Source organism: Adiantum capillus-veneris, chromosome 22 (assembly GCF_014529385.1).
Source record: "Adiantum capillus-veneris isolate H3 chromosome 22, ASM1452938v2, whole genome shotgun sequence".
NCBI lineage: Eukaryota > Viridiplantae > Streptophyta > Polypodiopsida > Polypodiales > Pteridaceae > Adiantum > Adiantum capillus-veneris.
This window is the reverse complement of record NC_140952.1, coordinates 54,567,659-54,628,606: the sequence shown is the minus strand read 5'-3', so window position 1 is coordinate 54,628,606 and position 60,948 is coordinate 54,567,659. Positions and strand designations below refer to the sequence as shown.

Here is a 60,948-nt window from a genome sequence, read left to right as displayed (position 1 = left end):
GAGAGACCTGTTATCTGATATCTGTGCTTCAGGTTGGAGGTAGGAGATTGAGATCATACTGGTGTTTCAATGATTGCAACGGCTTGCTTTTCAACGTGGATTTTCATTAATGACTGCAGCGGCTTGCTTTTCAAGGTGCTGGGGCAGGCGGACGCAGCCAAACACAAACCCTTGGATTACATTCCTAATGGAGGATGGGGATTGAGCCGAGTGGCTTAACCCCCTGGTCTCGTTTAGGAAAAACTTCTTAGGCTCACCAAGTAAATAAAAAGGCAAACCAAAGATTTGGGTGCTCTAAGTGGGAGGTAACTTCTTTGTCAATTAAATTCAATACTATAATAGATTTTTGACATCTCATCAAATTTAAGTCGTCAATGGAAATTTGAATTTAATTTAATGCATACTCCATTGAAATCAAGCCCCCTTTACAACATGTGCAATTGGTAAATCCGTTGTTGAATTAAGTTTTTGCTGTCCTTTGTCACGAAACGCAGTTCGATAAGGTAGTTCTGGGAGAGATTTGAGCAGAAGAAGAAAAGGTCAGCTCATGGGCCATCCTCCACAGCCCAGACAATCAAGCTGAACCCCAGAGAGAGAGAGAGAGAGAGAGATGCCGTCACCTGTAGTTCAGTTGAGAAGGACTAGATCGTAAGTTCCATAGTTACCTCTCTGTGAGGAGAAGAGTAATTATAAGCATGAGATAGCCCACATGTCTGCTGCTCACTATTACCCATTTTGAAGCGCAATCAAGAGGCAAAGTGGGGTTCTTCTCTTGCAAATCGTCACAGAAGGTGCCTCATGGCCTTGTCCCCGGGTGAATGATCAGTTGTCATCTATCATAGGCGATGCGTTAAAGCGACGATGATGACCTCCAGACTTTTCTACCTTGCACAAAAATCATCCACTCTGCTGCAATGATTGCAGCTTGCTGATTGCCCTTAATTCAAGTTCTAGGTGATAGTTCCCAGTCGCCAATGCTTAGCAGTAATGATCTTTGATTCCTTAGCTAGCTGAGGGCGTGAGCTAGCGGAGGTACCCAACTGGGTTAAATTGGCGCTCTCTCTCTCTCTCTCTCTCTCTCTCTCTCTCTCTCTCTCTCTCAGCACATGCAGTCATTTTTTCCAGTGTGCACTCAGGCACATTCTTTGCATACAAGCAGTTTGTCCTTTCTACCTCTTTTCCTAGGATGGTTGGCGGTGCTCCTACTCTTATAAGCTGCCAACATAAGCTCAACAAGCAACAGCTCTTGCAACAGTGGCTTCCCTGACAAGAGTGAGCAGGTGCTCATGGTCTCTTTCACCGTGTGAGACGAGTCCATCACTGTGTCTAAGCTGGGGAGAAAGAATGGTGGCTGAGAGCTTTGCTAGCGTTTATTATGCTCACGCCCTTAGTCTAGTGTTGGTGTCCTCATTTTTGTGCCAATTGGGAAGCGCACAGATTGCCTCAATCGTGAATATAGGGGCTCTGGTTGCCTATGACAGTTTAATTGGTAGAGTAGCCAAGCAAGCCATAGAGATGGCTGTGGCAGACATTAACAAAAATAACAGTGTGCTACCGAATTCAAGGCTTGTGTTACACATGCTGGATACTAACTGCAGTGCCTTCCAAGGAGCTGTTGAAGGTAATATTGCCTTTGTACATCATTTCTAATTTATTTTGTTGACTATTATTATGCACTTAATCTTTCAATTTTTTGTTCTATGGATTTCCAGCTGTCGAGTTGTTGAAGAAAGATGTGGTGGCAGTTATAGGCCCTCAATCTTCTTCAGTTTCTCACTTTGTAGGACACGTTGGGGTGGCAACACAAGTTCCGTTTGTATCATATGGTGCAACTGATCCAGCACTTTCCGAGTTTCAATATCCATATATTTTCCGTATTGCACATACAGATGCTGTCCAAATGGAAGCCATAGCCTCACTTATTGGGTTTTATGGGTGGAGGGAGGTGGTCGCCTTGTTCACAGATGATGACTTTGGAACGAATGGAGCTGCTGCGCTAAGTGATGCTCTTGTGGGCGTAGGGGCTCGGATTGTGCAGAAAGCAGCTTTTGTGCCAGATGTTAACCAGCTTGTGATTGGCAGCATTTTATCAGAACTTAATGCAATGCAAACTAGAATATTTGTTGTTCATATGCCACAAAATCTCGCCCTTAGACTGTTTGCTGAGGCTAAGTACTTTGGGATGATTAGTGCAGGCTATGTCTGGATAATATCTGATGCATTAGCTGGCACATTGAGCGCTACAACTATCGACGACAATGCTTTTGGGGCAGTACAAGGTGCTATTGGAACCCGGGGTTATTATCAGAAGAATTCTCTGCAGTTAAAATCTTTTCTTTCAGAATGGAAAAATCAGTCGCTTGGGAATCTTGAGCTTCATCTGTATGGACTCTATGCATATGATGCTGTCTGGTTTCTTGCCTATGCTCTTGACAGCTATCTCCAAAAAGGTTTCAATATTACCTTTGAAAATGTTGCCTTTTCCCAGAACAATCTTGGAAACACTTCGGAGCTGGCCCGACTGAAGGTTTTTGGCAGCGGCCAGCCTCTACGGGCCCAACTTTTGCAAACAAAGTTCCAAGGTACTTCAGGGTTCATACAAGTAAACTCAAAGGGTGATCTTATCAGGTCAGGGTTTGAGATTGTCAACATAGTAGGACAGGAATTACGTGTTGTTGGATACTGGTCAAATGAGACACAACTTTCATTGTCTAGCCCTGGCAGCCCAGCAAGTGCAAGCTCAGAACCCCTTGTATCCGTAGATGCTCCACACACCGCCTTTCAAGTGATTTGGCCGGGCAATATTACGGAAAGACCTCGGGGTTGGGTTCTTCCCAAGAATGGCAGGGCTTTGAAGATAGCTGTCCCCAATAAGGCAGGCTTTAAGCAGTTCGTTAGCTGGTCTGGAAACCCCAGTAACTCGTTCAACGGCTTTTGTATCGACGTCTTTCAAAGGGCTCTCAAATACTTGCCTTACAGTGTTCCATACACATTCGTCTCTTTTGGGCAGAATAATACCCCTGTTTATGATGACATGATTGAGCAATTAGTAGACAAGGTAAGTCGAGTTATAAAAGTTTTAGCTGTACCTAATTCTCTTTTGGTTAGATGGTATTTCTTTTAAGTCAGATAGTTTTGTTTATTAACCCTATAGATTCTGTCAAAGCATGATTGTGGTGGAGAGCACGTCTTGTTCAGAAGCTGAGGATGATGGTCTAGCAGTTTGTCTGGATCTCCCCAACTCGGTCGCTCGGTCGATCAGCATGCCTCTGGTGCGAGGAGAATGTGGGCTCTGCTGTGGTGGTAGCTCCTCCGGTTGTCTAGTCTCTGCTCTAAAGAAGTCTGTGATCCGTCTCTGAGACTGGCTAGCCTCTCCTCTCATCAGGCTCTCTCTGTGTCTGCGCAACTCGAGCAAAAACAAACCCAAGCATCTCTGGTCCTCGTATCCCATGACTCTGGAGAGAGAGCCTTTTTAACATCTATGTGAGGCCGACGTCGCCCTATGAGACAAATCAAGTATACATGTGTGTGTGTGTGTCCTTTGTCTATCGGAAAAAGACAAAATAGTTCAGACTGGTACAAAATAAAAGAGAGGAGGATGTCTGGTGGGTGATGAGATCTATAGGGATGGATGGAGCTCTAGTACTAGGGATATGTGCATGTCTATATGTTGAGGGTAGTACAACCATGCAAATGCATCAATCTAGCTAGCTCCATCCTGTGCTAATGAGGGGGTGTAAAATGTAGTATATGGGAGGGTCATGATGAACGCCTCTGGGTGAGCCATCATCTGGGCTCGTCTCTCCCAGCAGCTCGATGTGCTTGAGTCTAGATCTCCTCGATCTGTCTGCGGTGGAGTCGTGGGGTTTGGCCTCTAGTAGCCCGCGGGCGTCGTCTGGCCCGGCTCGCCTCAGCCTGCTGAAGGGTCACTCCCTTCGGTGGGTCTGGGAGTGGAAGGGGTAGGGATGTAGCTCTCTGAAAGAAATCTGTAAGCTGGAACTGTCTTCCCCTGCGCCCCCCCCCCGGGGGGGTCTCTGTAGGTGGCTGCAGAAGTGTGTCCTTGTGCCTCTGTATGGGCTCCATCGGCCTCTGATATCCGCATAAGCTCTGCATCTGCAAACAAAATGCTCCTCACTCTCCACTTCCTCTCTGCATACTCTACACACTCTCTCCTCCCTGGGAATGTCATGAGCTCGCCCCACCTCTATCTCTAGTCTGTGTGATGACACTCTGAGATGACCAATCGCAACCCGTGAGCTGTGTGGCATGTAGGTGTCCATATAGCGTGATCGTTGTATGGACCGTCCTCCAGTATGGTAAGAAAATGGTCTTTGTAGTGTGACATCTTCCGCCGGAGAGGAGATGTGATCCAAGTCTGTCTGATATAGAGCTGCCAGAGATCGTGTCGGATCACTATGTTTCTCTCACTACGTGAGAGATGAAGCTAGGGGAGTCAGGGTCGTACTAGAAAGGTAGCAAACTCTCTAGGTCAAGGCCGTGTGCTCCGAATCATGCTCTAATCTGTGTGTACCATGCTCTGTCGTATCCAGCTCTGTTGATATCTGTATAGTTGACTCAAATGCTCGTCTTGTGAGTCTGTTGGTCGGGAGAGCTCACTCTCTGGATGAAGCAGACCGTCTGGAAGAGTGCCTCCACTACCATGGGGGGGGTGGCAAGCTCTGCCCTGATGATGTCCGGTGTTACTATGTGCTTGCCTCGAAACAGGCAAGAAATCATATGGATCGGTGGTCTCTCAATCCGTGCCCACTGGCTATTTGTCAATCCGGGTGCCCTCCACTGTTGCTACATACATCAGGGCTGGAGTGACTAATGTGTCGAATAGCCACCCCTTCGCTGGGGGTTGCTGAGAGTGTGCTTGATAGCATCTCTGCTCTAGCATGGCCAGTGCTGCATATCCTCTGGTGAGTGTCAGTGGTTGTCTGTGCCATGGAGAAGGGCCCCTGTCTGCTGGTGAATGTGACTCCCAGGTAGATATAGGAGGTGACAACCTCTACTGTTCCTCCTGCTACTGTAAATGTGGTTGCTTGTCGAATTGCTTTGGAGGTGTGGAAGATCATGATTTTGGTTTTCCCAAGATTCACTGTGAGTCCCATGTCTGTACAAAACTCATCCAAAGCTCTTAGATGGCTTTGTAGGCCCTCTGGTGACTCTAAAATTAGTACAATGTCATCATCATAGAGCATAATGTGGAGTGTGGTACCTGCTAGGTCCGCTCTTGCCCCTCTTGCTCGTAGGATGTAGTCGGAGATCCCAATGATGTACAGTTCGAAGAGGGTTGTGGAGAGGGGGCATCCTTGCTTAACACAATGGTGCTAGCAATAGACTTTGACATACCGCTTGGGTAGCGAACTCTCCCAGTCACTCTCTGATAGAGAGCATAGATGGCCTATATCATCTCCGAAGGTATCCCCAAACTCTGGAGTCGTCGAAAGAGCCTCTCTCGTGGAACGGTGTCAAACGCTTTGTGGAAATCCACAAAACAGCAGTAAAGCCTCTTCTTCTTCACCTTTGCCCCATCAATGAGGCAGCGTAGAATGAAGATGTGGTCGATAGTAGAGAAGGTCCACCTGAACCCTGCCTGGCTAGGAGCCCGTAGGCCCTCAACCTCCTTGTAAGAACACTGCTCAGCCTCAAGAACTGCCCCATATAGTTTGGCCATTGTATGGCCAATCATGATAGTCGTAATTCCCTGGGTCCAAGGTGTCTCTAGCCTTTTGCATTTTCAGCCCTTCACCTTGCACATCCAAGCATCTACCGCAAGATCCCATCAGCATCTTAGCATCTAGGACCATTGTATCAGCATTTGTGCAATCTAAAGCAAATACCTCTCTAGCGATAGAGAGGGGGGCCCTTGGAGGGGGGTTATGGACCGCATCTGGTGTTAGTCTTTTTCTTCTTCTCTCTCTCTCTCTCTCTCTCTCTCAAAAGCTTCATTCACAGTATTATTCTCTCTTCTCTCTCTAGTCTTTGCACATCTCTCATGAAGTTAAAGGAACCTTGAGTACACGTTGAGTAGAGCATTCACCATCAATCACTTCCGCAAGCACATTCACATTTTTGTTTGCCCAACAATGTATCCTCGTCTGTGTCCTTCCACGTACCAAAACCTCTTTATAAACCATGTGCCTAGTATGACAATCCAAATCTTTTCATATTCATGTGGAACAACTCTACAAGCTCCACTAAAGAAAACAAAGTCAACTTTTGCAAAGGTGATAATTCCACGCCTTTTGTTAGCATACATCTTGACATAATCTTATGCACTACAAATGCTTTCTCTTGCTGCCTTCAGCATGTCATTCATGTCTTCAAGGAAGTGTTTTGAGTTGTAGTAAGCAAACTCCAAATGTGTTAGCTAATCCTCCCAGTTGCATAGTTTCTTGCTCACGTAAGAGCGCAACATACCCTCTAAAATCTCGTTGAATCTCGGAGTTTGACCATTAAACTGAAAAGCATCGGTTGTACTCATCCTCACAATAGTGTCCAACTTTATGAAGACTTCCCTCCAAGAGTGAGTCCTATATAATGACCTGTTGTTACAGTTTGAATCAATCAACACATATTCAGTCTCTTGTCTTCGATTTCTGTTTAGAGTTCAGTTTTTATCTAAGTCTTAGTATGAATAAACACACGTTAAGCATGTTCTGCACATTGATATCACAGAATCCTTTTTTCCAACCTTGGACATGGCACTCACTTAGCCTCGATATTCCTCTCTTCTTAAAACTCTCAACCCAATTGTATGGCAGTAGAGGATAGATGGCATCATATGTCAGGTGCAACGGAAGTGTTTAAGGATTTAGCACGGATCTAGTACTCCGCGCAAACACAAGGTTACTTAACTTCACTCAAAAAGAGAAATTGAACTGAACACAATGAACAAGAGAGAGATAAAGAGAGACGACACTGCATGTCGGGTCCCAACCACCCTCAAGGGCCCCCTTGCTCTGTTGCGAGAGCAAGTACTTGCTTTATTACTTGCACAAAATGCTGATACAATGGCTAAATGTTGGAATGCTGACGGGAACTTGATGTAGATGCTTGGTACTGCTAGGATGCTGAGGGGTTCTGCAATAGATGCTTGGTACTTGAGTGGCTAAGTGCTGAATATTGCGCGTACTCAGGTACTGGGTATTGATGGTACTGCGACGCTATGGGCTGAATACTGCGGGTACTTTGGTACTGCTGAAATGCTGAAATTATTAACGCTATGCTGGACTTGGAGCTAAAACCGGAAAACTGGTGATGCTGAAAAACGCCAGACTGTAGGGCTGAAATACTAACGCTGGCAGGTCTGAGACTTCATGATGAAAACGCTGGCTGATGCTGATCGAGTTGCTGCGGGTGCCACGGGTACCGACGTACTGATGCTGAGCTGAAGGGCTGAAGCAAAACGCTGGAAGGATGGGCTGAAAATGTTGATGCTCCTGCTGATACTTGAGGTACCAAGGGGTATTGTGGTACTGACTTGCTCTCCTGGCTCTTGCACTTCAAGTGCCCCCCCCCCCCCGAGGCTGCCTATATAGGCACTTAAAACTGGGTCGAGCAGTCCTAATAGAGACCCCACGATTCTGATGAAAATATGAAGCTGAAGTGCCAATTATTATTAAAATGACTTAAGAAACGGTTCACGCGCTAGTACTTGCCTATATGCTGAACGGGGTGTACTGTGCAAGAGAGGGTATGCAACTATGACCTGCTTGAGCATGCATGTCCTGCTAGAGGCTCACAAAGTGCCATGTTAGATCGTAAGCTAGACTACGACTGATGCCAGACTGTAGTAGAAGCTTGTCCACGTGGCGCAAGTGCAATGCGCATGTGACATCTTCCCCTGTTAAAGGTGAGACAAACTGCCGAACTTCTTCCTGTACTTCTGATGTTGAATGCTTCTGATGCTTGTGGATGCATAAGCCGATGAAAAATCCTCAAACTTGTGGATACTGCAGATGTAGGTACTGCTATAATGTAACCACCGACCATACGAGTTACTAGTAGCCTAACTACTGTCGCAAAATACCAGCCTTGATGCTGATTCTGCCTTGCAAGAAAGTACTACCTGTAACAGACTTGGACACTCCAAGTCGAGAATCTACTGCGACACCACAAGAAATCACTTCAAACAGTTCACAGTCCACAATTGATTCGACACTAGCCCGGCGGAGTTCCGTGCCTAGAGATGTTGGCCCCAAAGACTGGCGCCCCTTTCGGTATTTCTTTTTGTATTAATCTGCAACTCAAAGTACAAGCGAGTGGGAGGCTCAGAGCTCAGGCTCCAGATAGGTATTCAACTTTGTTTGCTAAGTTTAAGCATCTCTTTTTGCAGGATGATCTTCCACCCCGTCTCCCACCCGAGCGGCCGGAGGACCATCGCATCGAGCTTACGGAGGGGGCACAACCTGTTAGTAAGGCACCCTACTGTTTGAACAAGACACAGGAAGAAGAGTTAGAGCGGCAACTCACGGAGTTGGTGACTAGAGGATTCATACGTCCTAGTGTAAGTCCTTTTGCTGCTCCTATTTTGTTTGTCTGCAAGAAAGATTGTTCGTTTCGTTTGTGTGTTGATTACAGGGCATTGAACAAGATGACAGTCAAGAACAAGTTTTCGATGCCTCGCATTGAGTATATCCTTGATAGGCTCAATGGGGCAAATGTCACAAACTGGTGACGTGGTTGCCCAGTACATACACACACACCCTTGCAGGAATTTCCCCCGCTGAAGCTGTTGGCGTGGCACTGCCGCACGGACAGGTCCGTAGAATCCGGAAAGTCCGTACTGCTGACGTGGCATCCCGTAAATCGCGGTGCAATTTGCGGCAGCCTGGCGTAGCTTTTGGACTTGCTTTTGGCTATGCAAGGAGCGAGAGAGAGCTTTAAAATTAAGTGCTTTAATTTACAAGCCTTGAGAGAGAGAGCCTTGCTTTATTTTAAAAGCTTTTGATTTTCAGCTTTTGGGGCTCTGCTTTTAGCATCCCTTGTAAATCTTTAAATTAGTAGTTTGGGCTCTCGCTTCTCAGAGCATCTGGACGCAGAGTCTGAGAGTGAGTCCCGACTACTCGCTTGTACTTTGCAACAGATTAATACAAAAAGAAATTCCAAAAGGGACTGGGGCCAATATCTCTAGGCTCGGAACTCCGCCGGGCCAGTGTCGAATCAATTGTGAACTGTGAACTGTTTTGAAGTGATCTATTGTGGTGTCGCGGTAGATTCTCGAATTGGAGTGTCCAAGTCTGTTACAGTGTATCAGAGCGCGATTGATTTCTCTTCTACCGGGAAATCCGATCCTTTTTACGCGGCACTTATGGCTTCAGACAGAGATCAGTCGACTCCCTCTGCATCCGGAGATGCGAGAGGAGAGCACGAAGAAGATTCACACGAGGAGTATGGCCCGCCTCGGCCTACTCCGGCAGAGCTTGAAGAGATGGAGCGTTGATGAGTGATCGACGACGCAAGAAAGATGATGTTAAATTTTGCAAAGGACCCGAAATTTGCAAAATTTATGACTCAGACCTCCTTCGACCAGGTGTAAGCACAGTGGCAGTAGACCATTGAACCACCCCCCAAACCAGTACTGAAGAAGCCTCCTACCCCAAGGATGTTTACTGAGCAGGAATTAGAAGAGGTGGTTGATGCACGGATTTCTCAGCTTTTGGACGTGCTAAACAAAGCAGAAACGCACGACAAAAAGCAGAAGAAAGGAAATGACTTCCCGGGTTATTTGGGTCGTTAGTCTACTTTTGCCTCGGCTAAAAAGTAGAAGAAGTGTGCGGTTTGAAGGATTACCTAGTTCTTCTTCCTCTTCTTCTTCTGAGAGTTCTTCTTGCTCTTCCGATTTGAGCGAAGAAGACAGAAAAGGCAAAAAGCGAAGTGAATAGCAAAAAGGCAAGAAGCCTAAATCTCGCCCAATTTCAGACAGTTCTAAGAGGACTTGTCTTTAGATAGTTCGGACTCCGACGACCGCAGATTCTATTCAAAGAAGAAATTTTTTTACAAAGCCAACCAATATGACTTTCTGGAAGATAAAAGCAAGAAAGTCCGAGAGTTCAAAGAAGGTGGACAGTCAGTTAAATTTAACACTTTGTCTGGTTTTCGAGATGCTTCGAAGGCTTTGGCCTTCATACAGCAGTTTGACATAGCTTTCTCTGGAGGGCGTTACTTAGAGCACTCCAAGATTCAGAAGGCTACTTCCTATTTCAGAGGGAATGCTCAAACTTGGTGGTCCACGCTTCTATTGAACAGGAGAGCGCCAGTTAAATGGCTGAAATTTAAAAGGCTTTTTATTTCTTCTTGGCTGACTCGAGAGTACGAACGCGACATACGAACTTCTTGGAACCATCTTCGGATGACCAAGAAGGATACTTTGGACGCATATAGCGAGAGATTCTGGAGCTCTTTTCTACCAGCCTCTTCATTTAAGAAGATCTCCTTCAAAGAGCAGATTGAGCGGTTTACGTTGGGTCTTCCTACAGAGATCCGAGATCACTGCTTAGAACAAAAGTCAGATTCCATTCAGAAATTGATGAGTCATGCGAAACGGGGTTTTGCCATTCACTTTGGCAATTTGACCTACCCCACATATGAAATCATGACACAAAGGAATGAACAGACTTCGAACAATAAAAGTAGACAGAAGAAGAATAATCCAAAAAAGAAAGAAAAGGATGCACGACCCAAGCTTACTCTTTCACAGAGAGCTCTTAGCTCTTTACATCAAAGAGGGGAAGTGCTTCGGATGCGGGGAAACTGGGCATATCTCCGCGAAGTGCCCTAAAAAGGTACCGAAAGAACAAAACGACAAGGATGAAGACAGGCAAGAGAGTTCGAGAGCAGCTGAGGACCGTGGACGAAAAGGCAAGATGAAAGCAGGACTGGTTCCAGATTGCATGGGTACTGACCCAAGCACGATTGATGAGAGTACAAAACTTTACCGAGCTTGGGGCAAAGTGAAAGACCAAGAAGCCCTGATTTTCTTTGATGGAGGAGCCAAGGCCAACTTCATTTCACCTGAATTGGCGGCGTGGCTCGAGATCATACCCGATCGGATGTGACCACTAGCAAAGGCAATTCTAGCGGCACCCGGCAGGGACGTAGCCATTACACTTGTCATTGGCAAACTTCTGTTGCATTGTCAGGGGTATTTGGGACATGAGGACTTCTACATAATGCCTTTGGAAGGTTGTGATGTCCTCTTGGGAATTCCCTGGTACGACAAGAACAACGCCGTGGTCGACCGGGAGAGAAAAGCGACTTTGACCACAGAGAAAAACAGAACCATTGTACTCGATGTAAACTTAAGGGCGAGTCTGTCCCTATTGTATCAGCTTCGTCCATTTCAAAATTAATGAAATCCAGTTTGTTTGTTTTCTCGATCTTCTTGAGAGAGATGAATGATGAGAATAGGACAAATATGTCTGAACTCGATAAAGAATGCCAAGATTTTCTCCACACTCATGCCTATTGCTTCTCAAAGGGCCTGCCATGCGAGTTACCGCCCGCTCGTCCTGAGGATCATACCATTGATCTAATACCTAGAAGCACACCACCAAACCGGCCACCTTACCGTGTGAGCCGAGCCCAGAACGAAGAAATTATGAACCAAGTGAAAGACCTCTTGGAAAAGGGTCTTGTTCAACCTAGTACTTCACCGTATTGCTCTCCAGAGTTGTTGGTTTTGAAGAAAGACGGATCTTGGAGAATGTGCATCAATTATAGAGCTCTGAACAAAATCACCATCAAGGACAGATTTTCGATTCCTAGAATCGATGATATACTTGACAGGTTACAGGAATCCTCGTGCTTTACCAGGATCGATTTGAAGAGCGGATATCATCAGATCCGAATCGTGCCGGGAGATGTCTACAAGACAGCCTTTCGGACGACTTTTGGGTATTTGAGTTTTTGGTGATGCCTTTTGGCTTAATCAATGCTCCTGCGACATTCAACCGGATGATGGACATGATTTTTTGAGAGTACAGACTATTTGTTGGCACTTTCTTTGACGATATCATTGTTTTCTCCAAGGGTGAGGCAGAACATAGAGAACATCTGCTTCAGGTCTTTCAGGCATTACGAGATCACAAGTTGGTGATTAATGCGAAGAAAAGTGAATTTTTCCTACCAGAGATGCACTTTTTGGGACACATGGTCTCAGCAGCAGGAGTGCAGATGGACCAGGCCAAGATAGAGACTATCTGTGATTGGCCCGGTTTGAAGAATGTCCATGAAGTTAGAAGCTTCTTGGGTTTGTGTTCGTACTACGAGCGGTTCATTAGAAAGTTTGCAGAGGTTGCTTCCCCTTTGCATATTGTCACAAAGTGATGACGTGGCTACTGACAACAGAAACCCTAATTTCTTCCAGAAACCTTAAAAATTCTGCAAACCCTGATTTCTGCCAGAAACCCTAATTTTATAGAAACCCTAATTTCTGGAAACCCTAACTGCTGGCTGAAACCCTAAAAAATCTGCCACGCGTACGGAAATCCCTGAAGTTGCAGTGGATTTTGCGCTGCAAAAGTTGCTTTTTGGGCTACGCAATTGGGCAGAGAAAGAGAGAGAGAGAGAGTCCAATTGCTTTATTTAAAGAAAAAGCCCACAGAGGGTTTGAGAGAGAGAAGCTTTTAGCTTTTGATTTAGAAGCTTTTGGGGCTCTGCTTTTGGGCATCCCCTGTAACTTTAAATAAGTGGTTTGGGCATTCACTTCTCAGAGCATCTGGACGCAGAGTCTGAGAGTGAATCCCGACCCACTCTCTTGTACTTTGAGCTGATTAATACAAAAAGAAATACCGAAAGAGGCGTCAGTCTTTGGGGCCAATATCTCTAGGCACGGAACTCCACCGGGCCAATGCAAATCTATTGTGATCTGTGAATTGTTTGAAGTGGTTATTTGGTGCTGTAGCGATTGAATCTTGACTTGGAGTGTCCAAGTCTGTTACAGTGGTATCAGAGCACGGCCGATTTTTCTTCTATGGGAAATCGGATTTCCAATTTTTTTTTCCGCGGCACCTAAGGCTTCACGCAAGGATCAATCGACTCCCTCTGCATCTGGAGATGCGGACAGGGATCACAACGAAGATTCAGACAGAGAGTATGGCCCGCCTCGGCCTACTCAATTGATCGGCAATGCAACAAAGATGATGCTCAGTTTTGCGAAGGATCTGAAATTGGCAAAATATATGAGCGAGACTTCTTTCCAGGAAGTGCATGCACAGTGGTAGAAAACCACTACACCACCCTTGAAACCCGCTCTCAAGAAACCTTCTGATCACAAACAGTATTCAGAGAAGGAATTACAAGAGGTGGTTGATGCAGGGATTGCTCAGCTTTTTGACGCACAAAAGAAAGCCAAAAAGCACGGCAAAAAGCAGAAGAAAAGCACCGACTTCCCGGGATATTTGGGTCGTCAGTCGACTTTTGATAAGGCAAAGAAACAGAAGAAGTGTGTTCGATTTGAAGGAGTATCCAGTTCTTCTTCTTCTTCTTCTTCTGACAGTTCTTCTAGCTCTTCTGATTCGAGCGAAGAAGACAGAAAAGGTAAAAAGCGAAGCAAGAAACAAAGCTTCGGAAAGGGCAAGAAAAAGGCAAAGAAGGCTAAATCTCGCCCAGAGCTTGACAGTTCTACTGAGGACTCGTCTACAGACAGCTCTGATTTTGATGATGGAAACTTCTATGCGAACAAGAAGAATTTTACAAAGCCAACCAGTATGACTTTCTCGAAGATAAAAGCAAGAAAGTCCGAGAGTTTAAGGAAGGTGGCCACTCGATCAAATTTGATACTTTTTAGGATACTCAGATGCTTCGAAGGCTTTGTCATTTATATAGCAGTTTGACATTGCTTTCGCGGGAGGACGCTATTCAGAGCACTCCAAGATTCGGAGAGCTACCTCTTACCTTAAGGGGAATGCTCGTACTTGGTGGTCCACGCTTCTTTTAAAGAAGACTGCGCGAGTTAAATGGCTGAAATTCAAAAAGCTTTTTATTTCTTCTTGGTTGACGCAAGAATATGAACGAGATATACGAGTTGCTTAGAACCATCTTCGGATGACCAAGAAAGATACAATCAATGCTTATTGTGAAAGATTCAGAGCTCTTTTCTACCCGCCTCTTCCTTCAAGAAGATCACGTTCAGAGAACAGATTGAGCGGTTCACCTTGGGTCTACCTACAGAGATCCGAGATCACTGCTTGGAGCAGAAGTCAGCTTCTATTCAGTTGATGAGTCATGCGAAGCGGAGCTTTGCCATTCATTCTGGCAGTCTGACTTACCCCACAGATGAGAACATGACACAACGAGCCGAACAGACTTCTGGGAATGAAAGTTGAAAGAAAAAGAGCAACCAAGAGAAAAAGGATGCACGACCCAAGCTTACTCCTCAGGAGCGAGCTCGATTCATCAAAGAGGGGAAGTGCTTTGGATGCGGGGAACAGGGACACATCTCCATGAAGTGCCCTAAAAAGGCACAAAAAGAACAGAATGATAAGGACGACGACAGGCCTGAGAGTTCGAGAGCAGCTCAGGAACGTGGATGAAAAGGCAAGATGAAAACAGGATTGGTTCCAGATTGTGTGGGTATCGATCCCGACACCATGGATGAGATTACAGAACTTTGACGAGCTTGGGGCAAAGTGAAAGATCAAGAGGCCCTGATTTTCTTTGATGGAGGAGCCAAGGCCAACTTCATTTCACCGGAATTGGCGGCGCGGCTCGAGATTACTCCCGATCGGATGGGACCACTTGCAGAGGCATTTCTAGCGGCACCCGGCAGGGACGTAGCCATTACACCTGTCATTGGCAAACTTCGGCTGCATTGTCAGGGGTATTTGGGGCATGAGGACTTCTTCATAATGTCTTTGGAGGGTTGTGATGTTCTCTTAGGGATTCCCTGGTACCACAAGAACAATGCCGTGGTCGATTATCGGGCGAGAAAAGCGACTTTGACCTACAGAAAAGGGCAAAACAATTGTACTTGATATGAAGGGCGAGTCTGTCCCTATTGTATCGGCTTCGGCCATTTCAAAATTAATGAAATCCAGTCTGTTTGTTTGCTCGATCTTTATGAAAGAATTGAATGATAAGGATAGGACAAATATGTCTAAACTTGATAAAGAACGCCAAGATTTTCTCCACTCTCACGCCGATTGCTTCTCAGAGGGCCTACCAGGAGAGTTACCCCCTGCTCGTCCTGAAGATCATACCATTGATTTGATACCTGGAAGCACACCACCGAACCGGCCAACTTACCGTGTGAGCCGAGCACAGAATGAAGAGATTATGAACCAAGTGAAAGACCTCTTGGAAAAGGGTCTTGTCCAGCCTAGTACTTCACCGTATTGCTCTCCAGTGTCGGTTTTGAAGAAAGACGGATCTTGGAGGATGTGCATCGATTATAGAGCTCTCAACAAAATCACCATCAAGAACAGATTTCCGATTCCTAGGATCGATGATATACTCGACAGGTTATAGGGATCCTCGTGCTTTAGCAGGATTGACTTGAAGAGTGGATATCATCAGATTCGAATCGCACCGGGAGACGTCTACAAGACAGCCTTTCGGACTACTTTTGGGTTATTTGAGTTTTTGGTGATGCCTTTTGGCTTAACCAATGGTCTTGCGACATTTAACCGAATGATGGACAGGATTTTTCGAGAGTACAGACTATTTGTTGGCACTTTCTTTGACGACATCATTGTTTTCTCCAAGAATGAGGCAGAACACAGAGATCATCTGCTTCAGGTCTTTCAGGCATTACGAGATCACAAGTTAGTGATTAATGCAAAGAAAAGTGAATTTTTCCTACCAGAGATACACTTTTTGGGACACATTGTCTCAGCAGTTGGAGTGCAAATGGACCTGGCCAAGATAGAGACTATCCGTGATTGGCTCGATTTCAAGAATGTCCATGAAGTTAGAAGCCTCTTGGGATTGTGTTCGTACTACAGGTGGTTCATACGAAAGTTTGCAGAGGTTGCTTCCCCTTTGCATATCTTGACACAGAAAGGAGTCCCTTTCTCGTGGGGATCCATAGAGGTGATTGCCTTTTGGACCTTGAAGGAGAAATTGACTACGGGACCAGTTTTGACTTTGCCGGACTTGTAGAAGTCATTTGAAGTATATTGTGATGCTTGTGGTCGTAGTCTGGGTGTGGTCTTGATGCAAGAAGGCCATGTCATTGCTTACGAGAGCCCATTGTTCTCTAGGCCGGAGATGACAACACAGATATATGAGAAAGAGCTTTTGGCGGTTATCCATGCTCTTACTCAGTGGCGGCACTACCTACTCGGAGCGGATTTTACTGTCTTTACAGATCATCAGAGTTTGCTCTACTTCTTGTCACAGAAGCAGCTTTCTGCAAACATCTTGTCACAGTTTCACTTCCAGGTTGTCCATATTCAGGGACAGAAGAATGTGGTGGCAGATGCTTTGTCTCGGAAGCTGTTGGTTTTGGCTATTTCCGCGATACATCATAGGAGCTTCGAGGATTTGGTCGATCAGTATGCCACAGATACAGATTTTGTAGATATTTTCACACGGATACGGGATGGAGAGACAGTAGCTGGATACTCCCTTCGGGAAGGCTACTTGATGAAAAAGACTATGTTGTGCGTTACACAGCCGTTGAGGGAAAAGGTTATGACTGAATGCCACTGTCCACCTTTTACGGGTCACTGCGGCATTGCTACCACCATGAAGGGGGTAGAGAGATACTTCTTTTGGCCGAGACTCAAAAAGGATGTGGAAGAGTTTGTGTGCAGTTGCTTAGTATGCCAGAAGGTCAAGTTTGACAGGCATAAGGCACAGGGATTGTTACAGCCTTTACCCATACCCACGCGCCTCTGGGAAAGTATTGCGATGGATTTCTTTTTTGATCTCCCGAGAACACAGAGTGGTCACGATGGTATCTGGACTGTTATTGACAGATTTAGCAAGCAAGCTCATTTCGTTCCAGTGAAGAAAACAGTCAAGCCGGATCACTTAGCGAGACTGTTTGTGGCCCAGATCTTCAGATTACATGGCATGCCCGAGACGATTGTCTCCGACAGAGGCCCCAGATTTATGAGTTTGTTTTGGAAGGCAATTTGGGAGAACATTGGCACGTGGTTGCAGTTCTCGTCATCGTTCCAGCCGCAGACTGATGGGCAATCTTAGATTGCAAATTCAGTGGTTCTAGATTTATTGAAGTCTTATATCTCTGATCAGAAGATTCAATAGGAAAAGTACTTACCTTTGGTGGAATTTGCCTACAATAACACGATACACTCTTTGACGGGGAAGGCGCCATTTGAGATTGTTGAAGGTGCTACGAAGGTTCCACCCTTCCTAAGCACGAAAGATAAGATCTTTGAAGCGGATGAATATATGCGAGATTTGGATACGGCTTTTGCCAAGGTTCGCGAGACTTTGCAGAAGTCTCAAGAACGACAGAAAAAGGCAGCGGATCGCCATTGTCGCGACATGAAATTGAAGGAGGATGATTGGGTGCTCTTACGTTTTGAGAAGGCACGCCTACAAAAGAAAAAGGGAAAGGAGAGGCTTTTTCCAAAGCTTAGTATGCGATACTACGGACCTTTCCAGATCACTGAAAAGATAAATGATGTCTCCTTCCGATTGAAACTGCCAGATACTTGGGAGGATTCACAATTCATTCCATGTGAGTCTCTTGAAACCTTTTAAAGGTGATGTGCCTGATGATGGGGAGCCTGATGAGCAACCCGAAGTGGAAGAAAACGAGGAGATCCTTGTTCATGAACAGATTTTGGCACATAAGGATACAAAGACTAAAGGTAAAGTCCGAAGGCGGTTCTTGGTTAAGTTCAAGAACTATCCTGCATTGGATGCGAAGTGGATGGAGGAGGAGGACCTAGCAGATACTCCTCAGATTGTGAAACTTTACCTCGATGCTTTTGGTTTAGCATAGTATACTCCAAATGGAACCCAGAATTCAGCTTGGCTGGAGATCTGGTGCAGTAGGATGCACAAGAGGGGAGTCGCTCCGCTCCTTTGTCAACAGATGCCTTGATTTAGATACTAGAGTCACTGATGTCTCTTTGAGCTTCAGGGATACTGAAAGGTGATAGTATTCTGCTATATGACTTCAATGAAATGGAATTCCTGATTATGATATTGATTTGTTCTTGACTTCTCTTAAGTGCAGGGACTGATAGACGAAATGATTGCAGCATTTTGGTCTGATTGATCTTGAATAGACATGGTTGCAATAGAGGTTAGTCAATCGGACATCGATGAGGTCCCAATTGGACCTAGATGTGATTGCTAGCTACCTTGCCGATAAATCATGCTCTAAGATCCGAATGAATGTTAAATGTCATGTGATGTCTAGTGATGTCCTGTGATGTCGTGTCGTGTGATGTGACTGTCGATTTGGTACATGTGCTAGATGTGTGTTCCTAGTACGTAGGTACTAACAATCAGTGTTTGCTAAGACGGTTTATGGCTTTTGTGGGTTTTGCAGGCGTAATCGCGGTCGATTACAATGCTTTCAAGAGGCGGGTATGTCACAAAGTGATGACGTGGCTACCAACAGCAGAAACCCTAATTTCTGCCAAAAACCCTAAAAATTGTGCAAACCCTAATTTCTGGAAACCCTAACTGCTGGCTGAAACCCTAATTGGCTGAAACCCTAAAAAATCTGCCACGTGGGTCAGTGTACGGAAATCCCTGAAATTGCGGTGGATTTTGCGCTGCAAAAGTTGCTTTTTGGGCTATGCAATTGGGACAGAAAGAGAGAGAGTCCAATTGCTTTATTTTAAAAAAAAGCCCATAGGGGGTTTGAGAGAGAGAAGCTTTTAGCTTTTGATTTAGAAGCTTTTGGGGCTCTGCTTTTGGGCATCCCTTGTAACTTTAAATAAGTGGTTTGGGCATTCGCTTCTCAGAGCATCTGGACGCAGAGTCTGAGAGTGAATCCCGACCCACTCTCTTGTACTTTGAACTGATTAATACAAAAAGAAATACCGTAAGGGGCATCAGTCTTTGGGGCCAATATCTCTAGGCACGGAACTCCGCCGGACCAGTGCAAATCTATTGTGATCTGTGAATTGTTTGAAGTGGTTATTTGGTGCTGTTGTGATTGATTCTTGACTTGGAGTGTCCAAGTCTGTTACATATATCTTGACACAGAAAGGAGTACCTTTCTCGTGGGGACCCACAGAGGTGACTGCCTTTCAGACTTTGAAACAGAAATTGACTACAGGACCAGTTTTGACTTTGCCGGACTTCCAGAAGTCATTTGAAGTATATTGTGAGGCTTGTGGTCGTAGTCTGGATGCGGTCTTAATGCAAGAAGGCCATGTCATTGCTTACGAAAGCCGATTGGTCTCAAGGCCGGAATTGACAACACAAATTTATGAGAAAGAGCTTTTGGTGGCTATCCATGCTCTTACTCAGTGGCGGCACTACCTACTCGGAGCGGATTTTACTATCTTTACAGACCATCAGAGTTTACGCTACTTCTTGTCATAGAAGCAGCTATTAGAAAAGCAGATGCGTTGGGCGAACATCTTGTCATAGTTTCACTTCCAGATTGTCCATGTTCAGGGACATAATAATTTGGTGGCAGTTGCTTTGTCTCGGAAGCAGTTGGTTCTGGCTATTCCGCAATACATCATAGGAGCTTCGAGGATATGGTCGATCAGTATGCCACAGATACAGATTTTTGTAGACATTTTTACACGGATACGGGATGGGGAGATAGTAGCGGGATTCATTTATTCGAAATGGCTACTTGATGAGGAAAACCATGTTGTGCGTTACACAGCTGTTGAGGGAAAAGGTTATGACCGAATGCCACTGTCCACCTTTTACGGGTCACCACGGCATTGCTACCACCTTGAAAGGGGTAGAGAGAGACTTCTTTTGGCCGACACTCAAGAAAGATGTGGACGAGTTTGTGCGCAGGTGCTTGGTATGCCAGAAGGTCAAGTTTGACAGGCATAAAGCACAGGGATTGTTACAGCCTTTGCCCATATCCACCCGCCCCTGGGAAAGTATTGCAATGGATTTCATTTTTGATCTCCCAGGAACATAGAGTGGTCACGATGGTATCTGGACTGTTATTGACAGATTTAGCAAGCAAGCTCATTTCGTTCTAGTGAAGAAAACAGTCAAGCCGGATCACTTAGCGAGACTGTTTGTGGCCCAGATCTTTAGATTACATGGCATGCCCGAGACGATTGTCTCCGACAGGGACTCCAGATTTATGGGTTTGTTTTGGAAGGCAATTTGGGAGAACATTGGCACGTGGTTGCAGTTCTCATCATCTTTCCACCCGTAGACTGACGGGCAATCCGAGATTGCCAATTCAGTGGTTCTAGATTTATTAAAGTCTTACATCTCAGATCAGAAGACTCAATGGGAAAAGTATTTACCTTTGGTGGAATTTGCCCACTACAACACGGTACACTCGTCGACGGGGAAGGCGCCATTTGAGATTATTGAAGGTGCTACGAAGGTTCTACCCTTCCTAAGCACGAAAGATAAGATTTTTGAAGCCGATGAGTACATGCGCGACTTGGACACGGCTTTTGCCAAGGTCCGCGAGGCTCTGCAGAAATCTCAAGAAAGACAGAAAAAGGCAGCAAATCGCCATCGTCGTGATTTGAAATTGAAGGAGAACGATTGGGTGCTCTTACGTTTTGAGAAGGCACGCCTGAGAAAGGAAAAGGGAAAGGAGAGGCTTTTTTCAAAGCTTAGTATGCGATACTACGGACCTTTCCAGATCTCTAAAAAGATAAATGATGTCTCCTTTCGACTGAAGCTGCTCGAAACTTGGAGGATTCACAGTGCTTTTCATGTGAGTTTCTTGAGGCCTTTTAAAGGCGATGTGCCCGAAGATGGAGAGCCTGATCAGCAACCCGAAGTGGAAGAAAACGAGGAGATCCTTGTTCCAAAACAGATATTGGCCCATAAAGACAAAAAGATTAAGGGTAAAGTGATAAGGCGGTTCTTGGTTAAATTCAAGAACTATCTTGCATTGGATACGAAGTGGATGGAGGAGGAGGACCTAGCAGATACTCCTCAGATTGTGAAACTTTGCCTTGAAGCTTTTGATTTAGCATAGTCTATTCCAATTGGAACCCCGAATTCAGCTTGGCCGGAAATCTGGTGCAGTGGGTATGCACAAGAGGGGAGTTACTCCGCTCCTTTGTCAACAGATGCCTCGAATTATACTAGAGTCATTGATGTCTCTTTGAGCTTCAGGGATACTGAGAGCTGATAGTATTCTGCCGTAATGACTTTATGAAATAGAATTCCCGATAATATGATACTGATTTGTTCTTGGCTTATTTAAGTGCAGGAACTGATAGACGAAATGACTGCAGCATTTTGGTTTGAATGATTGCGATAGACATGGTTGCAATAGGGATTAGTCAATCGGGCATCTATGAGGTCATGAGTGGATCTAGATGCGATTGCTAATTGCATTGCCGATAAATCATGGTTTGAGATCCGAATGAATGTTGAATGTGATTTGTCATGTGATGTCCTGTGATGTCGTGTGATATGACTGTCGATTGGTACATGTGCTAGATGTGTGTTCCTAGTGCGTCGGTACTAACAGTCAGTGTCTGCTAAGACAGTTTATGGCCTATGTTTGTTTTGCAGGCGTAATTGAGGGCGATTACAATGCTTTCAAGAGGGGGGTATGTCACAAACTGGTGACGTGGCTGCCGAGTACATACACACACACACCCTTGCAAGAATTTCCCCCGTTGAAGCTACTGACGTGGCACTACTGTACAGACAGGCCCGCAGAATCTGGAAAGTCCGTACTGTTGACGTGGCATCCCGTAAATTGCGGTGCAATTTACGGCAGCCTGGCGCAGCTTTTGGACTTGCTTTTGGACTTGCTTTTGGCTACGCAAATGGCTATGCAAGGAGAGAGAGAGAGCTTTAAAATTAAGTGCTTTAATTTACAAGCCTTGAGAGAGAGATCCTTGCTTTATTTTAAAAGCTTTTGATTTTCAGCTTTTGGGACTCTGCTTTTAGCATCCCTTGTAAATCTTTAAATTAGTAGTTTGGGCTCTCACTTCTTAGAGCATTTGGACGCAGAGTCTGAGAGTGAGTCCCGACTACTCGCTTGTACTTTGCAACAAATAAATACAAAAAGAAATACCGAAAGGGGCGCCAGTCTTTGGGGCCAATATCTCTAGGCGCGGAACTCCGCTGGGCCAATGTCCAATCAATTGTGAACTGTGAAGTGTTTTGAAGTGATGTATTGTGGTGTCGCGGTAGATTCTCGACTTGGAGTGTCCAAGTCTGTTACAACAAGTAAGGTCGATCTCAAGAGTGGATACCATCAGGTAAGGGTATTCAAAGGCGACATCTTCAAGGCCGCTTTTCGCATAGAGCGAGGGCAATGGGAATATGTTGTTATGCCTTTTGGATTGACAGGTGCCGTGGGTACATTTAACCGTCTCATGGTAGGCCGTTTTGGCGATATGGTCAGATGTGTGTTCATCTTTCTTGATGATATGCTTATTTTTTCTGCATCGTGGGAACAATGTGAAAAGGATGTAGAAAGGGTACTAACCCGTTTGGATGAGTGTCAGTTGTACATTGCAGCTAAGAAATCTGAATATTTTCTCACTGAAGTAAATGTAGAAAGGGTACTAACCCGTTTGGATGAGTGTCAGTTGTACATTGCAGCTAAGAAATCTGAATATTTTCTCACTGAAGTTACTTATCTGGGTTATATCATTTTTACAGAAGGCGTCAAGATAGACCCCGCGAAGGTGGAACAGGTAAGTAATTGGGATTTGCCCAAAACTACATATGATGTGCGTTCTTTTCTTGGTTTATGTCAAGCATATAGTTCGCACATAGAGAATTTTGCACGCATTGCTGTACTATGACTGATGTTTTGAAAGGGGTAAAGACTCGCCGTCAGCGCGTAGACTTGCCCGAAGCAGCCATTGAGGCTTTCACAACTCTCAAGGTTGCGGTGACAGAAGCACCGTGTCTTACCCTTGCCTCTTGGGATGACCCCTTTGAGGTATGGACAGATGCGAGCAATGTCGCCATAGACGATGTGCTTTAGCAGCATGGTCGTCCAGTAGCTTTCCTTAGTCGGAAGCTCAATAGTGCAGAAAAGAACTATTCAATTTATGATAAAGAACTTTTGTCTGTCATTCACTCTCTTAAGCATTTTCTGTATGGTAGAGAGTTTACAGTTCACACAGATCACCAAGCTCTCAAGTGGCTCCAGTCTATGCCTAGTGCACATTGGAGTGATCGCCAAGCATGGTGGTCACAATTTTTTGAGCAATTTGGAGGTTTGATTGAGTTTGTGCTTGGAAAGCTAACCGTGTTGTAGATGCGTTGAGTCGCAAAGGACAGATTTTGGCTCTTGAGTCAAGATCCACAGTTTCTCTTCAGGGTGTGTCTTTCGACAGCATGAAGAACCAGTATGCGGATTCTGAGTTTGGTAAGCAATAGTTGCAGGCTCTTGCTTCCCAAGGGCCAAGCAACTATCTCATTCGTGATGTTGATTCCTTGTAAGGCCACAGTAACCGCACAAGATGTGGCACGATTGTTCATAAAGCATTGGTACCCCCTCTGTGGTTTTCCAAAATCGATTGTTTCAGATAGGGATGTTAAGTTCACGTCCAATTTTTGGCGCGCACTCTTTGAAAACTTTGGCACTAAGTTGAATTTTTCATCGGCTTTTCATTCATTGTTAGATAGTCAGACAGAGATTTACAATCCGTTGACTTTTGATGTTTTAAAGTCATATGTGCATGATCAGCAGTTTCATTAGGAGCTCTATCTCCCATTGGTTCAGGCTATTTTGAATGACTTATTCCTGTGTCATTGGTCGAACTCCGTATGAGGCAGCTTTTGGCCCCAGCTTTTGGCCGTCCGTTCCAGTCACTTTTGACTCGCTCGGTCAGTCAAACGCCTGATGCCAACGCTGAAAGTCCGTCGTTGGATGAGATTTATGGGAGTGTGAAGCTTCGGCTAAGCAAGGCTTAGGAATCTTACTCGCGGCAGGCTAATAAGCATCGTCAGGATGTTTCGATCAAGGAAGGGGATTGGGTGTATTTAAGAATCATGAAGCAACGTCTTAAGCAAGTTGGAAAGAAGTGTCTAAAGTTGTCTTTTTGAATGTATGGTCCTTTTCCTGTCATTAAAAAGATAAATGAGGTTTCAATGAAATTGCAATTGCCTAACTCATGGTCAATGCACAACGTTTTCCATGTTTCTTGGTTGAAAGTGTTTCAGGGGAACACCTCCAAAGGACATTTCGGAAGAAGAAGAATCGGAGATTATCGATGAAGTTGAAGTCATGGAGCAGAAGCAAGTGTTGTTGCATTGGTTTCGACATGGTTCAGTCTGTTCGTAGACCGTGCATGTCCAGGCACTAGAGTAGATGCATATCCTCTGGTTGCACACAGCATGATCATTAGCATTACCATCAGATTCCATCAGGAGCATTTTACAGTGCAAAAAATCTATTTTCCCTATTTTAGCCATTTTTCACTAATTATTTTTAAGTGACTTTTGTTGGGAAACTGGGTAGGGCAATTGAGCCAAGCTTATATAAAAGAAAACCTAGCGCTAGTGTATTCTGGCAGAAGAAGAAGGAAGTGCACAGGCAATTACTTGCAGCAGGCACCTCTAGCAGCTTCTCAAGCAAGAACTCCTGAAGCCTGGCGTTTTTTCCATCAGATAAAGACCAGCATTTTCAGCAGCCATTCCCGTCGCAAATCAGCCTCTTAATCAGTGTTTTTGCAGCCAGCAAATCAGCGTTTTTCAAGCAGCAGACTCAGCGTTTTGACAACCTGCCCCTAGCGTTTTTGGACAGCCTGAACTTCAGCATTTTTTCAGCAGCATAATCAGCAGCAGATTCAGCGTTTTTCAGCAGCATAGTCAACAACAAATCCAGCATTTTCAGCAGATTAAGAACAGCCAGCAGATAGCATTTTCAGCCAACCGTCGTCGTCGCCGCTCTCTTCGTCGCCATCGTCTCCAACCTAGATACACATTGTATCATAGCCTCACGAACTTGCATCAGCATCTTGTACCAGATTTGTTCAATCAATAGCATAGACTTCTCTTGCCATCGAGAGAGAGGCCCTTGGAGGAGGGTTTGACAACTTGTCTGGTATTGTATTCTTCTCTCTCTATCTCTCAGTCTCAGCACCTTCATTCACAGTGTTTATCCACTTTGTTTGTGATCACTTACACTCTCTCACTAAAAGAACGGAAGGCTCTCCCTTTTGTAAGTAAAAGGAACCCTTGAGCACAGTTCGGAGCATTCATCTTGAGCAAAGTTCAACATTCACTTCCGCTACACCTTACAGCTTGTCTCTCGGATTTCCCTAACGGAAAGGAAACTACCATCGAGACTAAGATCTAGAACGGAGAGGTTTTCTCCTGTTCTTGTGCTTGCTAAAAAGATTCTCCCTGAATAAAGATTCTCTTTGGGGGGGGGGACCAACCCATCTTTTGGTCCCCAACTTCTGTCTTGTCTCTATTGGTCAATATTCTATTTATTTTCAACTAATTGATTATTCGTGTGCGCTCCAGGTTGTGATAGTCGATCAATGCCAATAAAAACCCACTATTTCTTAAAATGTCACTTATTAATGAGTTAATAAACTCACTTTTAAGAGGTGCTTCATATGTAGATAAATACCTGGGTTGGGTACTAATGCAACTGTATGAGAACACTCCCCAGTGCCTACACCTATCAGACAGTGGCTGTGCTCATGTACAATAGAGGGTATGTAACTAATCTAAAGTACCTGGACATGTATAACTTGCGTACAGGCCACGAGGGTGCCATGTAACATTTAATGGACTAAAAGGTTATGTGTAGCGGAAATTAGCATGAACATTGTGGGCATTTCATTAGAATAGATTCCTAATGAGAATTACAAGAGTGCTTGGGTGGAGAGAGCAACAAAAAGCATAACACCTAGTTAGATAGCATCAACAATACTTTCAAAAGAGAGAGAAATTAAGCTATTGACAACAGTTGAGGACCGGATTTGCATGGAGCCGGTCCCCCCTCCAAAAGGCTTTGTATTATGGTTTCTCCCATCAAGAGAGACATTGTACAATACAATTCTTTGTGTTCCTTCAAGACTAGCTAGTGCAATGAAGATGAAATCTTTATGCACTAAGCAAAACACTTAGCAAACACAACTTTAATTATCCCTGTTCTCAGACCCAAGACCTCACAAACCTTCGAAGATGGTTAGAGCTAGCAGGGTATGAGAGTAGATTGAGAGGAAGAAGGAGTATTTTACGAGAAAGATGTACATCTCCTCACATAATCACTCATATTAGCATAGCTTAGCTTAGTAATTAGCTTGGTAGAGGAGATGAGCATGCATTGAAGCTTGGCTCTTGGTTGGATTTGCATCCACATGCCAAGAGTGCGTCGATGTAGGCTTCTATCTCACAAGCTTGGAGTAGGTGATGAGCTCTCCATTAAAGCTTGGGAAGAGACAGTCTTCTTTGCTTCACACACAGACTGTGTGTGAGTGTGTGTGTGATAATGCCTTGCAAAAATCAGTCCCCTCTCTCTCTTGGGCGAGCCCGCTTGCTATTTGCTCTTGCTTTTCTCCCATTGGACCTCCCCAAGTCAAGCCAATGGCTATTAAGCAGCATAAGTGATAGTGACATGTGTCCCCCTTTCCCCTTTTTTGAGAGCTTAATCAATTAAACTTAATTGATTTAAATGAATTAAATCCCCATTGGACCTTTCCCCATTCTGACCAATAGGAATTAAGTAGCCCATTGGGCTGCTCAATTCCTATTGGACCCCTTCAGGGGCTGTCCAATAATCATCCAGGAGACTTAATTTTCATTGGTTCTTTTTATTAAGTGTTTTAAAATTAATTAGGCTAAATTTACTCTAGCCTAATTCTCATTGGTCCACTTCAAGGGTCATCCAATAGGAATTGAGCACACTTTGGGAGCAACTAGCTTAGGCATCTGACATGTGTCCTTCATTCCCTTTGTGTAAAGGGGGCTTGTGTGTGTGTGTGTGTGTGTGTGGCTTTCTCTCTCATCCCCTACTTGCTAGGCTCGCCCCCTCCTATGTAGGGATATGCAAGACTTTTTTAATCACACACAAAGCATCCAATTCCTTAAGGTTGACCTTTGGACATAACCTGAATTTTGGAACCTTAGCATTTTGGAAGTCTTAATGGGCTGAACCTTAGGGTCTTTTTAGCCCATTGTTGCACATGGCTCTTCTGCAGATGGCCCCCCCTATGGATCCCTACTGTGGCCGGTCTGCTAGCTTAACCAATATTCTAGCTTTTTCTCCCTTGGCACTTCTCCATATTAAATTATTAGTTTAACATGAGAAAATCATTTAGAAGGATTAGATATTGATTATTATGACATTACCTCTCTCTTGAAATCATAGTCGTCCTCGACTATGGTGTAGAGAAGATAAAGCATATTCATAAGTCCTTTTCTTAGCGGGTAGATGATCCCTATGTTACCCTACGACATCATTCCACAATGGATGACTAGTCCATTTGGCGCTTGAGAGCCCGAGGCTGCCGCAAGCATGTCTGCACATTAGTCCTATCAATCTTCCATAGTAGAGTGACAAGCTCTACTTGGTGTTTGGGAGACATTGTCTCCGCAAACTTGATCTAAGCATGCATACTACTTCATTTTTGTGCACAATAAAGAAAAAGAGAGTCTTATAAGACAAAAACTTTGTTCATTTTTAACATTTTGTACATTTGCTTACTCTTGGGAAGCATTGTAAGCATTAACAAGGTTTAGGTTATCCTTTAATTGTATGCCTTGCATCCATCTAGCATCTTCAAAAGGATAATTCTTAAACTTAATAAGATATCGTCGGATAGTCTTACCGCCTCTTAGTACCTTGTCTTCATGTCGGAGAATGGACTCGGGCTGCAGCACCTCCTCTTGGTCCTCGATCTCTGGTGGGTCTTCAATAGTTGGTTCTTGAGGTGGCTCTCCTTTGTAAGGCTTTAATAGGCTCACATGGAAAGCATTGTGTATGAGCCAATGATTGGGCAACTTGAGTTGATAGGCCATCTCATTGATTGGCCTAAGAATCTGGAAGGGACCATAGTACCTTTTTGCTAGTTTAGCATAGTACTTTTGGTGGCCGTAGGATTCTTGCCCGTCGTGTGCCTTAATCGAGCCTTGGGAAACTTAACAAGACCCAATCGTTTTCTTTAAAGGCTTGGGTTCTTCTGTGCTTGTCAGCAGCAGCCTTTTGCCTTTGCTGTGAGATAGAGATAGCATCCTTAATCTTTTGAAAAGATTCTTGTAGGTCTCGGCTATACTTATCTGCAGCGAAGATCTTCCCATGTACTTTAAGTAGCAAGGGACTTTTTGATCTTCCCTCAATTACCTCGAAAGGTGCTTTTCCCGTGGAAGTATGTCAGTGTTATTGTAAGCATACTCCACTAAGGGTAAGTACTTCTCTCATTGGGATCTTTGATCTACTTCCGTTACATAGGCTTTTAGTAGATTGAGAATGGTTAGGTTAGCTATTTCACTTTGGCCATCCATTTGTGGATGATAAGCCGAAGAGAAGTTTAGCCTTGTCCCTAAATTCCCAAAGAGACCCTTCCAGAAATTACTGGTCATTCTAGGATCTCTATCTGACACTATGGACATTGGCAAGCCATGGTACTTGAAAATTTGTGAAATGAAGAGGGTTGCCATTTGATGGGCTTTGATAGTCTTTTTGACAGGTATAAAATGAGCTTGTTTACTGAACCTGTCTACTATCGTCCATATTCCCGTATTCCCATGGATAGACTTAGGCAATCCAAAGATAAAATCCATGGATATGCTCTCCCATGGTGAATTAGGGATTGGCAAGGGTTGAAGCAATCCAAGTTGCTTCCCTCTATCAAATTTTGTCTTTTGGCATACCACACATTTAGAAACATACTCTTGTATGCTCACTTTCATGGTAGGCCAATAAAAATATGTTTCAATTCCCTTTAAGGTAGACTGAATCCCTCTATGTCCCGCATAAGGTGGAGCATGAGATTCATACATTACTTTCTCACGTAGTGAGTTAGTAACACATAGTCTATTGCCATAGAGAAGATAACCATCTTGTAAAGTAAATGGTTCTTCTTTCTTCCCTAATGCAAGGGCTGAAATCACATCTCTAAAGTCGGGATCAATAGCGTACTCATCTATCATTGAAGATAGATCATTGTGAGTTGCTATGGAAATCGCATTCACTCTCGGCCGTCTTGAGAGTGCATCAGCTACTTGATTATGCTTGCCAGCAATGTGAGCAATATGAAAATGAAATTGCGAAAGGAAATTTGTCCACCTCGTTTGTTTGTCGGAGAGCTTGGTCTGCGTCATGAAGTACTTAAGACTTTGGTGATCCGTTCGTAGAATGAAAGGAGTCCCCAATAAATAGTGCTTCCATGAGTCTAACGCATGTAGAACTGCAAGGAGTTCCTTTTCATATATGCCTAGAGCTTGCTCAACAGGGTCGAGCCTTCGACTCTCATAGCCTATGGCGTGCCCTTCTTGGAGAAAAACAGCTCCAAGGCAATCACCACAAGCATCACATTGGACCTCAAATGGTTTTGAGAGATCCGGTAGTGTAAGCACAGGTTGAGAGATAAGCTTTTCTTTAAGCTTTTCGAAAGCATTGTTCTCCTTAGCAGACCATGTATACCTAACGCTTTTCTTTGTTAGGTCATGTAATGGTCTCGCAATTTGTGAGAACTTTTCTATGAAGCGTTTATAGTATGCACACATACCTATAAAGCTTCTTAGTTCATGAAGATTCCTTGGTTTAGGCCATCCTTTTATTACCTCTAACTTTGATGGATCCATTTGGATGCCATCTTGAGAGATAATGTGACCTAAATACTTAATCTCTTGTAAGAAAAATTCACTTTTCTTTCGATTAACATAAAGTTTATTCTCTCTTAAAACTTGAAATATTACCTGGAGGTGTTGCTTGTGTTCGTCTAATGAATTAGAGTAGATGATAATATCATCAAAGAACACTCCGGTGACGGTTCGATGAGGCCTGAACAGCTTCTCCATCAAGCGGTTGAATGTGGCTGGTGCATTGGTCAAGCCAAAAGGCATGACAATGTATTCGTAAAGACCAAATGTGGTGCGAAATGCGGTCTTTACAATGTCTTGATCAACTATCCTTATTTGATGATAGCCACTTTTTAGGTCAATCCTAATGAAGTAGGTAGATCCTTGTAGCTTATCAAATAGGTCTTCTACCCGTGGAACGGGAAACCTATTCTTGATAGTGATCCTATTTAGTGCTTTATAGTCGACACACATACGATATGTGCCGTCTTTCTTTTGCACTAATAGCACAGGTGAGCAAAATGGAGATGAGCTAGGCCTAACCATGCCCTTCTCAATTAACTCATGCACTTGCCGCATAATCTCCTCTTGTTGAGCTTGAGAAACTCTATAAGGAGGTTTGTTAGGCGGTGAACTTCTTGGAAGAAGTTCAATTGCATGGTCATCATCACCTCGTTTAGGAGGTAGCTCACAAGGGATGTCGTCAATAAAAACATCTTGAAACCCCTTGAGAAAATTGGATAACTCTATTTCCTTTTGGTTGCTTTTATTTTCTTTTGCTAAAGCATTAAGTTCATTTTGAGAATCTTTAACAAAAATCATGTACACGGAAATAGAGCTCTTTATTGACTTGTTGAAAGCTGGTGTATGTACAATGGGGATAGTGTTACCCATTTCCTTAGCATCTATATACATGTCTTTTTTCCTGAACTTAAAGGAGATTCTCCTTTCAGGAAATTTAACATTGGCAGCCAGACGGTCAAACCATGGTGCCCCTAGGATTATATCCTCATGCTTGAGAGGAGAGATAAAGAAGTCCTCTTTGTCCACATAGCCTTGGACATGAAGCCTCAATTTCCCGATTAAGGGAGTGACTGAAGCTTCTTGCCCCTTGAAGGCACTCTCTGCGGGTAGGAAATCTCCCATCTCGTAGGATTGTATGCCTAGCTTGGTGGCCAACTCTATAGATATAAAATTGTGAGTAGAACCAGGGTCAAAGAGAATAAAAGCATCATGTTCTCTTACCTTTCCCCAAGCATGGCATAGAGGAGATCCTTTGTGATGAGTTTGGTGAGTCTCCTCCTCTTGGATTTCAACCAAGGAAGCTCTAGGAGGATCTTGGCGGTTGTTCTTTTGGGGACAAGCGTGGTACGCATGCCCTTGTTCGCCGCACTTGAAACACCGGTTATCCTTGCGATAACGGTCAAGCTCTTCAGGAGAGAGTTTGTTCTTACCTTTGTAAACTCCCTTCTCTTTAGCTTTGTTGGAGTTTCCCTTAGGAGACTTTTGGACATTGTCCTTCCCCTTAGGCTCATTGGAACCCTTGTTTTCCGGGGACTTATTATTTCTTTTAGCCCCCGTTTGGAAATTGATTCGTGAGGTCACCATAGTATGGTGTATTACCGCCGATATGGTACGTGGCCTTTGGGAGTTGACATACTCCGCCATTTCTTCGGTTAAGCCCGCACAAAATTGTTGCTTTTGCTCTCCAAAATCCAACTTTTTGAAGACAGTGGCTTTGAGTTGTAGGTCCCAAAACTTGTCTATATATTTGTGGATGGATTCATAGGGAGAGAGCTTTAAGCTTCGCCATTCGGTGAGTACTTTGTCTTTGGCATCGGTGGCCAAAAATTGCTTCATAATGGGAGCTCTTAAAGCTTTCCATGTTCGTGGAGCTTCACCGTTGGCTTGTAGGCTAGACCACCATTGCCTGGCGGACTTTTGAAAGTGCATAGCTACATGACGTAGCTTAGAGGACTCCGTGAAGCCCTCATCTCCAAACGCCGCATCGAATTGCTGGATAGAGGCCAAAACTTTGTCCGTAGCACCAAAGGTGCCATCATAGGTAAGGAAAGAGATGCTCTTCCCTCCCTCTTTGAACTTCTTCAGCTTGGATGACCTCTTCCATGCGGCATAGGATTTCCTATGGCCTCTTCTTTTTGATGGTTCAAAGGTTGCACCATCACTTTCTTCAGAAGGTGAAGAATTTGAAGAAGGTGGAGAAGAGGGTGACCTCTTTCTCGCCTTTTTCTTGTCTTGATCTTCGTCGTCTTTACCATCACTTTCATAAGAGGAAGAGGATGAAGAAGATGGAGAAGAGGGTGTCTTCTTTCTCGCCTTTTTCTTCTCTTGCTTTTTATCATCCCTCTTTGAATTATGGCGTGGAGAAGTGTGTGATGGTCTTCTCCGCTTTGGTGGTGATGGAGAGCGTTTAGCCCGCCGTCTTCGGGGAGCCATCTCCGCCGAGGTGGCGAGAGACTCACTTCTTTCTCGTTCCTTTGGTGGAGGCTCTTGAGTTCTCCTTTGGGAAGGAGATGCATCATCAAGAAGTAAATTCTTGAGCCCTTCGTACGGATTCTCTTCTTCTTCCCGAATTGGAGAGAGACCTCTTTTGGGAGTCTCACAAGGAGGCTTCCTAGGTGTTCTCTCGTCATGGTGATGAGCTTGGAGAATCCCGTGAGCACGGAGCTGCCGTTGCACTTCGCTTTGGAGAGATGGATTGCCCATGGCTTGTTGAAGCCTAGAAACAAGATAGTTAACAAGCATCGGAGCATCATTAGTAGCTTGCTCATTAGCAAAATCAAAGTTATCAACATTAATTTCACTCTCTTTACTATTGTCAGCTATTCTAACAACTTTTAGGTGTAAACTTTTTAGGTGTACTTTGGCACTTCAAGCCCTAGTTGCTACTCCTCTTTACCCCTTAAGAAAAAGCACTCAAGCTACTGTACCCGCGGCTCCAATACCATTAATTGCAAGGAATAGAACAGAGGGTCTTTCAACACCAAAACAGCACCGGCTCCTGTCAAGCTTCTAATAGCTCAATAGTGGTTAAGCCGTAGGAAAGCCCCGTAGGACTCCACTATTAAGACCATAGCTCTCAACGGTGATGCCCCGTTAACTGCACGAAGGCAGGCGCACTGCAAGGCTGAAAAATCCCTATTCTACTTACTCACATGCAATTAATAATACCAACCATTTATAGCTAGCTTGAAGACCTCCCTTCTTGAGCAAGAAAAGAGAAACCTTGTGCTCTAATACCAATGTAACATTTAATGGACTAAAAACTTATGTGTAGCGGAAATTAGCATGAACATAGTGGACATTTCATTAGAATAGATTCCTTATGAGAATTACAAGAGTGCTTGGGTGGAGAGAGCAACAAAAAGCAAAAGAGAGAGAAATTAAGCTATTGACAACAGTTGAGGACCGGATTTACATGGAGCCGGTGCCCCCCTCCAAAAGGCTTTGTATTCTGGTTTCTCCCATCAAGAGAGACATTGTACAATACAATTCTTTGTGTTCCTTCAAGACTAGCTAGTGCAATGAAGATGAAATCTTCATGCACTAAGCAAAACACTTAGCAAACACAACTTTAATTATCCCCGTTCTCAGACCCAAGACCTCACACACTTTCGAAGATGGTGAGAGCTAGCAGGATATGAGAGTAGATTGAGAGGAAGAAGGAGTATCTTACGAGAAAGATGTACATCTCCTCACATAATCACTCATATTAGCATAGCTTAGCTTAGTAATTAGCTTGGTAGAGGAGATGAGCATGCATTGAAGCTTGGCTCTTGGTTGGATTTGCATCCACATGCCAAGAGTGTGTCGATGTAGGCTTCTATCTCACAAGCTTGGAGTAGGTGATGAGCTCTCCATTAAAGCTTGGAGTAGGTGATGAGCTCTCCATTAAAGCTTGGGAAGAGAGAGTCTTCTTTGCTTCACACATAGACTGTGTGTGTGATAATGCCTTGCAAAAATTAGCTCCCTCTCTCTCTTGGGCGAGCCCGCTTGCTATTTGCTCTTGCTTTTCCCCATTGGACCTCCCCAAGTCAAGCCAATGGCTATTAAGCAGCATAAGTGATAGTGACATGTGTCCCCTTTTTCCCTTTTTTGAGAGCTTAATCAATTAAACTTAATTGATTTAAATGAATTAAATCCCCATTGGACCTTTCCCCATTCTGACCAATAGGAATTAAGTAGCCCATTGGGCTGCTCAATTCCTATTGGACCCCTTCACGGGCTGTCCAATAATAATCCAGGAGACTTAATTTTCATTGGTTCTTTTTATTAAGTGTTTTAAAATTAATTAGGCTAAATTTACTCTAGCCTAATTCTCATTGGTCCACTTCAAGGGTCATCCAATAGGAATTGAGCACACTTTGGGAGCAACTAGCTTAGGCATCTGACATGTGTCCTTCATTCCCTTTGTGTAAAGGGGGCTTGTGTGTGTGTGTGTGTGTGTGTGTGTGTGTGGCTTTCTCTCTCATCCCCTACTTGCTAGGCTCGCCCCTCCTATGTAGGGATATGCAAGACTTTTTTTGTCACACACAAAGCATCCAATTCCTTAAGGTTGACCTGTGGACATAACCTTTGAATTTTGGAACCTTAGCATTTTGGAAGTCTTAATGGGCTGAACCTTAGGGTCTTCTGCAGATGGCCCCCCCTTTGGATCCCTATTGTGGCCAGTCTGCTAGCTTAACCAATATTCTAGCTTTTTCTCCCTTGGCACTTCCCCATATTATATGATCAGTTTAACATGAGAAAATCATTTAGGAGGATTAGATATTGATTATTATGACATGCCATAACACTTCTTAGGCTGTCCTAAGCCCTAGAAATAGGAGTTACAGCTTATCCACATGCACATAGGGTTAGATGTGCATGTGACGCTGCGGCACCTCGATAGCAATGTCTTTCCAAAAGTACTCAAAACATCATCTCAGCACGAAGCACACCAAAAGGACTTTTGACAACCCACAGCACTAAATCCCGATGGTCCTCCTCTAGGAATTTACTGGCGAACACTCACCCAAATGGCCACCATGGAAGCTAGGAAACACGTCCCCTTGCACGGAATTACGGCACACATCAACCTACTTGAGAAAAAATGTTTCCCTCCTCTTCAACCACAACTTCAAAGTGAACATTAGCCAATAAACATGTAGGCTTCCACAAATTTCTCTACACCAAATTGCCTACAGGCTATCATATCCTATACATTGCGGGAAACAGACTGTAGCTTCCAAACCACCGCTCCAAAAGGGGTGCTTTAAAGCTTGAAAATTCCTTTTAATTTTTGCAACAAAATACTGAACAAATTCAAAATTTCACCCCAACTATGTGCAAAGGTGGCTCAAACAGAAGGCTATCATAGCACAACTGCTTATAGAGAAGGCTAGTCAAGGGGAAAAAACTAGCATGAAAAAGCAAGAGGCAAACATAATGACTAAAAGCCTGATATTTTACTGAATATCACTTAATTTTTACTTAATTCTAACGTATATTTAAGTAGCACCTCAAACAACACACTTACGAGAACTTAAGGTAACCTGTCAGCCGACGACTTGCATTGCATGTACATGTACTTGCTAAAGTAAGTAAAAAAACCCACAAAAGGAAAGCCCACACACTATTTTGCCACACATTGTCATGTTCATATATACAAATTTACAAAAAATAGGGTAGCAAAAATGCACATATGATAGTTTGCCACACCCCATGCTAGCTAGATCATTTATGATCATCGGTTGAAAAGAGAAGTTGTAACCCAAGTGGTAGAAACTTCATTTCATCTTCATAATTAGCAATTGCACCAAAGTTTTCTTGAGAAGAAGGATCATCTTCAACCATGGCCATCAACCTTGCAAAATACTTCACTATAGCCATTCACACGTGCTTTATGAGGGGTACCATCCAAGTCCAAAAGCCTTTCTTTGATTGCATCGTGACCTTCATCTCTTCATAGTATTGCAAATATGCGAATCATGGCAACTTGTATAGTCCGTATCGAGGATAATAAGAGTCATATGCAAAACCATGCTCCGGGAGCTTGCTTCATGCCATAAAGAGACTTCCGCAACCTGTAAACTTTGTCGCTTGATGAAGGTTGCTCCACATACGCCTCCTCCTCTAAATCGTTGTTAGAAAGCTTAACATCCATCTGAAACAGTGGCCATCTATGATGAGTGAAACCGGCCCGTAGGGCGGTAGACTTTAGCTTTCACCTGATCATTATTTAAACTTTACGGTAGAAAGGAACTTCACGAATAAGCCTGTGTGTGATTGGAGTTCAACACTTCAAAACAAACCACGGCTTGGCAACTAGAGCGCTTCCAAGCATACCCTGTTGGCCCCAAAGACTGGCGCCTCTTTCGGTATTTCTTTATTCTTATTACACTTGAGAAAAACCTGTAAACTTCTACAAGCTGTCCCATTTTTATCGGGCTGAAACTCCCCTACTCTAACCCAATTTCGTCAGCAGACAAAATCCCAAGTAATCAGTGACTTTCCACGCACTTTACAAAACTTGGCGAGAAATTACAGCACGCTGAAATCTCTGTTTTTGGCCTTCAGTTTGCACCAAAACACCTGTTTGGTGATTCCCTAGCTTTCCCGAAGCTCTTGGACGTGCATACATCAAACCTGGCCAAAACCCTAAATCTGCAAAAAATTACAGCAAGCTATAATTCTCTATTTTACGCTCCGATTCGCGTGCCGATCAATCTTGTGGGTAGCCCTCGAGCTCCCGTACCTATAGGGTCACTTGCCCTTTGAATTAGACGAGATTCCTAGCCTGAAATCTCTCTAAATTGTCTTGTACAAGCACCCACGGCTTTCTCGAGGCACGCAAAAAACTCTCCATTTTTGCATTCCTTCATGATGGAACTGTGCGTACCTAAGGGAATTAGCAATTAGCTAATCCGGTTCCTGTACAGAAGGCTCTTGCCTTGGCAAACGCTCATAAAAGAGCAAGGGAGAAGGCAAGCTTTCCATTAAAGCTGTGAGCACCTGCACCCACTACACACACACACACACACACTGTGTAGCACACTTATGAAGTCCCAAAATCAGCCCCCACTAAAAAATGGGCGCCCCCTCTTGGATGAGGCTTCTGGAAAGTGTGTGTTGACCTGCATGCAACTCCCCTACTGCCAAGTGTCCATTTGACTCCCTTTGGTTTAATTTCCTAGTACCCACCAACTTTAAAGTCCTGCCGAGGGGCCTAAATGACTTTGAATTGAGTCTAGCCAACCTTTTACCACTCGGATTTCAGTGCCGACTAGCCCGATTATCTCGTGGCGACCTGCCCTTCCTAACTCTCGGCCAACGGCCATTTCACACTGGCCATGCAATGTCCGGTCATTTGTGATTTTAACAAGAGGGTCCCAAAAATCAAATAAAAATCAAGGAAAAGAAACCAGCAAATATATATAGTGGTTGTCACAATCTCGTGACATGGAGCAAAAATTGTTCGAATAGTCACCATCCCTTGTAGTCAGTGCAAAGGTCTTGTCATAGTCTACTCTGTGTGTCTGAGAAAAGCCCTTGGCAACGAGGTGTGCCCTGTGCTTATACAAAGACCCATCTGATCTGTACTTCATTTTGTAGACCCACTTGACACCAATCCCCTTCCTCTTTGTTTCTTTTTGTTTGATTTTGTTTTTCAATGTTTTTTCTGTTTGGCTGCTCATTGCTCGTTCTACAAGTTTCATCAGTAGGTTTTCTTTTGGTCATTGTCATCAGAGGCTACCTTCTTGGAGTTCCCTTCCCAACTTTGGTCTTTAGGAGCCACCTTCAGCAAATGGACTGGTCTCTATTGTTGTTGATAGCTCCTTGTTTGCTCCAGTGCAGCGCTTTGCTACTCACCTTGTGGCATCCTCCTGCAGTCGCTTGGTGGTGTCGGCTGTCTCTTATCCATCATCTTCGTCATCGACTGCTCCTCCATTTTGTTTATCCATTGTCTTTTTCTGTCAGATCATATCAGTTGGTGGGCATATGCCTGACGTCGAGATCTTGGAGATGTTCCTTGTCGTCTCCACCTCTGGTGGCTCAGGTTTTTGATATATAGTTGCAGTGTGCGCTTTTGGTGGAAGTGCCTATCTTGCAGAGGCTGCTGTCATCCTCTCTCCTTTTAGCTTGCCAAGGCACTTTTTACTCTCTTTAGGATAGGTTTTTTTACCTTGGCTTTCAGTTTCTACAGTTTGCTTATGTGGCTAGTTGTATCTAGTTTTCTGGTTTGTCACCTTTGGGCCTGCTCTGTAAACAGGGATGTACTTACCCCTCAGATTTGGCAGCATTTGGGCGTTCTGACGGAACTTTCAAGTAATAGAAATCCGCCTCTCTTTTTTTTTTTTGAGAGAGAGGGGGGGGATGGGGGGGTGTGCGCTTAGTACATGCAAAAGAAAACACACAACAGTAAGGACATTTTGATTGATGATTTAATCAGACAATTTTTTTATTAATCCATTAGAATAAATTAGTCACAACTTGGATTCTTATATTTCATGTGTCGTCTGCCCAATAATGTTTTTCCATAGATTCTTTAATTGATCCTTCTTTTACCTCAAATAAATGAAGGAGGCAAAATATCATTTGTTCTTTATTTATATGGAGTAAATAGAATCCAGACTAATGGAAGCGAGTTTTTTTTGTTAGTACTCACATTCTAATTGATTGCAAGATAGGTCTATGATGCAGTTGTGGGTGATGTTACTATAACCACAAAACGGATGGAAAAGGTCGATTTTTCACAACCTTACACAGAGTCTGGACTTGTAGTGGTTGTTCCATTGAAGAACGTACATTCTAGTAATCCATGGGCGTTTTTGCAACCTTTTACGGCAAGAATGTGGTTTGTCACTCTAGCATTCTTTATCTTCACGGGGCTTGTGATTTGGATGCTCGAACACAAGTGGAATAAAGACTTTCGTGGCCGCCCAAAGAAACAAGTAGTGACTGTCTTGTGGTGAGTTTCAATTTTCAAGTGCCCCCCAGTCTACCTTTCCCCTTCTTTCACAAGAATCCCCCCTCTCCCTCCTTTTAATTTTCATTAAACCCAATTGCAACAAGCATGACAGACCATCTGTGTGTGTGTATTTATGGTCATATTCTTATTTGTAGACAAATATCAGAGTTCTTAGCATATGTTATTACAAGGTGGCTACTGACAGTCTCTTTTTGTGCAGGTTCACTTTCTCAACTCTCTTTTTTGCGCAAAGTAAGTGTTTTGCCTGTGGTACATATATGGATACGTTTTGCACTTGATGTGACAAAGACTTGACCCGTGCAGGAGAGAAGACAAGGAGCACATGTGGAAAGCTTGTCATTATTATATGGTTGTTTGTGGTGCTCATAATCACATCGAGTTACACGGCAAACCTAACCTCAATCCTGACAGTACAAAAGCTGATTCCTGCCATTCAAGGTATCACTAGTTTACAAGCCAGCAATGTTCCTGTTGGTTACCAGACCGGCTCCTATGTCAAGGACTACCTAATTAGCATTAACATTGCAAAAGAGAGGTTGGTGCCTTTATCTACTATGGCGGAATACGAAAAAGCTCTCAAACAGGGCCCTGAGGGAGGAGGAGTTGCTGCAATAGTTGATGAAGTCCCGTACATGCAAGTGTTCTTGAGCCAGCATTGTGACTTCACCATAGCCGGGCGAGAGTTTACCAAAGGAGGATGGGGGTTTGTAAGTGTACTTGATTCTCGTTGTTCAATTGTATCAAGATTGTGGTTTGTTTGCCATGGTTGTATGCATCGTTTCTTAAAACTAACAACATTGCTAGTAAATAATACAGAGATAGAAAGACTTGAGTGATATTGGCACAAAAAATCAATACCATCTCTTATGGGATATTATTTGCATGCTTGTTTCAAAGCAACATTTCAAATAAAGAATGTAACCAAAATGCTGTATACATTACTTCTGCAAATCTTGAACTCCTTTATCATACATACACAGCATGTAGAGTGTGTAGTCACTATTACATTGTTACTGATGGGGCAGACTCATGGGCTCAAGCATAACTTTGCAGGCTTTTCCAAAGGACTCAGAACTACTTTATCATACATACACACAGCATGTAGAGTGTGTAGTCACTATTACATTGTTACTGATAGGGCATACCCATGGGCTCAAGCGTAACTTTGCAGGCTTTTCCAAAGGACTCAGAACTGGCTATTGACATGTCAACAGCCATTCTCAGCATGTCAGAGAGTGGTGAAATGCAAAGGATTCATGATTTGTGGTTGTCAACAACCCAATGTGATTCAACTAACATGCAAGTAGAGTCTAACAAGCTGGGTTTGGGAAGCTTTTGGGGCCTCTTTTTGATCACAGGTTTGGCATCTACAGGAAGCCTTTTTGTTTATATGGCCAGGCTACTTTGGCTCTTCTTGCGACGACAAGAGGGCCCTGGCATTGAGACAAGCAATAAGTCAATGTCGTCCCGGAGTGCCCGCTTCTGTAAAGCTTTTGCCTCTTTTGTGGCTGAGTCGCATCTTCGCAGCATGGAACAGAATGGTGGGTCTGCCCATGGTTCAAAGAAAGAAAAACCTAAAAAGAGGGAGTTTGTGTCTCACATGGATGTTGAGTTGCTCCAGACTGATGGCAGAGATGGTACTTAAATGATGAAGCTTTTATTCTCTTGAATGATAATGTGACAGTGGTGCCATGTATCTAATATCCAAGTGTAAATCAGGTAATGTGTAACAAAGCTCCTTGTAAAATCTCTTGTGCAAACTGTATACTTCATTGTTTTAGGAAAGCATCAACATGCTCTCGACTCGATGCTACATTTTCTCAAGCAACTCGTGTTTTTTGAAGACACGGCCACCCTAAATTTTATCTTAAAGATGAAGTAGAGGGTGACACAATGAAGGCATGTTTAAAAAGATGGTAATCTTGGAGTCTCAGCTACTGAAAAATAAACGGGGGTAGTGTTTGGCGTTATGCCTAATTGTAATTTGGAGCTCTTATGGAGCTGTAAGTAATGTTTTAAAGAGGGAAGTGTTCATGTGTAGACTGGTACCCTGTAAATGACTTAACAAGTGAGCAATGGCTATGAATGACTTTGACCTTTTCTGTTGGGAAAGAGGTTAAGGAATATCAATAGCATTTTCAAAACTTGTTGCAATGGGGCTCCAGAAGGCAAGATGAAAAGACTATTTACTCCCCCAAGAAGGAAACTTGCTTCTTGCCCCTGCCGGGTTGGCGGTGTTTGGGGCCTATTTTCCTCCAGTCAGCCCAAGCCCAAAAAGCTAAGGTAAGCAAACACAAGAGATGTTAAAGAATTCAAGTAGGCCTGCTTGGAAAGAAAGAAAAATCATGTTAAATAAATAAAGAATGATAATCATAGGGGGATGTGTGTGTGTGTGTGTGTGTGTGCGCGCCACATCAAGCTAGCAAGCTAGCCATGTAATTTGTGCCAAAATACAAGAAACTTTTGTGAAATGTCTCATGTTTGGTGTCCTTGTCAGTGTATTTCATGGTCACCGTGAAACGCATTTTGGCAGGTCCGGATAGGTGCAATTTCGGTCCCACATTTTATTGGAATTAAACATTAGATTGAAAGGTCTTGTAGTGAAACAACACATTTCAAGAGTGAAGCATTTTGCAGTGATGCTTGCCACTAGATCCGTGAAGCTTATTTAAATTTCAGAATTGTACCTTTATCCCAGATCTTAGGAAGCGTGTCAATAAGATGTTTTGGCATGATGCACAACCCACCAACCCTATGTAGAAGAGTCTTCTTAACACTAGCTTAATAAATGGTAGCGCGAAATTGTGAAATGTGTTTGGTGTAGACATTGTGTTCCCCCCCCCCACCCCCCCCCCCCCAAACCCCCCCTTTTGTTTTGTTTGGTTATTGCTTGTCACATAAATGGCATATAGTGTTTCAATGCGATCTGAATTTGAAGAATGACACCTTCTATTAAAAATGAACAACGGCATAACCCGAGAAAAGAAATAGACATGACCTATTGTCTACGTATCCTTGTGCGACAGCAGTAGTGGATTTGTGTGGCCAGTGTTTTCTTGGCTTTGTAGAATTACCCATGTTGCAATAGGAAAACCACCCAAACTCACATTTCCTTAATGTCTTAACATTTTGTAGGTTCCCTTTATTTTGGCTAGTCAACATGTTAAGATGTAATTTAAAAAAGCTGCCACAACAAAGTTAATAGAGGTTGAGAAAAGGGTGTCAAAAATGCAATAGCTGAACATGAATTACATTGCTTTGAAAGGTGGGAGGTGAAGCATGCCAGATCTAAACTCTATAAATCTCATGTTGATGATTGAGGTCTGCCTCTTTAATCAAGCTCATTGACTTACCTTTGGACAAACAGATCATGTATGTTTTAGATTACATGCCAACAACTAGCTTAAACCAATGGAGAGTGAGAGCATGGTTAGGTGGTGCCCAAATTCCACTCACTTATTGGTTTTTTGTATGACTTCTTCCACTTGCCACGACACAATGCAAGTTACAGAAGAAGAAGATAGTTTTGATAGTCTCAATAATAATCGGAGCTACATGGAATCGTGTGAGGTGACTACTCTCTAGAGCCCTTCCGCCTCTCTCTCTCTCTCTCTCTCTCTCTCTCAAGTAGAGTTGGCAAGCAAGCACACTCTCAAACTCAAAACGTACTGGTATGAAAGGTTAATGCGGACAAATGAGACTAACGTTCATGATTAAAGTACTCAAATGGACACAAAAGAGCACAAATAATGCACACCTTGAAATTGATTGATGAGCTAACTCAAAACTTTATCTCAAAAGTGTATAGGGTAAAGGAGCCACTTTAGAGACACTCAAGAAAAAAAGTGTAATTTTGGGCGGGATTTTGCAAGTTTGGTCATATTTGAATTTTTAAAATTGCATGAGATTCCTCATGCAAAGGCGGATTAGGTAATACCATGATTGATGATTTAATTTGGGCAATCAATTTGAGAAAGTTTAAATTTTGAGGTCTTTTAGGGGTTAGAGACACCCAAGGCCCAATAGTGGGACAGTTTTCATCAAATCACAAGTTGACACATAAGCAAGATTCCTAGTATATTCTAAATTTTTGTCTCTAAATTGGAACGTGTATGACTTTTAAAAGGCCCCCGTGTTACAACTGGCTCCTTTACCCTACAACTCAAGCTTCTTTCTTATGTAGGTGTCAAGATGACATCTCTCTCTCTAATACCCCTAAGAAGAGGGCTTGACCTACCACTTATGTGGACACTTTTGGCATGATGTACAATTCATTTGGGCTCTTGCCCACACAGTAGTTATGCATAATAGTCACAAGCCACACACAAGGTAAATTTTCTCTTAAGCTCCATGTAGACGAGATGGTTCATTCACCTAGGCTAACCAAGAGATGACATATAGGACAAAGCCCTCAATTACTAACAACCCTCCCCTTGGGGTTTGGCCTATGACACTAAAAACACTCAAGAAGGTACTCTCTAATCCAAGAACTGACACAATTCAATCCAGGAGGGAAAATGGCAGCCCTAATCCAGGAGACCATCCCCTAGAGACAAAGACAAATAGAACATCCCAATTTATGAGACAAAGTATAACATCTTCAGTCAAGGAGACAATAAAACGCCTACCCTTGAAAAATGTAGGCAATAATGAAACCAAGCCAATCCAAGAAGCTACTCCGAATTTGACTACAATGCAAGAGAAGACGGGAAAACACGTCTTTTGAAAGTGCCAATGTCCAAAGAAATGGTTTAATTCTTTCCTTTATTGCTGCTCTTCTTGTGTTGATTCTTGACTAATATTGTTGCTGCTACTGCTACTGTCCTTGATCTTGGTTGCGAAACAATCTTTCATGTGCCTAACTATTTTTCCTACACCACCAAAATCATGGCCTACCACTTTTATTGAATGAAAATTCAAAAGATATCATACCTAAAATTCACAAGAGTTTTTGTTATGCATGTTCAAATTACTTCGTAAAGGCTTTTACTTTAAAATTCTTCAAGAACCTCTTAAATATCACAATGAACTACAAAATGTGGTCCAAGTGAGTATGGAAAATTCAAAAAATTGCAAGGCAATGGAGGGGAGCAAATTTGTCGTCAATAAGGACTCTAAAATTTTTCTTGAAAAATAATTTGCAAAAGGGTAGACGCTTGGCCCATGATGGGCTAAGACCCCCTTCACTGCACATCATACACACTTCAATTAATGTTTGTAGATCTATCTCTACAATCTCACACCTGGTGAAGATTTCATAGAATGATAAAATCTAAGAATGTAGAGACATCACTGTAAGGAGAGACAAAACTTCACATTTCAAAGATTTAATAACCTTCACCTCACCCACATCTTATGGAAGTTTAAAGTGGATATGAAGCCTCTAATATCAAACGGAATAACACTCAATATGGGAGATTGTTGGAAAAATTGAGCATTATCCATAGCATGGGAGTACACCCTTATTACATGCATCAAATGTGGCACAAGAGAAAGTGGTTGATATAGGTAAACCTACTGCATGACCATACACACGAGCTACAAGCTCTATAAAGCATCATAAAGAGGTGCTTTCTAGAGAGACTTCAATATGTCAACTTTCTAGTTTTCTCTCTATATATCTATGACGAGACTCTTCTCTCCTCCATCTTCTTCGCTCTTGGTTTATGAGCTACCCCAAATCCAAAAATTTCTGAAGCGAATGCCTCTTCTTATGGATGTGGTTCTCTATCATATCATTGTTAAAATCTCCACACATCTTCTCTCTCCCATCTCCCTCACCCATGGTTAATGAGCTACCCCAAATCCTAACATTCCTATAGCATGTGAATACCTCTTCTTATGGTTGTATTTCTCTATCATATCATTGTTAAAATCCCCACACATCTTGACATTATCTATCATAGGAAGAATGAACTTCAAATGGGGGAAATTGTGCATGAAATTTGACCATGTGGCTTGCAAATGCTCACATTTTGCGCTCCAATTTAGACAGTTATGAGTAATTACTTTGTAGACTTAACATAATGCCAATGTCTAGAGTGGTAGTGCTTAGTACTTGAAGTTGCAAGACTGTGTCATCCACAATCTTCAAGCTTGTGAGAACCTCTTTATATCTTTGCATGGTTTCTTTCCTTGTAATTTGCAGTTTTAAAGATACATAAACCTCAAACTGCCTAGCCTCAACTATCACCAAGACATGTAACATTCATTGTATACAATTTTCACCACTTGACGAAGAGAATAAGAGCAAGGTCGACCTATTGCTTGATTTCTTTTGAAGATCAAGAAGGTTTTGCCCATGGGATGTTTGGTCTTTGAGTCCTCAACGGGTGGATGCATACCTCTATATTTGACCAATCAATGTGTGCTTCCAAGAGGATATACTTGATGCATTGCCATAACCTCTCAACTTAATTTGTTGTGTTCACATTCCCATGGTTGAAAAGCCTTCCAAAGTTGGCCATCTTTTCCTCCACATGTAATGCTCACCACACCAATCATATGGAATTATTTTGTGGTACCCTTTATATCCTTGTTGCAACACTTGGTATCCTGTTTGTTGCAACATTTGGTATCTTCCTACAAAATATTCCTCTATTGCACTATGCATGAAATTTGACATCTCCATTCATATCTCCTCTTGCATCTCCTGGGGAGCCTAGACTAGAACAAAAGACAATATGGAGAAAAGTAAATAAAAAGGCAAGTGAAATTTTTTGTTGCATCATTTATGTGAGAATATTATCAACCTATGCTTTCTTTTAAGGAACCAACACAATAACACATGACAAACTATTTGACGTTGGTATCCATTCACCTCATGCACCCAACAATATGGGTTCTCATCTTTAACCTTAAGTAAAGTTTCTAATTCTTGTCATTATTTATCAACAACCAAAGCACTAGATTAAATATTTGGATGTTCTTGGATCTGTAATTTCATCAAAAAATTGCTCTAGGTAGCATTATCTCCATGTAAAGTGACACACATAGGAAATACCTTCATAGCTTGAAAATTGTTGAAATTGTGTTCTTCCACTACAACAAGAATTTTTTGAAGTGGAGCTATGGAAATAATCTCAAATGGAATGGTCAAAACTCTTGGACGTGCCAGTGACATATAAAGAGATTTTGGCATCAAGTGTCTAAGTCCATGAGTACACTTACCATCCACAAGTAGTCTATCTCATAAAATTGGGGTTTTGTCATAAGGAAGAGGATCCATGTATGGATCAACCATTATACAAAATCTTGTGTTTGCAAGGAAGATCCCAACAACTTCGTGACTCCCCACCCTAATGGATGTTACACTATGCTCAATCATGTCTGTTAGATATTCCTTACTAGATCTACACCTATGTGCCTGGGGGGGTTCATATGATATGTTTAAGTATAGCATGGAGATCACCTAGAAGTGTTTTATATGTTTTCAAAATTTACATAGTTATATGTACAAGAGGGGTAAAAAATGAAAACTTGGAAAAAATTTACAAATTTATGAAATAGAAGGTGTCATTTTATTCGTGGTGAACGTGTATGTAGAGGGATTTCATAAACACCACTTGAACGCACGTGCTATAGGTAATTTTGGAAGGTGAAACCCCCGGGCTTGTGTGAAGCTTAAAAAGAAAATCTTGATATACTAGAGAGAATTCTTTCCCTCTAGTCGACATCATTTATAATGCTCAAACCTACATCCATAGACTTGAAGGATCTTTGCCTAGATGTTCTCACAATCCGTTAGAGTTTACTAGCAAAGAATACGATCCTACATATTAACAAAGCTGGCTCAAACTACACATAGATAATGTTATAATGTAGCAAGAATGGATCTTGGTAGATACCCTAATTACTCTCACAAGTCACACTGTACAACCTCGTAGAGGTACTCATACGGTTATCCATGGAAAGGACACAATATTCCTCTCAAGGAATCTTCTGATGATAACAAATGAAAAGTGGAAGTACAAGTCAAACATCACTTATAGCATAACATACAAACTTCATAAAATCACAAAATTGGAAAAAACAACCTATATGGAATAGAATTGGGGTCTACTACCAAAACTCTAGTAAGCAAGGACTATTTGACAAAAGTCTCCCTTCACTTCCAACTAGATCACACAATCTTAGTGTCCCATACAACCAAATGTCATAAATAGGTGATGTGAAATCTAACTAGTTCTTACAATCTTGGCATTCCATACCATCAAAATTGCATAAACATCTACTGTGAAGGAAAACTATTTCATACATTCTTGGTATTCCATGTTGAGATACCAAGATTAGCACAAGGTACATGTGGATGACTTCTCAACACATTTACAAATGGCAAAAGGTAGTAGACAAGAGGACCATTGCTAATGGTACTACACTAGGATTTTGTTGACTTGGTATACCTATGGGTAGTGATGGCTCTTATCTTGCTATATCGCTCACTAATGGTTCACATTAATTGTTGTGCAAAGCTATCTCATCTTGCTATACCTTGTTCTGAGTAGTAAAGAAGAAGAAGAAACTTTCATTCACCATCTCCATTGTGTGCTCTTTTGGTTTTGTGTGTTTGTTCTTGCAAGAGCTAAAGCTCTTCCCTTCTCTCTCTCTCTCTCTCTCTCTCTCTCTCTCTCTACATGGTATAAAAGCCTAGTTTTTGGCTAAGAAGATGTGCATAGGAAGAAAGAGGAGCTGAAGAAGCAATTGATGGTAAGCATTTTTCCATTCTCCTCCCTTGCGTGTTACACCCACCGCCATTATTTTTTGGGAGGTGTTGGCAAATATCTCCAATTTTGAATGGGAGACTGTGCAATTTGGGATAGTGTATAGGCCTTCGACTAACACTTTGTAGTAAGATTTCCATTTCGAGCGTGTTTTGGCCCCTGTTTTGGAGTTAGGGTTCGTTTGCATGCAAAATTGCAGAGGTTTGGATCTCTAGAATCTCCTCTTTTGGCGTCGTATTGGTGCTGTGTGATTTTCAACTAGATAGTTATGTGATTAATGGGTATATGTATACATATGGTGGTCATAATTGTGACAAATACATACTATTTTTGGTCCATTAGATTTTTTGTGAAATTTTTGAACTTCTGTAAACTTTCCTAACGATTATGAAATGAACCAAATTATCAGTGAGAAGATAGAGAAGAACAACTTCCATGCTTGAAATTTCATAATGAATAATTATTGGGAATACATTTAGGGTGAGCAAGAAGATGCACTAGCATTGCCCAAGGAGAATCCAACTCCTTAACAATTGAACACTTTGAACATTGGAACCAAGGAAAACGGAAGTTCATGTAATGGATATTTATTAGTATATACAATGATTGGGTATATGCAAGATGCCAATTCCCCCAAGGAAGCTTGGAATAAAACGCTGCAATTGAAGGTAGAGCTATATATTATGCAAATAAGGGGTTAGAGTTTGAAGATTAAAGAAATATGTGAATCCCTTGCATCTATTGGTGTTGTTGTTGAGGATGATGATGATGAGAAGGTAGACGCCTACTTGCATGGTCCGGAACCAACATACAAGCAATATAAAACTTCTACTTATACTCAGAGAACATCTATTCTCAATGTGGAAGAGGAAAACATTTGTGTAGAATCATCTTCACAAGGTGAAAATATTTTTGAATAGGTCTTTTACAAGAACATAGGTAGAGGTAGAGATATAGGTCAAGGAGGTGTTCATGGTCGTGGAAAAAAAATTCAAGGCAATCAACAAGTATATAATAAAAAAATATACATCACTTGTGATAAGGGGTAATTTTTGAGGCAAGGGGAGTCAAAAGTTATGAAATTTTTCACATACTTGATGCAAATAATAATGATAGGGGATGTTGGACATGTAGCAAACATGTAGCAAGCAAGACACTTTGAGTGTGACAATCTAGAAAGAAGGTAACAAGACAACTAAACAACTACAAGTAGTGGTGTAGTCGAGCTAGAGAGGTTGTATACTACACAATATATGACAAACACTATACCTACCACTATATCAAAATGTGCTCATTATGTATGGTATGTGGATTATTGTGCATTGAATCACATGGCCAACCTTGGTGAATGGTTTAAGGACTTGAAAACTTTGGACAATCTTGGTTATGTTGAGACTCGAGATGATGTAGTGCATCCTATTGCATGAGTTGCCCAGAACATGTACTATATGTGCCAAATATTACAAAGAACTTAGTGTCTAGTGGAAAATGGTTGAATAGAGTTTTGGAGGTCAAGTTTATTTTGATGGTCAATATGCAAAAGAATATAAGAAAAGTATAAGGCTCGTTGCATAAGATAAGAAGGTGCTTAGAATGTTCCATTTTTATAAACTAAGTTCGATTCTTTGAGGGAGAGTATGATGGACGCCACCGATGTCCAAGCTCCCATGAACTCCTTTGTGTGTATGTATTACAGACTCTTTGCATAGTGTGTGTGTGCACGATTTGGGGGGGGGGGGGGGGTTGGGGTGGTGTGTGTGTGTGTGTGTGTTTTACACACTCCCTTAATGTGTACACACACACACACTTTCCTCAAAAGACGCTTCAAAGCTATGGTTTTTATTTTTGCATGGATCTAAGAAGCTTCGTATTTTTGTTTTTGATTCTGTCAAAGTTGAAGCCTTTTTCTCCACCATTTACAAGCCCAAAGCCTCCAAGACTTTTGCTTAAGTTCCAAGACTTTTGCTTAAGTTGATTTTCCCAAAAGCCTAAGACAAAAGTAGAACATTGAGAAACTAAAGTTTCAAGCTTCACATTTCTTTCGAATGCTTCACTTTTGCTTATTTTCCAAAGCAACACACCTTAGCTTTCAACATTTCACCTTGGCAATCTTGGGTGGCAACTTTGTTTGTTTGGTGGCACCCTTGTTATGTTGTCCCAGTGGATGGTTCCTCGCTTGTTGGTGGATTCCTGGCGGCTTGACCTGTTGATGCTCGGAGCCATCAGATGATGGCGTCTTTTGAATGTGCTTGACTGGGGAGAGTGTGTCTCATGTGGTAGGTGACGCACACGCGGATGACAGATAGGTTTTTCTCTACCTATGTTTTAATTTTATGTTTATTATGAGTCCTTGTTGTATCGGGTTTACGTATCCCCTGTAAAAAGCCAAACATTATGGACTGGTATGTGGCAGCTGGGTTTCTTGGCGTCCCTATAAAAAGCCGATCTATGGACTCTGTGGTGTTTTCGAGTGTTTCTAGATATCCTAGCTCGATTTGAGCAGGGTTTGTGCTTGTATATTTTTTTGGTTTTTAATACAATACTCACAATATGCGAGTTCTGGAAAAAAAAAAAACATTTCACCTTTCCAAAGGCTTCAAGAAACATTTTTGTTTCTCCTACACAAACAACAAACAAAAGCCTAAAACATCCGGTTTTGCAATGATAGCATGGACCACACATGGAAAATTTACAACACAATTACCCAATGTCCAAGAGAGTGCCAAACACATGGCCTATGGAGAAAGGAATAGATTTGTCTTCAAGTGACTAAGCCGACAATTGTGTAATATTGTCCAAGTATCATTATCTTTGTCGTATAGTATTGTCGGGTTATCATTATCGCTATATTGGTGAATAATAGATTCTGCAAAATCTATGGAGGCAAAGATTGAGGAGCATTTTGCGATTTACGAAAAACAACAGGGATGATTTATGGGAGGGGGACTTCAAATTCTCAATTATGTGACGAGGCCTACAAAGTTCACATTGCAATAAACCCAATGTGTACTTACAAAGACTTCACTGATTGAGCAACACAAGGACATCCATACCTTGCATGCAAACAAGTCTACTACATCTACTACATATTTTGTGTATCTTTGGATTAGACGTAAACCACAATGTGTATATCCATCAATGTAAGCTCACAAATGAGAATCTTGCACGAGTGTTCAATTCTCATGTCACGATTTAGGTTGCATGTAAATTAGGGATTGAAAAAGAAAATTTCAAAAGAAATCAATGATCCTTGCAATTTGTGACTTTATTGATAATTGATATTTTGTTTGGATTTATCAATGGTGTCTAGAGCTATGGGAGCTGTTTTGGCGAAAGTGAATTGTTTGAGATGGTCTATTCCATGCCATATTACTATTTTCTTACCTCTAGGAGTGTGAAGAAATTGAGGTTCCTCATGATTATTGGGAGAATTTGATGGATCCCAAAGCAAAGGGTAGGAGAACAACTGTGGTGGCGGTAGTAAATTGTTTGAAATTGGTCAATGTTAATTGCATGTAGCATTTATTACCATTCTTGTAGCAATGTCAGGAAAATATTGGCAGATGTTTGCATAGCAATATTGTACCAATGCTTGCAGCAATGTCAAGAATGTATCGGTAAATGTTTGCAGAGCAATATTTTAGAAATGTTGTAGAAATTTCAAGGAAGTACTAGGAAAAGTTTGCAGAAAGGTATTATAATGTTCTTAAAAATGTCAAGAAAGTACTAGCAGATGTTAAAAGATGAGTCATTTTTTTACCATCTGGTCCTATTCACTCACACTACTTATAGCAATGTCGAGAAAGTACTGGTAGATATTTGCAAAGTGATAGTGTATCAATGCTTGGAGCAATGTCAAGAAAGTATTGGTAAATGTTTGCAAAGTAATATTTTATGCTTGTAGCAATGTCAAGAAAGTAATGGTAAATGTTTGCAGAGCAACATTGTAATGCTTGTAGAAATGTCAAGAAAGTACTGGTAAATGTTAGAAGATGGTTTTTTTTGCCATCTGATCATGGTCAAAGTTTATATCTTATAGCAATGCCATAAAATTCTTGGGACTTGTAGCATTTTGGTGTTAATAATTTTTATAAAAAACTCGACTAGTTTGTCCATGGTTTAAGAGATGCATCACACTAAGGAGGATTTTATTAAGTTAAGTTCTCTTAAAAGAAGATTTATATAAATATTTTGAAACCTACTAAGCTCATACAACATTTAGCTTAACCAAACAAACTATCAACCACTCAATCTATGGTGCATAACCTACATGGTTTATGAGAGTCATCACAAGGAGAAAGGTTTCAAAATCTTGTAATCTAGAACAATCATGAACTACGTGTTGAAGGATCAAGCATGTACAAGGAAACCAAGCTTTTCATTGACTTATCAAAAGCAGGTGAATTTACAAGTGGTATAGTACAATCGGAATCATTAGCATCTATATACATGCTCTTTCCCCTGTAGGTGTAGTAGATTCTCCTTTCAGGGAACTTCATTTTGCCAGCCATGAGGTTGAACCATGGTGCCCCTATGATAACATCCTCATGCTGGAGAGGAGAGATGAAAAAGTATTCTTTGTTGACGTAGCTTTGGACATGAAGCCTCAACTTCCCAATAAAAGGAGTAACGGAGGTTTGTTGTCCCTTGAAAGCACCATCAATAGTTATAGTATCTCCCATCTTGAAAGCTTGTATACCCAGCTTTGTGGCCAACTCCATTGATATGAAGTTGTGAGTAGAGCTAGGATCAAATAGGATGAAGGCATCATTCTCCCTCACCTTCCCCCAAGCATATGAAAGGGATGATCTTTTGCAATGAGCATCCTCTTTTGGAGCTTCGATCGTGGAAGCTCTAGGAGTCTCATTGCGGGCATTTCTTTTGAGGCAAGAACGATAGCCATGTCCTTGCTCCCCACACTTAAAACATTTGTGATCTTTTCAAAAAGCCTCTAGCTCTTTAAGAGAGAGTTTTTTTTAAACCTTTGTAAACTTATTTCTCCTTAGTCTTGTGGTTGTTGTTGTTGGATTTGCCTTGGGAAGAACTTTTAGCATTGTTCTTTCCCTTTGCATCATTTCGATCTTTGTTTTCCATGGGCTTGGCATTCCTTTTAGCCCCTTGTTGGAAATTGATACGGATGCAACCATAGTGTGGTGGATGACTTTGGTGATAGAACCAAGCCATTGAGAGTCGACATACTCGGCCATTTCTTCAGGTAATCCCGCACAAAATTGTTGCTTTTGCTCAGCAAAGTCTATCCCAAAGCTAAATACCAAAGCTTGTCTACATAATTATGGATAGACTCATGGGAGAGTAGCTTCAAGCTTCTCCATTCAGTAAGTACTTTGTCCTTGGCATTGCTTGCAATAAATTGCTTCATTATGGAAATTCATAGAGTTTTCCATGTCCTTGGGGCTTTGCCATTCCCACAGAGGCTAGCCCACCATTGTTGAGAAGATTTTTGAAAGTGCATAGCTACTACATGGCATAGCTTGGAGGATTCTCAGAAGCCCTAGTCTCCAGAGGCTGCATCGAATTTCTGGATGAAGGCCAATACTTTATTAGTAGCACCAAAGGTGCCATCATAGGTGAGAAAAGAAATACTCTTTCCTTCCTATTTGACTTATTAATCTTTTGGGACCTTTTCCAAGTAGGGTAGGATTTCAATATCCTTTCCTCTTGTATGCTCTAGGAGAACAACCGCTACTTTCGTCGGAAGAGGAGGAAGGTGAAGAAGAAGGATAAGAGGATGACCTCTTTCTTGCATTTTTCTTCCTTTGTTTCCTCTCTTCCCTTTTGGAGTGATGAGGAGAAGGACTATAGGATGATCTTTTTCTCTTGGAAGGAGTTGGGGGTCGTCGAGACCGTTGTCTTCGCGTAGTCACATCTTCGAATGAATTCGGAGATTCACTTCTTCCTCATTCATTGGATTTCTCCTCTTCTCTTATCGGAGAGGCTTCCTAAGCTCTCTCTCTTCTTGGAGAGGAAGGGAAATCCCCTAAGCACGAAGTTGTTGAGTAACTTCAGCTTGCAAGGGAAGATTGCCTACAGCTTGTTGCAACCTAGTAACAAGATAGTTCACAAACATTGGAATATCATCAGTAGCACCTTCATGTGCATAATTAAAGTTTTCAATATTCATTCTACTCTGTTGATTATTGTCAGCCATGCTAATTAAACTTATTGTATGCTACTTTGTGCATTGGTACACTCAAAAACCTTAGTTGCTAGTCTTCTTTACCTTTGAAAATTAGCTCTCAAGCAGCCACACCCGTGGTTTAGAGACTGTTGATTGCAAAAAGTAGTGGAGAGGGTCTAACACTGCCCATTTGATTATGGTTCTTGTTGAGCTTGCTAGTAGCTCAATAATGGTTAAGTCAAATACAAGCCCCGAGAGACTCCATTATTAAGTATGTAGTTCCCAAAAGTGTACCTCGAACTAACTCCTTTTCAACCAGGATAATAGATCAATGTCCCACTTACGCTCTTGCAATGAACATGTCCAACCTTTCATGGACAACTTAAGGACCTCTCTTCTTAAGCAAGAAAAGAGAAACCAATAGCTCTGATACCGATGTAATGGAAATGGCCTATGAACATTGAGAATAGCAGAATTAAGAAAATTGTAGTGAGCATTTTTATGAGACTACTATGAGAAAATAGAGGGTGAACTTGATTAGAGGTTCCGACAAAACCATTATACTTAATTAACTTGGCATGAACAATACTTTGCAAGAGAAAGAATTAGAGAACTTGACAACAATTGAGGACCGTATTTATGTGGATCCGGTCCCCCATCCAAAAGGCTTTTGTATTATAATTTCTCCCATAAAGAGAGACTTAGTACAATACAAGCTTTGTGTTCCTTGAAACCTTGATGGTGCAATGAAGATAGAGAGCTTCATGCGCCACAATAAGGCCGTAACTTAGCTAAATGAAAGCATTAACTTGTCCCCGGTCTCAGTCCCAAGACCTTAAACACCTTCGAAGGTGGAGAGAGCTAGCAAGGAATGAGGGTAGGAAAGAGGAAGAAGAAGCATTCTTACGAGAAAGAAATAGTTCCCCACTTATCATCACTCTTATTGCTTGGCATAGCATAATAGCATACTGATGATGATGAAGAAGATGGAAAGCTTAAGCATTGAAGCATGGCTCTTTGTTGGATTTGCATTCCATACCCAAGATTGTTGGTGTAGGCTCTCAACTTCTCAACAAGCTTGGAGAAGGAGATGAAGTTCTTGTACTTAGCACTTCACACAATGAGAGTGTGTGTGAGTGTGTGGGAGAGACTATACCCCTCAAGATAGCCCCCAAGTTGCTTGGGTCAACCCCCTCTTTTAGCCCTTGATTGAAGCTCATTGGCTCTCCCAAGCGTAGCCAATCACAAGCCTTGGTCACTAGTAGAAATAGAGGTAGTCCTTGGACAAGTGTCCTCCTTTCCCCTTTGAGAGAGAGGGCTTGGAAAAAGCTTAACAATTCATTTAATTAATATAAATTCTCATTGGACCTCTCTAAGGGTCAACCAATAGGTTTTAGGCACACTATGGGAGCAACTTAGCTAGGGCCTTGGCATGTGTCCCTTTTGCCTCTTTGAGCAAGGGGTACCCTTTGGGTGAGGGAGTAGTCACTCAACCCAACCCCCTACTCTCATGGCTCGCCCCCTCCTTTGTAGGCATTGTTTTGACTTTCAAGTCCTCAAGCACCTCAAACACCTTACTCACAAGCATGGGATTAAGTGCATGGCCTCTCTCTCTCTCTCTCTCTCTCTCTCTCTCTCTCTCTCTCTCTCTCTCTCTCTTGCCCCTAGCCTCAAGTGCTCGCCCCCTCCTTTTAGGGATTGGATTTTACTTCAAGCACATGCCTAGCTTGACCAAGCACCTTAGTCATCAAGCATCTCAAGCATAGGTCTAGCTTAACCTAAGGTCTAAGGACTTTTACACTAACCTTTGGAGGTCTTTAATTAAGCTCCTTTATGCACACATTGTTCTTCAGTAGACCATCTCCTTTTGGCTCCGTGTTAAGCTTGGTCTAAAATCACATATCTATATTCTAGCTCTTATTTCCCTTTTATCTTTCCATATCAAATAATCGGTTTAACATGAGAAAATCATTTGAGTAAAGCTAGATACTAGATCTTATGACAATTTTCCTTCTGTCTCATAAACTTCATGGATTCCATTTTTCAATTTCCACCATTATATTTATAGTCTTCAAGCATGATACATGTTATAACTGGTCCCATAGGCCAATCTAACCTTTAAGGATGATCTCTCTCTCTCTCTCTCTCTCTCTCTCTCTCTCTCTCTCTCTCTCTCACACACACACACACACACACACACACACACACACACACACACACACACACACACACATATGCACGCGCGCGCATGCACACACACACATGCATGCATGCATGCACACACGCACGCACATACATCCATGTGTAGAGTGGATAGTAGCTTGCCTGGAGCTCATGTGTGCATACACATATATGACTTGTCATCGTGGCTCATAGTATCTAAAAATTTGATGTTGCGGTTGAAGAAATGGCCCCAACTCAATGCCTAAATAGGACAAGCAATCTCCTTTTTCTCAATCTCTTTAAAGAAAATTATAGATAGCTATGATTGCTCTCTTTCTCTCTCTCTCTAGGATTGATCTTGAGACCATTGAATAGGTCTTTGAGATCTCATTGGATTAAGGGTGTAGGAACAATTTGAAGGGACATTAAAGTTCTACAAAACAAATATTCAATAATTGAACTTATGGATGGAGAGAGAGAGAGAGAGAGAGAGAGAGAGAGAGAGAGAGAGAGAGAGAGAGAGAGAAGAAAAAAAAGAAGAGATTTTAATGCCATAGGAACAATCTCAAAAGATATATCTAGCTTGACTAAGAATAAAGTTATTCATGTTTCATCTTTAGACTCTCTCTCTCTCTCTCTCTCTCTCTCTCTCTCATGTGTGCACACACAAGTCTTGATAAGAGGAGAATTTAGAACATTGTGAGAATGAACATTTTGTTCTCTCTCCCCCTTCTCCTTACTGTGTCATTCATCGGGCGCTAAAAAGTTGTACTCTCTCTCTTTGGTTTAATTTTTGACAGGCACCCTTGCTTATCAAAATTCAAATAATTTTTAGATTTTTAAAAATGGCCCACAATTTACTGCTTAAAAATAAAAAGACCATAATACCCAAGAACTGGTAAAAAACCCGTCGATAGGGCAATTTCTTTCTCCATTCGGGATGTCAATGTCAAGATTGATTTTTGATAGGCATTTTATCCATTTCAAGGCATTTTGCTCATTTTTAATGGGGTGAAAAATGTTAGCTTCCCTTTAAAAGATACACTATATATGCTAAGAAAATCCTAATATCTTGAAAATTTGAAGGGCAAGGGTGCACATAGTGAGATGGAGTCTCTATGAGCTCGATCATTAGGACCAGACCGTTCACAAGGATTTATGAGAGGTGCATCACAATCATGTTGTGCCAAGTGATTCCATCTATTGTTGTTGGCAACCTATTGAATGAAAGAAGGTTTAGGGTTGCTAGATAGAAATGCATCAATGGATTTTTGCAAAGTTCTAATTTGGACAAAGATGAAGCTCAAGGCACTTTGGACAAAGTTGAAATAAGTAGGGCAAGTTATTGAAATCTATTCAAGCTCATCAATAGAAACTTGAAGCAGTCAAGAGTGAAGGGGTCCTTGCTTCCAAAGCCATCAATTGTTCAACAGGCCAGGCTCAGAATCAATTCCAAGGTCATGGAGATGCTTGAAGAGTCTTTTGACATCAATGTATAGCATGGTAAGAAGAAAGACCTCAAGTTTAACTCTTTCAACAATTTGTTCTTTGACTTGAGAACTTTATAGAGAGTAATGATAAAATTAACATACGGAGGTCAATAGGCAAGCCATTTTTGTCATCAAATTAGATGAGAGTGATATTGTGAAGGGTAAAAAGCTTGAGAGAGTACTAATAACCTTCATGAATAGAGCTATTCATATCACAAAGGAAAAAAACCCTAAAAGTTTTAGTTTGCAGTTAGAGAAGAACATTTGGTGGTTGGGTGCTTTTGAGGTTGATAGTGAAGATGTCAAATGTGTTGAATTGGGTATTCCACCACACTAGTATCCTTGCAATAATCAAAGCTCATGGAAAGTTGAGTAGGGGTTCATCTAAAGTCTAGTACAACCAATGGAAGACTCTATACAATGATGTGAAGGACCATGGAGTTGATGGGGGAAGAGAAAGAAATGACAAGGCAGAACGGTAACCCTTGGATACAGTCATTTCTTATTGTGATAAAAGTCATTGGGGAAAGATGACCTCTCCAACTTTAAGAGAGAGTTGAATATATTGAAGAAATCTATGACAAGTGCTTGAAGCTTAGAGCACTTCACATTCTACATGGTAATACTTATGAATTTTGATTCTACTAATTTGCCTCAATACTTGCGTAAATTGCTAAAGAAATTATCTTTTTTTTTTGTACAACACATTATCTACAATCACACTCCTTGGTTTGTTATAAATATTGAAGTTTGTCAATCTGGTCTACTCAAGGTATAGAGAAGTCCCACTATCAAACAAGAACCAAGTTTTTCACACAAACTAAAAAAAAACTAATAGCTTTCTTGAAGTATTCCAATGGTTTTATAGACAAGTGTGGCACAAAACAAGATCACAAGAGACTAAAAAATTATTAGATAATTTTGATATCGCTACAGCTATACAAAGAAGTATACAAGAAAGGAAGGATACATATAGTAGATCATCTACAAGTGTGAGAATTTTACAATGGTTTTCCACTAGAGAGAGGCAAGGAAACAAGTGGGGGATGATACATGGATCAGTTTTGGCTACTTGAGCAGACATCAAGCTTTTCATTTTTCCCCCTCCACTTCAAGTACTCCTGCTTAGTATCTATACGAAGGTCTAATAAGTGAAGCATTCACGATTCTTACAGCAATAACCAATAGCACAACACACAAGAGATAATCAAGATGAAATGAATTAGTTTTTTGATAATGAAAACTCACACTATAAGTGTGTTTAAGAGCGGGTTACTTAAGTGGGAATAGCAAAGTCTAGTACAAGTGTGTGCAATAACCAATAGCACAACACACAAGAGATAATCAAGATGAAATGAATTAGTTTATTGATAATGAAAACTTGCAGCAGGTGAAAAAGCTTGGCTTTTGACTATACAATCTTGTTGAACGCTTTACAAAACTCTATAATGGTGGTGGGGGGGGGGGGGGGGGGGGTAGGGGGTGTTTACCAGTATAAGGTGGCCATTATATTAGGAGACAAAAATTACATCAACGTGCTCAAGGAGGGAGCATAGGATTGATAATTGGGGGTTAGACATATGCTATTAGAGAGGGGGTTAGTTCTTGAGAGCATCTAGCTTAGATCTAATTTTACAAGTAGGGTTTTAGCATAGTTCCAATTTTGTAGCCGAAGGTCCAAATCCTCTTGTAGCTCCTCTTCCATGCCCTCTCTTCCCCTTGAAGTTCCAAGAGACAAATTTCATCTATGACTACGTTGGGGGCGTTTATCGGCACCATCAGACCTAGGAGTGTGAGAGACATTAGCATGATTGCGTTTGTTATCCTTAAGGATTTCCATGGGGGCAGGGCTGGAAATTGTGACCAAAGCTGAGGATGAGGGCTCAATGGGAGAGTTCTCTTTGTTAGGATCATTCTTCCTTATGTTGTCTAGAGCATTCACTTGTTGTTCCAGGGGTTTGGGCGGGGGCGGGGGCAGGGGCGGGGGAGGGGGCACTCATCGTTGTGAGAGTCAGAGGAGTCAGAAAAGTCTTTGGGCGAGGGAAGGAAAACAAATCTATTGGGCCTATGCGCAAGCCTCTGATCAAGTTCGCGAGCCGGGGTGGGGAAGGCTTAGGGGCATTAGCCTACGGGGGGAGCATTGGAGGGTGGCTGAGCAGGTGCACCAAGAGGGGCAGGTGAACCATGTGACGGAGTAAGGGTTGGGTTGGGAGCAGAGGCAGGGTTCTTAATGGGACAGTTTCTCACATGATGACCCTCCACACCGCAAAGGAAACAAGCCTTGGGTAAAGTACTTGTAGACTAGAAGCTACTCAAAACCCTGACCATCGTCAATAAGAATGTCGATAGCTAGGGGAGGGGGGCAGAGACGTCCATCTCTACTAAAACTTATGGGTGCCAAGAGGGGTTGAACTCTCTTCTAGGTCTTCCTCCAAGCACATTGCCTAGCTTATGCAATCATCTTGAGGTGCTTATGGTAGTGGAGGGGGAGGTTGGGCAGTTCAACTCAAACTAGGTAGTGCTTTTGAGCAGACACTTCGGGGTTGAAGTGTTTATTCCATCTAAAGAAGAAGGGGGGAGCTCCTGATTAATCAAGGCCCCATGCTGATGATGTCAAAGGCCATCTCAATCGTCTGGAACACAAAAAGATAATGGTTTTTGTGCAGAGACTGTATGGTTTCGAGGACAACACCTCTTGACCCCCACTGTTGTTTGATCCATCCTTTAAGAGTGTTGATAGGTGGTGTGCCCTGCGAAAAGGCCTATCACTGCCCTGGCTTCAAGGTCCTTTTTAAGTTTGGTTATCTGAGATGCTGGGAGCATGGCAGAAAGGTTACCTCCAAGATTGACGCCCTCAGTTGCTTGAGGATGGGTTGGCAGTTGGTGTTGAAAACCGGAGCGAAACCCACGGTGTTGAGCCCCTGGCAGCCTTCACCAACGGTAGAATGCGGTCTTGATGCTCGTGGAAGAGACGCTTGCCCATCATGTTGAAGGGAAATGGCAGTCTGGTGATGCAAGTAGGCTTGGTGAATGCGTTCAACCCGTTTTGAGGAAAAGGCCTCGAGTAGAAAAGGCGAAACTGGGGCAAGAAGTGCAGGATGCACATTTTCACGGAGATGGTTTGTGTGAGGGAACCCTAATTTCGTTGTTGTGTGTTACCTTCCCACTCGACACTTGTGAACTTTTGAGTGCCTTCATTGTGTTGTTTTATCCCATGACTCACCCGAACTACATTAAATTCATTAAACATAAACACCCCCCTCGGATCAAAATAAATAATTCCCACTACATAACCAAATTTATTTTTAACCATAAGTAGATAAACCCATGCATGCATGCAATAATCCTCCATAAAAGTCACGAAGTGCAAATGATTCCCGAAAGATGGAGTATGCATCAAACCATAAATGTCTCTATGGACAGGCTACAATTTATGAATAGCCCACAGACCATCCTTAATTAAGGACATAAGGGTTTAGCTGAACTTAGTGTCTTCATTGGCAAAATCCTAAATGAAAGAAATGTAATGATTAGTCGAGGATTTTCAGAAATCCACATACCAAATCACACACATTTTTCCACCATCAAGGCCTGTTA

At 42.3% G+C, this 60,948-nt stretch overlaps 1 protein-coding gene across 4 annotated transcripts; it reads left to right on the top strand.

Annotated features, from left to right (window-relative positions):
- Positions 1–515: 515 nt before the first annotated feature.
- LOC147429382 (glutamate receptor 3.5-like) lies at positions 516–40,642 on the top strand. 4 transcript variants are annotated; one of them, XM_086495592.1, is made up of 6 exons: positions 516–1,621; positions 1,713–3,058; positions 38,538–38,818; positions 39,039–39,070; positions 39,143–39,546; positions 39,998–40,189. In XM_086495592.1, exons 1-6 carry the CDS (start codon positions 1,345–1,347, stop codon positions 40,040–40,042), a joined length of 2,385 nt encoding a protein of 794 aa, XP_086351718.1. In that variant the 5' UTR covers positions 516–1,344; the 3' UTR covers positions 40,043–40,189. The 4 variants fall into 4 exon arrangements, with proteins under 4 accessions (XP_086351718.1, XP_086351717.1, XP_086351716.1 ...); XM_086495591.1 differs by having other exon boundaries at positions 39,893–40,189; XM_086495590.1 differs by having other exon boundaries at positions 517–1,621; positions 40,011–40,642.
- The last annotated feature ends 20,306 nt before the right edge of the window (positions 40,643–60,948 follow it).

Bases quoted from the DNA above. Each gene is read 5' to 3' on its own strand.
- LOC147429382 (XM_086495589.1), top strand. From the start codon at position 1,345: ATGGTGGCTGAGAGCTTTGCTAGCGTTTATTATGCTCACGCCCTTAGT. The intron at 1,622-1,712 runs GTAATATTGCCT...ATGGATTTCCAG, and splicing joins CTTCCAAGGAGCTGTTGAAG to CTGTCGAGTTGTTGAAGAAA. The intron at 38,819-39,038 runs GTGAGTTTCAAT...CTTTTTGTGCAG, and splicing joins CAAGTAGTGACTGTCTTGTG to GTTCACTTTCTCAACTCTCT.